General features: G+C 47.6%; 1 protein-coding gene across 3 annotated transcripts; it reads left to right on the top strand.

Moving 5' to 3' along the window:
• The first annotated feature begins 17,779 nt into the window (after positions 1 to 17,779).
• LOC115461822 (gastrula zinc finger protein XlCGF26.1-like) lies at positions 17,780 to 36,041 on the top strand. Of its 3 annotated transcripts, none has more exons than XM_030191877.1 (4): positions 17,780 to 17,867; positions 21,078 to 21,206; positions 22,033 to 22,128; positions 34,410 to 36,041. In XM_030191877.1, exons 2-4 carry the CDS (start codon positions 21,095 to 21,097, stop codon positions 35,834 to 35,836), a joined length of 1,635 nt encoding a protein of 544 aa, XP_030047737.1. In that variant the 5' UTR covers positions 17,780 to 17,867; positions 21,078 to 21,094; the 3' UTR covers positions 35,837 to 36,041. The 3 variants fall into 3 exon arrangements, with proteins under 3 accessions (XP_030047737.1, XP_030047736.1, XP_030047735.1); XM_030191876.1 differs by lacking the exon at positions 17,780 to 17,867 and adding an exon at positions 20,186 to 20,580; XM_030191875.1 differs by lacking the exon at positions 17,780 to 17,867 and having other exon boundaries at positions 20,186 to 21,206.
• The last annotated feature ends 35,393 nt before the right edge of the window (positions 36,042 to 71,434 follow it).

Raw genomic sequence — 71,434 nt, forward strand, 5'->3', positions numbered from 1 at the left:
CTATGTCATCCTTGATCTCACTGTAATACCAAATGTATCTTCTACCCTGAAATGGCGATGCCATTACAGGTCTCTGTAAGCCACATTGAGCCTGCAAATAGGTGGGAAAATGTGGGATACAAGTGCAATAAATAAATAAATAAATAATACCCAACATTCTGTGCGCTTTCTTAGTCGCCGCAGCACACTGAGCAGAAGTTTTTAACGTCTTATCCACGATGACTCCCAGATCCCTTCTAGGTCCGTAACTCCTAACGCGGAACCTTGCATGACATAGCTGTAATTCGGGTTCCTCTTACCCACATGCATCACTTTGCACTTGTCAACATTGAACTTCATCTGCTACTTGCACGCCCAATCCCCCAGTCTCGCGAGGTCCTCCTGTAATCTTTCACACTCCTCCTGCGACTCGATGACCCTGAATAATTTTGTGTCATCTGCGAATTTAATTACCTCACTAGTTACTCCCATCTCTAGGTCATTTCTAAATATGTTAAAAAGCAGCGGTCCCAACACAGTCCCCTGCGGGACCCCACTAATTACCCTTCTCCACTGAGAATACTTTCCTACATGAACAAAAACATGTGAATTGATGACACAGACATAACAAGAATATTGTGAAACATCATGGGATTCTCACCCATCCTCCTATCCATTCATTTCCAATAACTCCATAATGGTGACTCCTGGAGATGTTCACTCCCCAGGAAATTTGGACATTCTGCTTAGAAGAAAAAAAAAGGTACTTAAAAAAATTATTATTAGCATGTTTCTATTCACTTAAACAAGTGTGGGGTGGATGGCTTTCTTATTCTGTATGAACAGAGCACATACAAATAATGTTAGGGCAGAGACTGTAGAAATCTGCCCAGCACTGGTCTTACTTCTCAACCTCTGGAGCTGCCCTTAAGGCTCACTCCAGCGATGAGATCATTTAAGTTTTGTTTTAATTTGATATTTCTATATAGTGATCTTCAGTTTATTCCACACGTTCTTGAATTCTGCCACTGTTTCTGTATTCACAGCCTCCCCCAGGAGGGCATTCCAGGCATCCACCACCCTTTCTGTGAAAAAGTATTTCCTGATATTGCTCCTAACTTACGGGTCGATGCAGAAAGCTACTGCGGGCTTGTAATAAAAAGGATTTTAGAGATTGCTTTTCAAATCTGAGTGACCGGCAGTGCACTCGCTCATTCAAATGATTGATTATTCTGTTTATGTGAAAGATAAGACACAGCTCTAATTAATTTGGTATGTGAAGGGAGAGATGGAGCCTGTTTCGAGTTCAGACTGGCCACCTGGACTGAGAAACATGTGACCACATTCCCACATTATGGCTTGTTTACCTAAACAGAGAAATTCTCACGCATTCTGTAATTTTCCTTAGCTCTGAACATGAGTTCTAAGCCTAATAAAAAAGGGGGGCCTCTTACAGTGAAACCAGAAGCTCATCTATGGATGGACGCATTGCATAGAAACAGACTCCTGGTCATGAGACTCCGGCTTTGCTGAAAAAGGGGCTTCTCTCAGCTGATGTAAAAAGGCTGGATGATGTAAGGACCAGTGATGTATGTTGGTATATTGCTTTTCCTGGTCTAGAAACTCTTAGCATTGCTTTGATGTAGGGACCAGTGATATAATGATTGTTTCTTTTTAACTATAGATAGGTATTGTTTATTTTCAGTTATATAGCTTAATCATTGTGTATATTTCTTAATCATTGTGTATCTTAGACAATAATGAACCTCTAATAAAAGTCTCATTTACCTAATACGAATCCAAAAGAATCCACAGTAATAGTCTGTGTTAGTGCTGTGTCAGTGAGGCAGGCTGTAAAACCAGGTCAGAACAGGGCTAAAGCATGCCCTTAATGAGCAGCTTACCTGTTTGTTAATGGCTGTCGCATGTTAAGGTTTCTGTACTGAGGTTTACTCCAGCAGTAAATGGAGCACAGCATATTAAAATACATGTTAAAGAGGCTGTGCATTGATGCCTACTGCAGGAGCTCAATGCCAAAAATCTACTGTCAGATATGAAGCTGGCGTAAAGCCCCCATGGTCAGCATCGGCTCCATCTCTTTCCTTTCTGCCCCACTAAATAGTGTCCCTCCCATCCCCCAAAATGACCTGACCCAGTTCCCTCCCCCAAGCCCACGATATCAAAAAAAGAATTTCCCCAGTGCCCCCCCCCCCAACATGATCAGCCACATCCCTTTCTCCCTCACTACTTAAAACTAAAAGGCTGCCCTAACTTTGTACCAAGTTCAATGTAGCAACGACCTGTATATCAGCCGGTGCCTGGTTCAACTCACATCAGATCTGACCCACCTCAATTCCCCTCCCAGTCTCTGCAGAAAATAGAAATCTGCCCTAGCACACACCCCCTCCTCCACTTCTGGGCTACCTGGAGATGTCCCTGGCAGTCTGGGGAAAATCCCACTCACTTCTGCCTGGCGATGCCACCTCTTCTTGGCTGCTACAGCCTTCAGCAGCAGGCCTCTCTTCCCAGCTTATTCTCGTCTTACACTTAACCCATAATCCTCCAGTTCCTTTCCTGTCACTCAACCGTGACTTCTAGGCCCTTATTTTTCTTACCCCCTAGCCACCTTCCTATTACTCTGTTTCTGTACACTGCCACTCAACCTCTTCCTAGGTCTTCCAGACACTTTCCTCTATTAAAAATAGAAGCGTGCAACCAAAATCTGAACTTTGAACTCTAAGAAGCCAGATTATGACAGATTCCAACACAGAAACTGCAAGCTGGTATATAGCATGCAGTGCAGTACTGTAGAAGAAAACAAAAATTCTTCCTGTACTGAGCAAAATACAAAGATATACGAAATGTACATTCCAGTGACTAAAAACTTAAACAAAATACTTTTCCAGTATCTCTCTTGTCTAATTGTTTCCTTTTTTTTCTTCTTTTCTTCTAATCAGAGAGGTCCTGGACTCTTCTTTTTTTTTCTACTTTCCCCTTGGTCAATCTTTTCCTACGTCCTTTCTCTTTCCCTCCTTCCCTACATTTCCCTCTCTCTCTAAAAAATGACCTTCCTTGTGTATCTTTTTCTCAAATTCTCTCACTTACCTCTGTACCCATCCTTAGGTAAATTTTATTCTTCTCAATTCAGCTTTCTATATCCCACTCTCACTTTCCAGTTCTCTCATTCCCCCCTCTTTTTTACTCCTCCCCAGTCTACAAGTCCTCTCTTTCACCTACTCTCAAGACTCTCCATTGCCACCTATTGTACTCCCCCTCCACCAGCCCTCATCTTCTTTACCCTGCCTTTCTTCCCTTTATCTATCCTGGGTTTTGCCATTTATTATCTCCCCTGCTTGCAGTGCTTTTTTCTCTTACCTCCTGGGTTGTTCCCACTGCATGCTGGGTAAATCACTGATCCCTCCATTCAGTGTTGCCAGGTGGAAAATTTTTTTCCCACCCAATCCAGCGTAAAAACAGCCTAAAACCCGCCCAAACTCAAACCCTGCCCCTGACACCCCCACCCCCGCGTCATCACCCCCCGCCCCCGCCGTCATCAACCCCGCCCCCGCCGTCATCAACCCCGCCCCCGCCGTCACCGGCCCCGCCTCCCCGTCACCGGCCCCGCCTCCCACGTCATCGGCCCCGCCCAAAACGTCACTAACCCCGCCCAAAACATCACTAACCCCGCCCCCCGCGGCCGAAAAAAAACGCCCGAAAAACCGCGGAAAAGAAAAAAAAGAAGCCCAAAAAACCGCGACACACCGCGGGCAAAACTTTCCCGCGGCGGGTCGCGGAAAACCGCCCAATTGGGCGGTAAAACCGCCCACCTGGCAACACTGCCTCCATTGTCCCAAGTACAAAATAGGTACCTGTATGTAATATGTAAACTGCTTTGATTGTAACCAATCCCACCCTCTTTCCCTTACCACCCTGTTCATTCGCTGATCAGCCCTCTCACGGAGTGACTGGCGTGCATTTTAAACTGGTCTAGAACATCACTATGAGAAGACTCACAACTCTTGAACCCAAATCTTCTTTACTGTAGTAATTAAACAAGGAAAAATAACTTACAGTTCAGATCTGCTGGTCAAGAGTTTTTGCCTTGAAAACTGGGAGTCTGTTCGCAACCAGCTCTTTCCATGCAAGAGAGAAGCTGGAAGAAATTCAACAACACGCTGAGCGTAATGCTGTTTATACTTTTACTAGCCGTTAAGCCCGTTAAAACGGGCGAGATTTCCAGCTACCCTCCTCGCCGCCGCTCCCTCCCCCCCTCCGTGCCGGGCCCCCTGCACTGACCTGACAGCGCCTCTCACCTCTGTGTGAAAGTGCTGCAGGCAGCAGCAGATCGCTCTGCTGCTGCCTGCAGCGCTTCCACAGGGAGGTGAGAGGCGCTGTCAGGTCAGTGCAGGGGGCTCGATACGGAGGGGGGCGGGAGCGGCGGCGGGGATGGGGGGGAGGGTGGAGGTTGATGCACGCGATGTTCGTTTCCAGGCTCCAGCGGCAGCGTCCAACAGTCTGACTCCGTTTCCCTCTCTGTTCCACCCTCTGACGTCATCGTGTCTTGACGCGAGGGCAGGACAGAGAGGGAACTCTCTACTGTGCATTTGCAGGTGAGTCGGTCACTTGCCATTTATATGTTTGACTAGCCGTTGAGCCCGTAAAAACGGGCTGGTATTGAGGTTTTCCTCCCCCCGTGGTCACCACCGCTCCCCTCCCCCCCGCGAAGTCGCCACCGCTCCCCACCCCCTCGAAGTCGTCACCGCCGCCGCCACCCCTCCACCTGGCCCGGGCCCTCTCTTCACTTCTGAACTTACAGATCCATTCGCCGAACGCAGCAACGCACATCACCTGAGCTGCCCCTTCCTTCTCTGCCTGTGTGTGTCCCACCCTCGCTGACGTTACGTCACAGGAGGGCGGGGCCACAGGCAAAGAAGGAAGGGCTCACTGCAGCTCAGCTGATGTGCGTTGCTGCATTCGGCGAATGGATGTGTAAGTTCAGAAGGGAAGAGAGGGCCCGGGCCGGGTGGAGGGGTGGCGGCGGCGACTCCGAGTGGGGGGGGGAGCGGTAGCAACCTCGGCGGCGCAGTTTCCCTCTCTGTCCCGCCCCCCCCCCCCCCCCCCGTCATCACGTATTGACGCGGGGGCGGGACAGAGAGGGAAGTCTCTACTGCGCATTTGCGAGTGAGTACGGTCACTCGCCGTTTATATGTTTGATAGTGATGAAATCTTGATAGAGTCGTAGTAGCTAGAAGGGATCATACAATACAACAGAATACAGAATAGGCAGTTTCCGTTCACAGAGGAGACATGCTGCAGACTAACTCTTACAGCCTGATGGATACAGAAAGTGTGTGGGGGGGGGGGGGGGGGGGAACTAGCCCAGCATGCACAAAGAACAAGGCAAGCCAATAGAAAGAATTCCATAAGACACAGAGAACTGGACATGTGCTCTGAAAGAGCTTATTACAGGAAACAAGAAAACAAATAAGCAGGTGATTTTCAAGATCCAGCACAGAATATAAAAAAGATGTGAATTGCCAATGGCAATGTTGAGAAAAATAATTTATTCACCACATTATTTAAAATAGGCCCGACACACGGCCACGTTTCACCCTCCTAAAGGGCTGCATCAGGGGGCTGGCATATAACAACCCAGTGGTGCAGTAAAACCAATTCCAACCTACTGAACTAAAACAACTCCCCTCCTGAGAAGCAGCAGCAGCAGCACATTAGGAGGGTGAAACGCGGCCGTGTCAGGCCTATTTTAAATCAGGGGCGTATCTGCATGAGGCCACAGGGGCCTGGGCCCCCGCAGATTTCGCCCTGGACCCCCCTACCACAGACCCTCTCCACCTCCCCCTCCCTCCCGCCCGCCCGCCACCAACCCGTCGCCGATCTTTGCTGGCGGGGGACCCCAAGCCCCCGCCAGCCGAAGTCCTCTCTTCCGTGCAGGATGCAAGTTGCAACGCTTCCTGTTCTTCTGAGTCTGACGTCCTGCACGTACAACGTGCAGAACGTCAGACTCAGAATTTGGAATTCAGTCTGACGTCCTGCGCGTTGTACGTGCAGGACGTCAGACTCAGAAGAACAGGAAGCATTGCAACTTGCAGCGGCGCAGCCTGCATGGAAGAGAGGACCTCGGCTGGCGGGGGGGTTGGGGTCCCCCGCCAGCAAAGGTAAGTGACAGCAGTGGGGGAGGGTTGGCGGCGGCGGGAGGGGGTGGAGAGTGTCATTGGTGGCGAGGGGGGGGCCTAGCAGTGGCGGGGGGGTCCGGAAATGGCGGGGGGGGATCGGTGGCGCCGGGGGGGGGGGCTAAAATGTGCCCCCTCCCTCTGGCCCCCCCCTACCGCCAGAGTCCAGATACGCCCCTGTTTTAAATAATGTGCTGAATAAATTATTTTTCTCACATTGCAAAAGTAAACAACAACTTCTACAGAGTACATCCAAAATTTAATTTTTATTTCCTTATTTCTATCTTCCAAAATTCCAGACAGCAGATGCACAAGTCAGCATGTTTGAAGATATAGTGAGATTAATAAAAATGCTACCAGCAATAAAGAACCACAACTTGGATGCAGCAGCTCATAGGTTTACTTGCTTTGCTTTGAGTGTACAGGGATGATGGCTGCGCAGGAAAGGGGAAATTTAGACAAACCTAATCGATTTCAACGTTTTGACTTCACTTGGTCTCCTGTCCAGGGGCCTAGCCAGACAACAGATTTTAGGTGGGTCTAGACAAGAAGTGGGTGGGCACCAAGTGTTCTCCCTCCCCCCAACAACCACCAAAACAATATCTCAGCTGGCGGGAAAATGCTTCTTTCTACCTTGGCGGTCTGCAGCAGGCATGCGCTGAAAACTGAGAATGAGAAGATGCTGGTATCATAGAGAGTAGTGTTTTCATTACCATCAGGGGGAAGTCTTCAGCTGGCCAAGCTTGGGATCCCCACCAGCTACCGCTTAACGTGTACTACTGTTGGATGGGCCTGAGCCCTAAATAGGTGGGCCCTGGCCCATCCAGGCCCACCTGTGGCTATGCCACTGCTCCTGTCTATTAAACTTAAAGAATAGTTCAGCTCTGGAATTCGCTGCTGGAGGATGTGGTAACATTAGTCAGCGTATCTTAGTTTTAAAAAGGTTTGGACAAGTTCCTGGAGGAAAATTCCATAGTCTATTATTGAGATGGATATTAGGGGAACCTACTGCATGGATTGGTAGCATGGAATGTTGCTACTAATTGGGTTTCTGCCAGGTACTTGTGACCTAGATTGTCCACTATTAGAAGCAGGATACTGAGCTAGATAGACCATTGGTCTGACCCAGTATGGTTATTCTTATTTTCTTATATATTTTCATCGGGCGATGGACATCTAGCTTGTATTCTTGTTGTTTATTAGTGAAGAGGGAGTTACAATGAAGGTCAGCTAATAAGGACACAAATTATTTCCAGAGTGCTAAACATACAGTGGTGATTACTGGAATTGCTTCCACAGAGGGAACATCTGAGGAAAATGGTAAGCAACTATTACACTATAGAAGTGTCCAACATCCTTTGAATGTCCTGTAGATTCAAAGGATGTTGGACACTTCTATAGTGAAGTGACTTGAGGAGAGGGGTGATATGAGTATATCGGTCCAGGTGGAAGATAAGACGTGCAGTAGAGTTCTGAATGGACTGAAGGGGGGATAGATGGCAAAGTGGGAGGCCAGTGAGGAGTAGGTTGCAGTAGTCAAAGCGAGAGGTAATGAGAGAGTGGATGAGAGTTCAGGTGTGTGCTCCGAGAGGAAAGGGCAAATTTTGCTAATGTTATAGAGGAAGAAGCGGCAGGTCTTGGCAATCTGCTGGATATGCGCAGAGAAGGAGATGGAGGAGTCGAAGATGACTCCGAGGTTGCAGGCAGATGAGACTGGAACGATGAGGGTGTTATCAACTGAGATAGAGAGTGGAGGGAGAGGAGAAGTGGGTTTGGGAAGGAAGACAATAAGCTCGGTCTTGGCCATGTTCAGTTTCAAGTGGCGGTTGGACATCCAAGTAGCAATGTCGGATAAACAGGCCGATACTTTGGTCTGGGTTTCTGCAGTGATGTCTGGTGTGGAGAGATAAAGCTGGGTGTCATCAGCATAAAGATGATATTGGAAACCATGAGAGATTAGGGAGCCCAGGGAAGAGGTATAGATTGAAAAAAGAAGGGGTCCAAGGACAGATCCCTGAGGAACTCCAACAGAGAGCGGAATGGGGGTGGAGGAAGAACCATGAGAATGTACTCTGAAGGTACGGTGGGAGAGATAAGAGGAGAACCAGGAGAGGACAGAGCCCTGGAACCCAAATGAGGACAGTGTGGCGAGAAGTAGGTTGTGATTGACAGTGTCAAAAGCGGTGGATAGGTCGAGGAGGATGAGGATGGAGTAGTGACCTTTGGATTTGGCAAGAAACAGGTCATTGCAGACTTTAGATAGTGCCGTTTCTGTCGAGTGTAGGGGGCGAAAGCCGGATTGAAGCGGATCGAGGATGGCATGAGAGAAGAGAAAATCAAGGCAGCGGCTGTGAACGGTGTGTTCAAGTATCTTGGAGAGGAAGGGTAGGAGGGAAATGGGGCGGTAGTTGGAGGGACAGGTAGGGTCAAGTGATGTTTTTTTGAGGAGTGGTGTGACTACAGCTGTTTGAAAGTGTCAGGGACAGTTGCAGTGGAGAGAGAGAGGTTGAGGATATGACAGATGGGGGGTGACAGTAGGAGTGATGGTGTTAAGTAAGTTGGTGGGGATGGGGTCTGAGGAACAGGTGGTGCATTTCGAGGAGGAGAGGAGATAGGCGGTTTCCTCTTCGGTGATATCAGGAAAAGAGGAGAAGGAGGCCTGGGTTGGTTGGTTAAGGGAGTGGGTTATAGGGTGAAGAGGAGGAGATGGTTTGGTGGTGAATTCGAGGTTGATCTTCTGCACCTTGTCGCGGAAGTAGTCAGCCAGTGATTGAGGTGAGAGTGAGGGGGGGATGGGAGCGGAGGGCACTTTGAGGAGGGAGTTAAGGGTGGTGAAGATACGACGAGGGTTAGAGCTGAGGGAATTAGTCAATTGGGTGTAATAGTCCTGTTTGGTGACCTTTCAGTCATGATAACACCTTATTTATTTAGATGTTGCTCACACCTTTTTCAGTAGTAGCTCAAGGTGAGTTACATTCAGGTACACTGGATATTTCTCTGTCCCAGGAGGGCTCACAATCTAAGTTTGTACCTGAGGCAATGGAGGGTTAAGTGACTTGCCGAAGATCACAAGGAGCAGCAGTGGGATTTGAACTGGCCACCTCTGGATTGCAAGACAGGTGCTCTAACCACTAGGCCACTTCTCCACTCCCTCCATCTTAATCTGTGATTGGCCTGGATCTAATTTCTAGAGATATGATGACCACAGGAATATATTTGACTTCACTTAAGACATTCCTTTGAAATTCCTGCATAGCTCACTGGGATGTTTTCATGAGGTCACTGCCAGAGGTTATTTTGAGATGCCAGAATAAAAGCTTCCAGGCATGTACTGTTCATGTAAAGCAGAGTTGAACTGCAGTATTCCAGGACAAAAGCCATTGCAGGCTGCTTTTATTGTCAAGCCAGCGTGTTGATAATTTTATGCCAAGACTTTGAAGCACCTAATTGAAGTGGTCAAACTTAAAGATTACACCTTTTCACACAAAGCGGGGGCAGATTAGACAAACAACAACTCCAAATATTTTTAGTGAAACAATTTTCTGTAGCCTGTACAGTGGACCTCAGCAGCGATAAGAAAATTTCTGGCTCTTAACAGATGAATCGCTGCTGAGGTCCACTGTATAGGCTACAGAAAATTATTTCATTAAAAATATTTGGAGTTGTTGTTTGTCTAATCTGCCCCCGCCTTGTGTGAAAAGGTGTAATCTTTAAGTTTGACCACTTCAATTAGGTGCTTCAAAGTCTTGGCATAAAATTATCAGTATATATAAAAACTTTAAACAAAAAAAAAACTTAGCTTTAAATGTAGAATGTAGTTGTAAACACAGCAGGTCCACTTTGAAGCACTACACACATTATGACAGGGGGGAGGGGAGTCTACCCCCACAGCTGTCAATGGTAAGAAGATCCCTTCCAAAGCTGATGATGAGATATGTAAGTTATTCTTACCTTGCTGTCTGGGACACTGAGGATGACCTTAGGAGTATTCTATAACTTTAGACCCTGAGGTTTAGGCCTTCTTTGCTCTCCATGTTTTTTCCTTAATCCTTGTTCTCTTCACCTTCTCAACTTGTGAGTTTTACAGTCTGTTCTGAGAGTCTAAGCTTTCAAATGCTGAGGATTTATTTTATATGGAGATTGGTCAGTAAGAGGCATGAGTCTTCTCTAGAAATAACTGATATAATATAATTCATATAATATACTCAACAACTGTTACAATTGTATTCATCTTTATTACATCAATTAATCTCATAAACCTAACAATTATTGTCTAAAATCCCCATATACCTATCATTCATTCATCCACTCACACAAATTTAAATCTCTAAAACTAATATCAAAAATTTATTATCAAACACTATAACATTACAATACCCGGAATGATTGTGTCACTTATAATCTCATAACAAAATATACTATTTTCAATAGCAACGTTGGTGTAAAACTTGTTAATTACACTGTCAATCAAAGCACCTTTTCTTCATTACGATCTTCACTTGATCCATTCGTAACCAGATTGTAAACTCTCTGTAGCCGTGTGAAGGTCAATCCATTATTCATGTCAATTACCCACCACAGCAGGCTTAGATCAAGATTTTATATTTCAACGTAAACCACAACTGATTTACTGTTTGCTGTTATGACAGTCTAATACATAAAATTTCGTTCAACGTGACTCCAATCTTCACGGAACTAATGTTGAATCTTTTCCTTCAATTTCAAACTGCTTCTCTGAAGCTGTCCTCTCATTTGTTTACTGAGATAGTTTTGCACAGACCCTACACGATCGTGTTTCGCAAAATTTGCGTCTTCAGGGGTCAGTAATCTGAGTAAACAACAATAATAACATACATTTATATTTCACAAACATTATTTCAACCCTTTTGAAAACCAATATTGTAAACTCTTACCGGCTCTACAGGTGGCCAAACATTCAGCAATCCTGGATGTGCCGGTGGCTACGTCTCAAAAGACGCCCACACATGCGCATACCAAGGCTTCAAAGAGACTGAGTTTAAATACCCTCTCACAAGTTTAACCACTCTACTTCCTTGTTTAACCCATTAGGGCTTACAGTGTTCCAAAGGTAAATTAGCCTTTGTTCTTTTCTCAATAACATACGAGGCACATTTCCTCCCCTTTCAAGACTAATTTGACTCAAAACTACAAAACGAAGATCCTGAACTTCATGTTTAACATCTACCCAATGTGAAACAAGTGGGGCTTCCATTCGTTTTGTATGAAGATTACTGAGGTGCTGTGCTATCCTAACCTTAATCTTTTTAGTAGTTAATCCAATGTACCATAATTCGCAGGGACATTTTATACCATACACACAATTTGCAGTGTTACAATCAGTATGAGCCTGCAGACGATATATTTTCCCTGAATGAGGAACACTCACTTCATTAACTTGCATAGCATAACTGCAATATACACACCGATTACAACTCACATGGCCAAAATCTTCATGTCTTACATTACATGCGGTGTTATGCCTGGCCAGTTGTTCGCCTAAATTCCTACCTCGAGAAAAAGCAAAACGAGGGAATTGCTGGAAAACCTTATGCATGCCCAATATGGGCCAGTGACGTTTCATAATTTGTATGATTTGACTAGATGACTTAGTGTAAGGTAACACACAAGTCAACGGATCACTTTTTACAGATTTATATTTCCGTTTGTCACATAGTGGTTGCCATTCATTATGATTGTTAAACGCTCTCTTAGCCGCTTTTTTTAAAATTTTATCAGGATATCCTCTACATTGAAAGCGTGAAATCATCTGAAAAGCTTGATGAGTATATTCTTTACGAGAACTACACAACCTACGGACTCGAAGTAGTTGACTCGATGGTATACTGTTTTTTAAAGCAGAAGGGTGGTGGCTGCGGTAATGCAGTATTGCGTTGCGATCAGTTTCCTTACGGTGAATCTTGGTAATGAATTTACCATCATCCCATTGGATATTTACGTCTAAAAAATTCACCTCTCGACGACCAATACAATGCACAAATTTAATATGGGGGCTAACTGTGTTCAAAATTTCCAACAATTTCGATAAAGTTTCTTCTGTCCCTTGCCATATTACCAAAATATCATCTATATATCGCAGCCATTTGACTACACCCTCAAAATATTTATTTGTATATATATACTGCTTCTCCAACTGGTCCATATACAAACATGCAATAGTGGGGGCTACTGTAGCCCCCATCGCAACCCCTTTTATTTGATGGAAAAATTTCTCCTTAAACTTGAGATGAGGGAACCCAAGGAAGAGGTGTAGATTGAGAAGAGAAGGGGTCCAAGGACAGATCCCTGGGGAACGCCAACAGATAGCGGGATGGGGGTGGAGGAGGATCCATGGGAGTGAACTCTGAAGGTGCGGTGGGAGAGATAGGAGGAGAACCAGGAGAGGACAGAGCCCTGGAACCCGAATGAGGACAGTGTGGCAAGGAGTAGATCATGATTGACAGTGTCAAAAGCGGCGGATAGATCGAGGAGGATGAGGATGGAGTAGTGGCCTCTGGATTTGGCAAGGAACAGGTCATTACAGACTTTAGAGAGTGCTGTTTCTGTCGAGTGTAGAGGGCGAAAACCGGATTGAAGTGGATCAAGGATGGCATGCGAGGAGAGAAAATCAAGGCAGCGGCTGTGAACGGCACGGTCAAGTATTTTGGAGAGGAAGGGTAGGAGGGAAATGGGGCAGTAGTTGGAGGGACAGGTAGGGTCAAGTGATGGTTTTTTGAGGAGAGGTGTGACTACGGCGTGCTTGAAGGTGTCAGGGACAGTTGCAGTGGAGAGAGAGAGATTGAGGATATGACAGATGGACGGGGTGACAGTATGAGAGATGGTGTTAAGTAAGTTGGTGGGGATGGGATCAGAGGAACAGGTGGTACTTTTCGAGCAGGAAAGAAGGCGAGCGGTTTCCTCCTCGGTGATGTCTGGAAAGGAGGAGAAAGAGGCCTGGCTTGGTTGGTCGAGGGTTAAAGGGTGAAAAGGAGGAGATGGTTTGGTAGTGAACTCAAGGTTGATCTTTTGCACCTTGTCGCGGAAGTAATCGGCCAGTGATTGAGGGGAGAGTGAGGGGGGGTAGGAGCGGAGGGCACTTTGAGGAGGGAGTTTAGGGTGGCGAAGAGACGACGGGGGTTGGAGCTGAGAGAATTGGTCAGTTTGGTGTAATAGACCTGTTTGGCAAGGAATAGGGAAGAGTGGAGGGAGGATAGCATGAATTTGAAGTGAAGGAAATCTGAATGGGTGTGAGATTTCCTCCAGAGGCGTTCGGCAGATCGGGTGCAGGAACGAAGGTAGCGGATGCAAGGGGTCAGCCAAGGCTGGGGATTAGTACGCTTTGTGGGACGGGAGGTGGATGGAGCGAGGGTGTCCAGAGCAGAGGAGAGAGTGGTATTGTATGCGGAGACAGCCTTGTCGACAGACTCGGAGGACAAGATGGAGGGGAGGAGATTGGAGATACAAGAGGATAAGGTGGGAGGGTCAATAGCCTGGAGATTCCTGGAGGTAGTGGTTAGAGTTGGACGGGGCTGAGGTGGGGTGTGAAGAAGTGTGAAGGTGATCAGGTGATGATCCGAGATAGGAAAAGCTGAAGTGTGGAAATTGGAGGGGGAGCCGGAGGAGGAGAGGACGAGGTCAAGACAGTGGCCGTCTCGGTGAGTCGAGGCGGTGGAGCATAGCTGGAGGTTGAAGGAGTATGTTAGAGTGAGGAATTGAGACGCGTGAGGGTCGGATTTGTCATCAACGTGTATGTTAAAGTCTCCGAGAATGAGTGACGGAGATGAGGGTTCAAGAAACACGGAAAGCCAGGCATCGAAATCGGTGAGGAAGGAAGAGAGGGATTTATTAGGGGGGCGGTAAATGACTGCCACTCTGAGTGGCAATGGGTAGAATAGCCGGATGGAGTGTGCTTCAAAGGATGAGAAGCAGTGAGACTGCGGTAGGAGGAGGGGTTGGAAACTACAGGAGGGTGAAAGTAGTAGCCCGACGCCTCCACCGCAGCCAACTGGGCGGGGAGTGTGGGAGAAGAGATAGCCTCCATGGCAAAGGGCCGCGACTGAGGCCGAGTCGTCCGGGAAGAGAGCCAGGTTTCAGTTAGAGCGAGCAGTTGAAGGGAACGAGAGATGAAGAGATCGTGGATGAAGGGCACTTTTGTCTATTAAAAGTCTTTGCAGCAGCTCATAGGTAGGGTTACCATACGTCCGGATTTCCCCGGACATGTCCTCTTTTTGAGGGCATGTCCGGGGCGTCCGGCGGATTTTGCCCGCGCCCACGTTTGTCCGGATTTCTGGACAAACGTGGGCGCGGGTGCGGGCAGGCGCGTGCGTGCGGTGGGCGCGCGATCGGCGCCGTGGGTCGTGACCTGGTCTCCCATCCCCTCCCCTTCCTTACCATGTTCCCTGGTGGTCTAGTGACGTCTTCGGGGCAGGAAAGAGCCCCCTCTTTCCTGCCCGGAGCGCTGCCTCCCCTGTCTATCATCCTTCTCGGTCTGGCTGGGGATTCAAAATGGCCGCCGAGATTTGAACTCTCGCGAGGCCGCTTCAACTCTCGGTGGCCATTTTGAATCCCCAGCCATACCGAGGAGGATGCAGCAGGCAAGGGCAGGCAGCGCTCCGGGCAGGAAAGAGGGGGCTCTTTCCTGCCCCGAAGAGAAGACGCTACTAGACCACCAGGGCTAGATAGTAAGTGAGGGGGGGAGGGGACTATGTGACGGGGGGGGGGCGTGGCGGAACCCGACCTGAAGGGGGCGTGGCATGAGGCGTGGCGGGGGCGGGGTAGGGGGCGTGACATGTGTCCTCTTTTTCAGAGGACACAAAATGGTAACCCTACTCATAGGTTTGCTTGCTTTGGTTTGAGTGTACTGGATGACGGCTGCGCTGGGAAGGGGAAACTTAGATTGTCCTAATTGGCTTCCGTGCTTACAGTGGACTAGATAGGCTCACTGCTACCCCTGTCTATTAAACCTCCATGCAACAACTCGTAGGTTTGCTTACTTTGTTTTGAGTGTACTGGATGATGGCTGTGCTGGGAAGGGGAAACTTAAATTGTCCTAATTGGCTTCCTTGCTTACAGTGGACTAGATAGGTGCACTTCCACTTCTGTCTATTAAATCTCCTTGCAGCAGCTCATAGGTTTCCTTACTTTGTTTTGAGTGAACGGGGATGACGGCTGCGCTGGGAAGGGGAAACTTAGATTGTCCCAATTGGCTTCCTTGCTTAAAGTGGACTAGATAGGTGCACTTCCACTTTTGTCTATTAAACCTCCTTGTAGCAGCTCATAGGTTTCCTTGTTTTGTTTTGAGTGAACGGGGATGACGGCTGCGCTGGGAAGGGGAAACTTAGATTGTCCCAATTGGCTTCCTTGCTTAAAGTGGACTAGATAGGTGCACTTCCACTTTTGTCTATTAAACCTCCTTGTAGCAGCTCATAGGTTTCCTTGTTTTGTTTTGAGTGAACGGGGATGACGGCTGAGCAGGGAAGGGGAAACTTAGATTGTCCCAATTGGCTTCCTTGCTTACAGTGGACTAGATAGGTGCACTTCCACTTTTGTCTATTAAACCTCCTTGTAGCAGCTCATAGGTTTCCTTACTTTGTTTTGAGTGTACTGGATGACGGCTGCGCTGGGAAGGGGAAACTTAGATTGTCCCAATTGGCTTCCTTGCTTAAAGTGGACTAGATAGGTGCACTTCCACTTTTGTCTATTAAACCTCCTTGTAGCAGCTCATAGGTTTCCTTGTTTTGTTTTGAGTGAATGGGGATGACGGCTGCGTTGGGAAGGGGAAACTTAGATTGTCCCAATTGGCTTCCTTGCTTAAAGTGGACTAGATAGGTGCACTTCCACTTTTGTCTATTAAACCTCCTTGTAGCAGCTCATAGGTTTCCTTGTTTTGTTTTGAGTGAACGGGGATGACGGCTGCGCTGGGAAGGGGAAACTTAGATTGTCCCAATTGGCTTCCTTGCTTACAGTGGACTAGATAGGTGCACTTCCACTTTTGTCTATTAAACCTCCTTGTAGCAGCTCATAGGTTTCCTTACTTTGTTTTGAGTGTACTGGATGACGGCTGCGCTGGGAAGGGGAAACTTAGATTGTCCCAATTGGCTTCCTTGCTTAAAGTGGACTAGATAGGTGCACTTCCACTTTTGTCTATTAAACCTCCTTGTAGCAGCTCATAGGTTTCCTTGTTTTGTTTTGAGTGAACGGGGATGACGGCTGCGCTGGGAAGGGGAAACTTAGATTGTCCCAATTGGCTTCCTTGCTTAAAGTGGACTAGATAGGTGCACTTCCACTTTTGTCTATTAAACCTCCTTGTAGCAGCTCATAGGTTTCCTTGTTTTGTTTTGAGTGAACGGGGATGACGGCTGAGCTGGGAAGGGGAAACTTAGATTGTCCCAATTGGCTTCCTTGCTTAAAGTGGACTAGATAGGTGCACTTCCACTTTTGTCTATTAAACCTCCTTGTAGCAGCTCATAGGTTTCCTTGTTTTGTTTTGAGTGAATGGGGATGACGGCTGCGCTGGGAAGGGGAAACTTAGATTGTCCCAATTGGCTTCCTTGCTTAAAGTGGACTAGATAGGTGCACTTCCACTTTTGTCTATTAAACCTCCTTGTAGCAGCTCATAGGTTTCCTTGTTTTGTTTTGAGTGAATGGGGATGACGGCTGCGTTGGGAAGGGGAAACTTAGATTGTCCCAATTGGCTTCCTTGCTTAAAGTGGACTAGATAGGTGCACTTCCACTTTTGTCTATTAAACCTCCTTGTAGCAGCTCATAGGTTTCCTTGTTTTGTTTTGAGTGAACGGGGATGACGGCTGCGCTGGGAAGGGGAAACTTAGATTGTCCCAATTGGCTTCCTTGCTTAAAGTGGACTAGATAGGTGCACTTCCACTTTTGTCTATTAAACCTCCTTGTAGCAGCTCATAGGTTTCCTTGTTTTGTTTTGAGTGAACGGGGATGACGGCTGCGCTGGGAAGGGGAAACTTAGATTGTCCCAATTGGCTTCCTTGCTTAAAGTGGACTAGATAGGTGCACTTCCACTTTTGTCTATTAAACCTCCTTGTAGCAGCTCATAGGTTTCCTTGTTTTGTTTTGAGTGAATGGGGATGACGGCTGCGCTGGGAAGGGGAAACTTAGATTGTCCCAATTGGCTTCCTTGCTTAAAGTGGACTACATAGGTGCACTTCCACTCCTGTCTATTAAACCTCCTTGCAGCAGCTGAAAAAGGTTTGCTAATTGTTTTGAGTGTACTGGATGACGGCTGCGCGGAGGAGTGGAAACAGAGATCAACCAAATTGGCGTCCGTGCTTACAGAGTGGACTAGATAGGTTCACTTCCACTAAAGCTCCTTGGGCTCGTGTGTTACCGTCTATTTTCAACGTAACCTCCTCGGAGCAGACTGGAGACAAAGGCTGAAAAAGCCAGGAGAGATGGGGGCGGGGAGGAGGAGGAGGAGGAAGAGCGTCTCCTGATACCATAGAGAGGGGGGATGTGTTCAGTCCAGAGAGGCAAGACAGAGTGCAGTCCGCCGCCACGGGGAGGGTAAGCGAAGTCCCGCCCACAGGAAACTATCTGACGTTTACTTAGAGACAGGGCAGGGACAGGGTTGATGCCTGAAACCCTGGACTGTGATCCAGCCTTTCCTCTGTCAGGAGCTCAGAGGCTCTTCTGTTGTTCTCTACTGCTGTGGTAGGTGTAGGAGGAGGAGTGGAATCAACCAGAGCCTCTTTTCTCCCTGCTCCAGTCCCTCCTTCATTTGCCTCTCTCCAAGGCAAGGGGTAGCATATTATAATGGGGGGGGGGGGGGGGGGGGGAGAGGTGCAGGAAGAGAGGAATGGGGTCGAAAGAAGGAGAGGCTCTTTTCAAGATCAGTTGCATCCCTGCACCTTGTTAGCAGGAATAGGGTTGGAACAGCTTTAGCTCACAGATAAAAACACCGTAGAGTGATGAGAGGGAGAGGAAGGAAAGTGAATGCCTGGGACTGGGAGAAATGTGAGCGGGGTATAAATAAACCTGGAGTGAAAGAGCATCCTGGGTCAGATTTAAGGAGTAAGCTGTGTTCTGGTCTCTCCAGGGGAAGAAGGAAAAGAACGTGCCTCGATGGAATTTCTGACTGTTGGAGTCCCTGGAATTGCAAAATTCACTGCTGCATGCATTGGCCATTACAAGTTTGTCCACCTTTCTTGTGCGAGACTAATCACGGTCATCCACTTCGTTTTTGATTACACAAATTAGACCTTCCTATTTATTTATTTAGATTTTGCTCACACCTTTTTCAGTAGTAGCTCAAGGTGAGTTACATTCAGGAACACCGGATATTTCTCTGTCCCAGGAGGGTTCGCAATCTAAGCTTGTACCTGAGGCAATGGAGGGTTAAGTGACTTGCCCAAGATCACAAGGAGCAGCAGTGGGATTTGAACCAGCAGGACCGGTTCTTTAACCACTAGGCCACTCCTCCACTCCACTAGATTCCTAGTCTACAATCATTACAGTGTTTGGCCTAATGATGCACAGTACTCACATGCACACAGTCATCACTACTACTACTTAAAACATTTCTAGAGCGCTACTAAGGTTACGCAGCGCTGTACAGTTTAACAAAGAAGGACAGTCCCTGCTCAAAGGAGCTTACAATCTAAAGGACGAAGTGTCAAGTTGGGGCAGTCTAGATTTCCTGACTAGAGGTATGGTGGTTAGGTGCTGAAGGCGACATTGAAGAGGTGGGCTTTGAGCAAGGATTTGAAGATGGGCAGGGAGGGGCCTGGCGAATGGGCTCAGGGAGTTTATTCCAAGCATGGGGTGAGGCGAGGCAGAAAGGGCGGAGCCTGGAGTTGGCAGTGGTGGAGAAGGGTACTGAGAGGAGGGATTTGTCTTGAGAGCGGAGGTTACAGGTAGGAACGTAGGGGGAGATGAGGGTAGAGAGGTAGGGAGGGGCTGCAGATCGAGTGCATTTGTAGGTTAGTAGGAGAAGCTTGAACTGTATGTGGTACCTAATTACCATAAACAAGTTGCATGCAGCAGTATGTTTCAATTGGAGGGACTCCTTAAAGAGTCAAAAATTCAGTCATGGCATGCTGTCTGAATTGCACTAAATTCTAACTCCTTGCTTTCACTTCACAAGCAGTAGCAAAACAGTCTGTTCACACAGATACTTTTAGCCAACTGAGGTGAAGGAAAAATTTTCAAAGAACAAGTGATCACATATAGCAACTCTTGAGCGCATGCGCCATGCACAATCCTCCCCTTGAATTCCCTAATGCTCAACGCTAACAACGCGCCTAAATGCCATTATCACTGAGCATTAGGGAGTTCCTTTGCCACGCCGTTGTGGCGGTATTTTTCCGGCACAGTTACAGCCAGTGGCATAGCCAATGGCAAATTATGGGTGGGGGTGATGCATTTCCTATCTGCCCCTTGCCCCCCCAAACTCCTTACCCTGACCTGCCTCCTGCATCTCCGACCCCACCCTACTCGTTAAAAATTAAGGAGGTACTACTATTCAGCTGGTGGTGATCAGTGTTTTTTAAGCCAGAGAACTGTGGGTTGAACTGAGCTCGGATATTCAATGCTGGACCAATTTCGGGCTCTGGCACTGAAAATCCAGTTACAGTGGGCAGCCAGAAATTAACTGGAGACTGGCTGATATTCAGACTGGTGCACAGTTAGTTTGGTGACTAACGTTAGGACAGCCTTTTTGCTATCATAACTTCATCCACTTACTTAAACGATTAGCATTCTGAATATCACTGCTAACCAGTTTAGTAGGGGCTCTGTCCAACTAACTGAACAGTGCAGGGGTGCTTAGTGCTAAATAAGTGCTCTATCATCGGCTCTATCCTATCCCTGATATGTCCTGTCTGTCCTAACCCTTATCCCTTACTTGTCCTGTCTGTCTGTCATAATTAGATTGTAAGCTCTATTGAGCAGGGACCGTCTCTCCATTTTCAAGTGTGAAGCGCTGCGTACGTCCGGTAGCGCTATAGAAATGATAAGTAGTAGTAGTGCTGCTATCTGTAGATGAATTATGGAGGTGGAGGCATTACTTTTCATTCAACCCCCATAAATGTGGGAATACTCTGGTCTCCCATGCTGGATTATAGTCTATTGCTGATCACTTGGCATTCTATTTAAGTTAATTCATTTGCCCTTTGGTATCTATGGACTTTTATTTGTGGTTTGTCCTAAGAAAGGCTTGGAGAACCATAAAACTATCTCATCCTCTTGGGACTGACTTGGAATGGGTGATTAGTAGAGAGATCCTTGGAACCAGTAATGGTTCAGGGAAGACAATTATTTCACATTGACAAACTTCTTCCTAAGTAGTAGCAGATTGAACCTGAATTCAAAGTCAGTGTTGTTTCAGCCTCAGAGGAAAAAGGATGCGAGGATAAGCCCTTCTCATGTGAGTAAGAGTTGTGTGACCCCCTGTGCAGGTGAATGAGAGCTTGGTAAACCCCCTACTCATGCACTGGATTTTATTTTTCCTTCAGAAGCAATGAAATCTTTAAGCCTGTTTTTCCCATTTAGTGATATAAGCCCTTCTCTCTTGGGTTCCTGTACATAATTACAGTCACATCATCAATGCACATGACACCCTAAAAATGTTACGGTGTCCCTGACATATTGAGCTTACACTGCGATCATAGGGTGCTCAGCTCTGAGAGTTTTGTCTGGTTAGCAGAATGGATTGGAGGCCTGACTGCACCAGGTGTACGTCTGTTACACACCTCGACATGGATCCACTATAGAGGAATTCCATGTTGTTAACACTGGACCATGTTCTCTCTATTGACAGACACCCATTATATGTAGCAGGAGGAGTGTAGCTATGAAACTGATTACCTAATGTATTTTCTAGTGTCTTCAATTCGTAGTTTCTTTCATAATATTTCCCTTCAGTGCCAGTCCTGCCGATTATGACATCTGTGATTTCAGTACCGGTTAAAGAGGAGGAGGAGGAGGAACAAGATTCCATCCATCGCGTTTACTCTAAGACAGGAGAAAAAGCTAACAATTCCACTTCAGAAGGTGAGTGACACCTGCCCGAGGGTTTGGGAAGTCTTGGACTGGAGAGCTGAACTGTGGCCGACAATGGGAGATGTGCTGATAGTGTGACGATCCATCAGAATCGAAGCAGGGAGGGGGTTAGAAGAGCAGAGGAGATCCTGTGTACAGTGGGTGGGTTTGGAAAAGTTGAAACAGTATAAAACCGCTCGCTCATCTCAGAAACTACATGATTCCATAGCGTCCCACAGATCAATCCAGAGACTTGTGGGTTATGTCCCTCTACCAGTAGGTGGAGATAGAGAGAACTTCAGAGGTTTACTATATGTGGTCATATGCAGCCACCTTAACTTCAGTATTCTCTATCTAGCAGGTGGATGGTCATAGCCGTGCAGTTCTGGATTGATTGGCTCCTGGCCTGGTCCCCTGGGTCTAGTTGAGCTTTTGGGGTCCGAGGTGTCCCGGTCCTGGGACTTGGGTGCACACCTGGTGGTGCGAGGTCCCTCCCTTCCTCCCCCGTCGCCCTCTCCTCTCTGCCTGACCAGGGTTTGTGGTTCTCACTCTCCTGACTTTAAAAAGAGTCTGAGGTTTGTTTTGCTCCGGCGTCCTGTCCTACCTTAAAATAAATAAATAAACAAAATAATGCCGTTTTGGGTTTGGGGAAACTTGAAACAGTATAAAGCTGCTCTCTCATCTCAGAAATTATGATACATCACTGAGCTACAGAATCAGAAATCAAGGTGGTGATAGAATAGGGCCGTAAGTTGCAGTAATGTGGAGGAAGTCTTGTTAGAGACAAATGTTGGGCCGGCCTTTCCTTGAATAATGCCTTTCTCTCTTGTAATTCCAGGTCTTCCTGTTGTTACATCTGTCTTTTCATTATGTGCTAAAGAAGAGAAGGTGAATCTTGCTGCTCAGAGTAGAGATAATGTTAAACCCACTGAAGGTGAGTGAGGACAGATTGAGGGGCTGTAGAATTATGACTTCCAACAAATATCACTTGAACATTACCAAAGGTGTTATAGATGACAGTTTAGGAAAGTTGAGTGTATCATTTTGAGGTGTATTTTCAAAGCACTTAGACTTACAAAGTTCCATAGGTTACTATGGAGCTCATTTTCAAAAGAGAAAAACATCCAAAAAGTGGCATAATTCTGCATTTGGATGTTTTTCTCACAAAAAGTCCAAATTGGTATTTTCAAAACCGATTTTTAGACGTTTTTCTATGAAGTCCATCAGAAGTGCATTCAGATCACAAGGGTTCGTGTCAGGGGCTTGTTAAGGGCGGGATCTGGGCGTTCCTAACACTTGGACATTTTTCAGCCATAATGGAACAAAACAAAACCGTCCAGGACTACAACTAAGATGTTTTGAGCTAGACCTGTTTTTATTACGAATAAGGCACAAAAAAGTGCCCTAAATGACCAGATGACCACGGGAGGGAATCAGGGATGACCTCCCCTTACTCCCCCAGTGGTCACTAACACTCCCCCACCCCCCAAAAATGTGATTTAAAACATTACTTGCCAGCCTCAGATGTTATACTCAGGTCCATTAGAACAGCATGCAGGTCCCTGGAGTAGTCTAGTGCTGGGTGCAATGCACTGCAGACAGGTGGACCCAGGCTCACACCTCCTCCTACCTGTTACGCTTGTGGAGGAAACCATGAGCCCTCCAAAACTCACTAGAAATCTACTGTACCCACATATCGGTGCCCCCTTCACCCATAAGGGCTATGGTGGGGGTGCACAGTTGGGGGTAGTGGGTTTTGGGGGGCTCAGCAGACAAGGTAAAGTTGTAATGGTGAGATGTGTACCTGGGAGCATGTTATGAAGTCCACTGCAGTGCCCCCTAGGGTGCCCTATTGCTTTCCTGGGATGTCAGGGGGACCAATTTACTAAAAGTGCTAGCTCCTCCTACATCCTAATGGCTTGATTTTGTGCATTTTGCACTTGGACATTTTTTTTTTTTTAATGGACCAAAAAACAAAACGTCCAAATCACAAAACCTTGTTCAAAACAGTGTTGGATGGGGTTTTTTTTTTTTGCAAAACATCCAAAGTCGGACTTAGACGACATATCGAAAATGCCCCTCCACTTAACTTTGTAAATCTAAGTGCATTGAAAATGAGCCAGCCCCTTTACGTCTCAAAATATCGTTCAAGTTTTTAGGATGAAGTAAAAATTTGTCATTAACAAGAATAGCTTGCCTAGCAAACTTTTAAGAACGTAAGAATATCCATACTGATCCACCTAGTATCCCAACAGTGGCCAATCCAGGTCACAAGTACTTGGCAGATTCCCAAAGAGTAGCAAGATTCCATGATACTGAGCCCAGAGATTAGCAGTATCTGTCTTAACAGCAGATCATGGGCTTTTCCTCCAGGAACTTGTCCAAACATTTTTTACACCCAGATATGCTAACTGCTGTTACCACATCCTCTGGCAATGAGTTCCAGAGCTTCACTATTAGTTGAGTGAAAAAATGTTCTCGTATTTGTATTATTATTATTACTAGTAAAAAAGCCCCGTTTCTGATGCAAATGAAACGGGGGCTAGCAAGGTTTTCTTCAGAGTGTGCATGTGGGAGTGTGTGTGTCCCTGCCCCCTCCCCCTCTGAGTTCAGTCCTTCAGTGTTAAGTTTCCTGCTGTTCTGTGTTTGTGTTACAGAGAGAGTGAGGGCATCTCTCTCCACCCCTCCCCCCTCTGATTTTCCTTCACTCATGGGGAAACCGGATATCTCTGGCGCTTCACACTTCCGGCTGGAGGCTTCAGTGGTGCCTTTTATATATATAGATTATTGCATTTGTACCCCACATTATCCCTCCTTTTTGCAGGCTCAATGTGGCTTACAGAGTGTTGTTATGATGCTTGTACAGGAGCGCATTGCCTTTAAGCTCTGCTCCTTGACCCATAAAATCATCTATGGGCTTGCCCCGGAGTATATGCACCCCTTGATCGACCTCCAGCCCAGGAACGCCAATCCTGCTGCTCGTTCTTACCTTCATCTGCACTTCCCAAACTGTAAGGGTGTCAGGTACAAGAAGATCTTCGCCTCGTCAAAAGAGTCGGTTGGGCCGCTGGACGAAAATGGTGTTAAAGGGGCGATCAAGGAGGACAAAGCCGTAGCGGAGAAATTAAATGAATTCTTTGCTTCGGTCTTCACCGAGGAGGATTTGGGGGGGACACCGGTGCCGGAAAGAATATTTGAAGCGGGGGAGTCGGAGAAACTAAACAAATTCTCTGTAACCTTGGAGGATGTAATGGGTCAGTTCAGCAAGCTGAAGAGTAGTAAATCACCGGGACCTGATGGTATTCATCCCAGAGTATTAATAGAACTAAAAAATGAACTTGCGGAGCTACTGTTAGAAATATGCAATCTGTCCCTAAAATCGAGTGTAATACCGGAAGACTGGAGGGTAGCCAATGTTACTCCGATTTTTAAGAAAGGTTCCAGAGGAGATCCGGGAAATTATAGACCGGTGAGTCTGACGTCGGTGCCGGGCAAGATGGTGGAGGCTATTATTAAGAATAAAATTGCAGAGCATATACAAAAACATGGACTGATGAGACAAAGTCAGCACGGATTTAGTGAAGGGAAGTCTTGCCTCACCAATCTAATGCATTTTTTTGAGGGGGTAAGCAAACATGTGGACAATGGGGAGCCGGTTGATATTGTATATCTGGATTTTCAGAAGGCGTTTGACAAAGTGCCGCACGAAAGACTCCTGAAGAAATTGCAGAGTCATGGAATCGGAGGTAGGGTATTATTATGGATTAAGAACTGGTTGAAAGATAGGAAGCAGAGAGTAGGATTGCGTGGCCAGTATTCTCAGTGGAGGAGGGTAGTTAGTGGGGTCCCGCAGGGGTCTGTGCTGGGTCCGTTGCTTTTTAATGTATTTATAAATGACCTAGAGATGGGAATAACTAGTGAGGTAATTAAATTCGCTGATGACACAAAATTATTCAGGGTCGTCAAGTCGCAGGAGGAATGTGAACGATTACAGGAGGACCTTGCGAGACTGGGAGAATGGGCGTGCAAGTGGCAGATGAAGTTCAATGTTGACAAGTGCAAAGTGATGCATGTGGGTAAGAGGAACCCGAATTATAGCTACGTCTTGCAAGGTTCCGCGTTAGGAGTTACGGATCAAGAAAGGGATCTGGGTATCGTCGTCGATGATACGCTGAAACCTTCTGCTCAGTGTGCTGCTGCGGCTAGGAAAGCGAATAGAATGTTGGGTGTTATTAAGAAGGGTATGGAGTCCAGGTGTGCGGATGTTATAATGCCGTTGTATCGCTCCATGGTGCGACCGCACCTGGAGTATTGTGTTCAGTACTGGTCTCCGTATCTCAAAAAAGATATAGTAGAATTGGAAAAGGTACAGCGAAGGGCGACGAAAATGATAGTGGGGATGGGACGACTTTCCTATGAAGAGAGGCTGAGAAGGCTAGGGCTTTTCAGCTTGGAGAAGAGACGGCTGAGGGGAGATATGATAGAAGTGTATAAAATAATGAGTGGAATGGATCGGGTGGATGTGAAGCAACTGTTCACGCTATCCAAAAATACTAGGACTAGAGGGCATGAGTTGAAGCTACAGTGTGGTAAATTTAAAACGAATCGGAGAAAATTTTTCTTCACCCAACGTGTAATTAGACTCTGGAATTCATTGCCGGAGAACGTGGTACGGGCGGTTAGCTTGACGGAGTTTAAAAAGGGGTTAGATAGATTCCTAAAGGACAAGTCCATAGACCGCTATTAAATGGACTGGAAAAATTCCTCATTTTTAGGTATAACTTGTCTGGAATGTTTTTACGTTTGGGGAGCGTGCCAGGTGCCCTTGACCTGGATTGGCCACTGTCGGTGACAGGATGCTGGGCTAGATGGACCTTTGGTCTTTCCCAGTATGGCACTACTTATGTACTTATGTACTTATGTCCTTCCGCTACTGGAGCCCTAAGCACTGGAATGCTCTTCCGCAACATCTGAAAACTCAAGCGGACCACACCCTCTTTAAGAAGTTGTTGAAGACATACTTCTTTGCCAAGACCTACCCCTCACTTTATACCGCTGACTGATACACCCCTCCTGTCTCTTACCCCGCTAGTTCACCCTGTTAGATGCTTTTCCCCCTGCTTACTCCTCGTATACTTTTCTAAGCTTCCTATTCTGTAATTTTATTTCATGTTTTGTAACCACATTGTGCCTGCATGAGTGGGAAAATGTGGGATATAAGCAAACAATAAATAATCATAAATACATTCAATATCATAAATACAAAAGTATTATCATGTAACTTCATGGAGTATCCCCTCGTCTTTGTATCTTTGAAAGAGTAAACAATCGATTCGTGTTTTCCTGTTCTACTCAACTCAGGGTTTTGTAGACCTCTGTCATATCCCCCCTCAGCCGCCTCTTTTCCAAGCTGAAGAGCCTTAACCTCTAAAGCCTTTTCTCATGTGAGAGGAGTTTCATCCCCTTAATCATTTTGGTCTTCCTTCTTTGAATCTTTTAATTCCTCTATATATTTTTTTTTTTAGATATGGCAACCAGAATTGCACGTATTACTCAAGGCGAGGTCACACTACAAAACGATACAAAGGCATTATAATATTCTTTGTCTTATTTTCTATTACTTTCCTAATAATATGTAGTATTCTGATTGCTTTTTTGGCCACCAATGCACCCTGAAAAGATATTAATGTATTGTTGTCAACGGTGACCTATATCTTTTCACAGGTAGTGACTCCCAAAGTGGAACCTAACATCAAGTAACTATAATTTAGATTTTTCTTCCTCAGTTTTTTTTTTCCCAAAGTTGTTACCTTCTGCTCCAAAGCATCACACTGGAACAGCTGAACTCATATCTGAGCCAACAATGCCACAAACATTTAAGATATAGAGTTATCCAGTTTTCGCCAAGGCTTCCCACAAAATCTCTAATGTAATAACAGCTAGTAACATAGTAAATGACGACAGATAAAGACCTGAACGGTCCATCCAGTCTGCCTGGTTTGGCAGGTCATAGACTTTACCTAATTCAGTCTGAGAAACACCAGATCCTAAGGCTTCCACAGCCTTTCCTCTATCCAAAAAATTGATAGAACAAGATTCCCTGCCTGAATCAATGGGCTCCAATGGCATCGCATCGAGCAGGGATTTGGGGCTTCCTAACGCTTCTTCGATGAGAGACACCCCCTCTTGTGTAACCACCTTAATGCTGGATAAACTCCCGCAATATTTTCTTCATGTAACTCAATTTATTGAAATAACCTGTTAAATTTTATATGCCAGACCTTTGACCATCCTTCAAATTTTTGGAGATTTCTGCTTATGGCTTCTGCTCCCTCCAGGTTAACGACTCTATTAGCTATCTTCGTGTCATCTGCAAAAAGACAAGCTTTTCCTTCTAACCCTTCAGCAATGTCTCGCGCAAATATATTAAACAGAATCGGCTCCAGTACTGACCCTGAGGCACGCCCATAGCCGCCGAGAGACTGGGCCGGGCCCGGGACAAGGCCGCCCCGGGCCCCTCTACCCGAGGTCGTTGGGCTGAGCCCTCTCTCCACCCCCGGGCCCTCTGAACTAACCTTTAAGCGCCTCGCCTCCCTCACCTTCGCAAGCAGCGGCAGACCTCTCCTTCCTTCAGTGCCCCGCCCTCGCGGACGTTACGTCAGGTGAGGGCGGGACACAGAAGGAAGGAGAGGTCTGCCGCTGCGAAGGTGAGGGAGGCGCTTAAAGTTAAGTTTCGGGAGCGACGGCGGGCGGGCCGGCCGGGCGGAGGCCCGGGCCCGGGGACACGCCACTTCTCACCTTTCTTTCCTCCAAGCAGATTCTGTTTACCACCTCCCTCTGTTGCCTGTCGGTCAACCAGTTTCCAATCAGTTCATCACTTTGGGGTCCTAAGTTCAGCCATCTCCGCTTCTTCAAGAGTCTTCTGTGTGCAACCATTTCAAAGGCTTTGCTGGAATCCAAGTAGATTACATCTAGTGCATATCCTTTATTCATTTCTTTGGTCACCCATTCAAAGAAATCAATCAGATTCGTTTGGCAGGATTTTCCTTTGGTAATGCCATGTTTCCTCGGAACCTGCAACCCGTAAGATCCTAAAAAGTTAACTATCTTTTCCTTCAGCAGCAACTCCATTATTTTTCCTAATAACAATGTGAGACTTACTGGCCTCTAGGATTTCTCCGAGCTCCCTCAGTATCCTGGGATGTATCCCATCTGACCCCAGATTTTCAAGTTGCTTATAAACGCTTTCTTCCATGAATGGTGCAATATCCACTCCATTCCCAGTTATACCCCCGGCAGCCGACCACAGTCCTTCTCCAAAGAAAAGCTACGAGAATGGTATGGGATTTGCGTTACAAAACGTATGAGGAGAGACTTTCTGAACTAAACATGTATACTCTGGAGGAAAGGAGAAGCAGGGGTGATATGATACAGACGTTCAAATATTTGAAAGGTATTAATCCGCAAACGAACCTTTTCCGGAGATGGGAAGGTGGTAGAACGAGAGGACATGAAATGAGATTGAAGGGGGGCAGACTCAAGAAAAATGTTAGGAAGTATTTTTTCACGGAGAGAGTAGTGGATGCTTGGAATGCTCTCCTGCGGGAGGTGGTGGAAATGAAAATGGTAACGGAATTCAAACATGCGTGGGATAAACATAAAGGAATCCTGTGCAGAAGGAATGGATCCTCAGGAGCTTAGTCAAGATCGGGAGGCGGGGCTGGTGGTTGGGAGGTGGAGATAGTGCTGGGCAGACTTATACGGTCTGTGCCAGAGCCGGTGGTGGGAGGCGGGGCTGGTGGTTGGGAGGCGGGGATAGTGCTGGGCAGACTTATACGGTCTGTGCCAGAGCCGGTGGTGGGAGGCGGGGCTGGTGGTTGGGAGGCGGGGATAGTGCTGGGCAGACTTATACGGTCTGTGCCAGAGCCGGTGGTGGGAGGCGGGGCTGGTGGTTGGGAGGCAGGGATAGTGCTGGGCATACGGTCTGTGCCCTGAGGAGCACAGGTACAAATCAAAGTAGGGTATACACAAAATTAGCACCTATGAGTTATCTTGTTGGGCAGACTGGATGGACCGTGCAGGTCTTTTTCTGCCGTCATAGTAACATAGTAGATGACGGCAGAAAAAGACCTGCACGGTCCATCCAGTCTGCCCAACAAGATAAACTCACATCTAATTTGTTACTATGTTACAGTCCTTCTGCATGATTTTCTTCTGTGAATACAGAAGAGAAGTGTTTGTTTAGAACATTCGCTTTATCCTCATCACTCTTCACATAGCTATTCTTAGCATCTTTCAATCTTACTATTCCATTTCTAGCTTTTCTCCTTCCCCCAATATATCTTAAAATGTTCTTGTCACCTCACGTTACATCTTTAGCCATTTTTTTCTTCCAGTTGCACTTTTGCTGGCCGTATTTCCCTCTTCGCTTCTTTGAGTTTAATCTGGTAATCTTTTTTTCGTGAGACTCTTGTTGCATTCTTCTGTATTTGTTACATTTGTACCCCGCGCTTTCCCACTCATGGCAGGCTCAATGCGGCTTACATGGAGTCACAAGGAGCTGCCTGTGCCTGAAGTGGGAATCGAACTCAGTTCCTCAGTTCCCCAGGACCAAAGTCCACCACCCTAACCACTAGGCCACTCCTTTTTTGCCCTTATTTTGTTGGCCACTTGTTTGGAGAACCATATAGGCTTCTTGTTTCTCTTGTTTTTGTTTACTTTCCTTGTATAAAAATCTGTTGCCGTGTTTATAGCAGCTTTCGGCATGGATCATAGTAACATAGTAACATAGTAGATGACGGCAGAAAAAGACCTGCATGGTCCATCCAGTCTGCCCAACAAGATAAACTCATATGTGTATACCTTACCTTGATTTGTACCTGCCTTTTTCAGGGCACAGACCGTACAAGTCTGCCCAGCAGTATTTCCCGCCTCCCAACCACCAACCCCTCTTCCCCCACCTGCTCCGCCACCCAATTTCGGCTGAGTTTCACTCTTCCATGTCTTCTACGCCTACCCTTGCCATCAGCTCCTTCTTCAGGTATCCCCCCATTTTACCAACTTTGTTTTGTGCATCTGCACTCCGCTTTCACTCTTATATCAAATCATATCGTGTGATGATCACTGTTGCCTAGGTGGGCACCCACCCATATGTTGGAAAAACATCCTCCATTTGTGAGCACTAGATCTAGCGTTTACTCTTCCCTCTTGGATTCCGTCACCATTTGTCTGAGCAAAGCACTTTGACAAGTATCCGCAATCTCTCTGCTTCTTTTTGATCCTGCCGACGTGACATTCCAATCCACATCAGGCAAATTGAAATCTCTCGGCAACTGCACTTCCTCTTTCATTCCAAGCCTATGGATATCTTATCAGATCCTTGTCCAGCGTCTCCATTTGTGCCAGAGGTCTGTAGAATAACATAAAGGATGATGGCAGATACAGACGTGTATAGTCCATCCAGTCTGCCCAACAAGATAAACTCATAGTATATGATAAGTATACTTGGTCTTGATTTAACCTCGACATTTTCAGTTAATCCAATTTGTACAAGAGATGAGGTGAAGTGATCCCATGTACCCAAATGAAAGGAGAGTTTAATTTTACTTCCAATCTTTATAACACCAGGCTTCCCAAGGCAGATTACAACAACAGTTAAGATGAACCCCTCAGCAGACAGGAAGTCCTCACTAAAATTAGGCCATATATTACTGTATAGTAAAGGTTATTAGAAATAATGGGCTGCCTACACATGGTCCATCTGTAAAAAGTCAAAAGACTTTCCAGGTGGATAGGTAGTACCTTAAAAGTTGGAGGACAAAACTTTTTTTTTTTTTATTTTACTTATTTGGCAGCTTTATAATCGAGTTGAAAGCATTACATAGGTAGATAATCCTTACCTCTCTACTCTCATCTCCCCTTATGTCCCCACCCGTATCCTCCGCTCTCTAGATAAATCCCTCCTTTCAGTACCCTTCTCCACCACCGCCAACTCTAGGCTTCGCCCTTTCTGCCTCGCTTCACCCCATGCTTGGAACAAACTCCCTGAGCCCATACGCCGGGCCCCCTCCCTACCCATCTTCAAATCATTGCTCAAAGCCCACCTCTTCAATGTCGCCTTCGGCACCTAATCACTACACCTCTTCTCAGGAAATCTTAACTACCCCAACTTGACATTTCGTCCTTTAGATTGTAAGCTCTTCTGAGCAGGGACTGTCCTTATTTGTTAATTTGTACAGCGCTGCGTAACCCTAGTAGCGCTCTAGAAATGTTAAGTAGTAGTAGTAGTAATACTGAAATTAAAACTGATTATCACTAAAACACCTTATTATTGTAACTGATGGGAAAATTAGCACAAAACACAGTCGTTATTAATTCTGTTTCCACCAGACACTATATAACCTTCCCTTTATCCGACCCCCATTGTGCCTGAAATGCACGAACCTTTTTGGACCACACATTACTATGTAACTGTCTATCTACCGGACTTGGTGAACACCTTTACGGTACTATGTAAGCCTGCAGATAGGTGGGAAAATGTGGGATACAAATGTAATAATAATAATCATTTATGAAGGTGTTTTAGGGATATTAAATTATTTCATAATCTACATATGGGACTTCCACCTTTTAAGGCACTACCTAACCAACTGGAACAGCTTTTCACTTTTTAACTGATGGACCACGCATGAGTGGTTCATTATTTTTAATAATCTTTTACTATTGCTTTCAATAGCATTTGCAATTATTTTGGGTGTACTTTTGACTCCGCCTACTGTCAGAAAACTGCTCCTACTGGCTTCCACCCATATAATAGACTAGATACTAGCCTCGCTGACTCCAGCTCTGAATCTAACCTCCCTGGCTTAAACCACTTGTAGGTAAGGACTGGATAATGAAATATTCACACATCATGAAGCCCGAGCCAACAAAAAAAAATCTAAGTGAGAGCAAATAAATTATACAACAATAAAGAAGGTGGATAGAACAGTTCAGAGTTTGTTTTTTTTTTAACAGCTCCCCCTCCTTCCACCTACATTTTATTAAAGCTCAGAGCACGGCCCCCCCTCCCTCCAGTCCGACAGCCCCCTGCCTGGGTCCTGGTTGTTCCTTACAGCTCAGCTGCATTTTATTAAAGCCCAGAACATGGCCCCCCTCCCGCCAATCCGACAACCCCCTGCCCCCTCGCTCCTGCAGCACCCCCCTCCCCCTGTAGATAACACACTTGTGGATACAGGTTCCATCGTCTCTTTCCAGGATGATCCATATAGCTTCTTCCTTTCCCTGGGTTCCCTGCATTTCATTTGCTCTGATATTGTTTTTCACATACAGCAGCCACTCCTCCACCTCTTCGGCCCTCCCTATCCTTCCTAAAAAGATTATAGCCCAGTATGGTCACATGCCATTCATGGGAATCATTGAATCATTTCTCTGTAATAGCAACAATATCCAAGTCTTCCTCAAACATCAGGTCTTGCAAATCTTGAACCTTTTTACTTAGACAACGTGCATTTGTGATCATCGCTTTCCATGTGTTAAAGTGAGTTATTTACTACTACTACTACTACTACTTAACATTTCTAGAGCGCTACTAGGGTTACGCAGCGCTGTACAATTTAGATGGTTTCTATATTAACATTAGCTTTCCCTCTGCCATCATGTTTTCAGGTGGGTGACTTTCTGAATTCTATTGATTTCTTTTGTCACCCCACCCTCTAGTGTAAATCTCTGGAAAAATACTGTCTGAATTTGTCCCCAAGGATCTTTTTTCCTGTCACAGAGAGATGTAGCCAATCATTACAGTACAGCCTGTTATTTTTCCACATACTGCCTCATCCTTCTATGCATCTAAAACCTTCTTCTTTACACCAAGCTTCAATCCATTTGTTGAACTTCTCTGTTTTACATAGTCTTTCCTGTCCCTTCCCATATGTAGGAATAACTTCAGAAAAAGCTGCAGACCGAACCAAAGACTTAGTCCCTCCCCAAGCTTCTGGAATGCTCTCTGTGCTCTAAACTGGCCAGACCATTTATCCCCAAGTGGAGTACAATATCAGTATTAGAATCCTTATGCTCTCTTTTCGGATCACATTCGGTATTTGGTTGGTACTTCTGGTAGTCGAGGATCGTGGAAGGCATTTCACTAGGTTGGAGTCCTTGAACTGTGCTCCTAAGTTAATACCTCTTATTATGCAGTCTCCTAGTAATAAGAATTTTCTGCTTTGAGCCGATTTGTCATTGTTTTGGGGGATGTCTTTTGGATGGAGTTACATTATTTGCCTCTAGCTCCACCTCGGTACTTTTCTGAGCTCCAGTGCAGCAAAGGAATTATAGAGGGGCAAAGGTTGGGAGGGTGAATGGCCTCTGTGACACAGGTTGTAGTCTACCTGTGACCCATCTAGTCCTCTGTTGCTTTATTCTCTGTGGCAGTGCTGGTGGTAAATGGAATGGGAAGTGGGTAATACTACTACTACTGTTTAGCATTTATATAGCGCTACAAAGCATACGCAGGGTAATACTGGATGCTTCCTTAATTGCAGTCAATTCCTTCTTGAGTTTGTTGATTTCATCTTTCATAGCTGATGTTTGAAGACAGATGGGACAGGCTGTAAGGTTCCAGATGGTTTAACTTAGGACTAAGACACAACATGTATTGGCGTTGAATGAAAGTTGTGTTGATATGATTTACAAGGGTGAGAAGATGTACTATGTTAAGGGATATGAATGAGCAAGATTGTCCAATAGAGGGTTCATTAAAGAAAATTGTGTCTTGGTTTTCCTATATAGGGAGAGCTATCCTACTACTACTACTATTTATCATTTCTATAGCGCTACAAGGCATACGCAGTGCTGTACATCCTAGGGGTGGAAAGGGAGGGACTGTAAAGTTAGGAAGATGACAAATGAACCAGCAGCTCTGCAAGTGAGAAAAGGTAGATTGGTTTGTCTTCCCTGTATAGGATTGATGGAGGTAAAGTTAGCAGATTATCAAGGAAGATATTAACAGAGAGGTAAGAAAGCGGTTTAGAATCTATGAATCGATCCAAGCACAAAAGTCTGAAAATTTATAAATTCAGGAAAGCTTAGCTTTTAGGCATACAGTGCTCCAAAAACATAAGTAAAGTCCTAATTTCTCCATTCTTTCCAAACACCTTGTAATTTTGCATCTTAAGTAATAATAAAATACATTTGTTAACTTCTCACTTTATTCAACAGTTGGTGGGCCACAGGACCAAGGAGAGATGCCTTTCACAGCTTCTCATGAAACGCTAACACTGCAGGAGGATGTTCTTATGCGCTCTAACAAGAGCAACACCAGCCAAAGCCAGCTGAAGACAAAGAAGTGTCAGAGAAATCTTGTGGGGAAAAGATTGCACAAACCCAGAGACCCTCAAAAGGGTTTCAGCGATTCAAGGAATGCCACGGTCCGAACCAGAGCTCAGACACAGAAAAGACCAAACGCAAGCGCTGAATGTGAAACGAGCATCGCAGAAAATGCTCATGGTACGGTACGTAAGGATACCCATGTAGAAGAATCAACCAAAGATCCTGAAAGGAAGAAAAGCTTCCACAGAAAAACACATTTAACGCATACGAAGACTCAGGCAGGAGAGCAAACAAATAAATGTCCTGAATGTGGAATAATCTTCCACTACAGGTGTCACTTGGAATGTCATATGAGGATTCACACCGGAGAGAAGCCGTTCAAGTGTACGGAATGTGGAAAGTGCTTCCGTGTGAACAGGGCTCTGAAAATGCATCTCAGAGTCCACACAGGAGAGAATCCTTTTAAGTGCACTGAATGTGAGAAAAGCTTCAGAAGAAGTGGACAACTCATAATTCATAAAAGATCTCACACCGGAGAAAAGCCATACAAGTGTGCACATTGTGACGAAAGCTTCAGCTCTAGCAGCAAATTTGCACGGCATAAAAAAGTGAAATCTCACTTACCGGAACTGTGTAAATGTACAGAATGTGGAAAGGGTTTTAATAAGTACTCACGTTTAATAAACCACATGAATACCCACAGCATTCCCTTTGGAGAGAAACCCTTTAGGTGTAGTGAATGTGAAAAGTGTTTTACTCAAAGTTTTTCGCTTGTAGCTCATGTAAGAACCCATACGGGAGAGAAACCCTACAAGTGTACTGAATGTGATAAAAGCTTCCACCTGAAGAAATACCTTACAGTCCACACCAGAATTCATACAGGGGAAAAGCCATATAAGTGTACTGAATGTGATAAAAGCTGCCGTGACAAGTCCTCTTTACGTTGCCATATGAAATCCCATACAGGACAGAAGCCACATAGTTGTAGTGAATGTGAGAAAAGCTTTGCTACAATGACCAGCCTTAAAATTCATACGAGAACCCACACTGGGGAACGACCGTACAAGTGTAGCGAGTGTCATAAAAGCTGGAAAGACATTTCAGCCTTGAGGAAACATCAGACTGTGCACACGGGTGAGAGACCTTATCCCTGCCCTACGTGTGGTAAAAGCTACAGTAGTAGGTCAGATCTGTTAAAACACAAGAGAAGTCACACGGGCGGGAGGCCGCATTCATGTACTAGGTGTGAGAAAACCTTCACTTACAAGTCAGATCTAAGAAAACATTTTAAAATCCACATCTCAGCAGGTCAGTAGTAGAAAGGAAGCCGTCTCTGATTTCGTATCAGTTTTTCAACTTCAGATTCACTTTTTCAAAATCTCCCTCCTCTGCCAATTCCTTCCACACTCACCCCATTTCTTCATAAATAACTACCCACAATATAGGGAAACAAAGTAAATAATAAATGCAAAACAAAAACTTTGCATAAATTTAAAGTACGTAAAGAGGGGCATTTTTGATATGACATCTAAGTCCAACTTTGGACGTTTTGCTGGTAACATTCAGAAATTGAGTAGTGAAAATGACCATTTTCAAACCAGAAAAATGTCTGTTTTTTTCTTCTTTTGTTTTAATGGCTATTTGCTAGATAATTTGTGCTTTGTGTGTTTATCTTTTTAGTCCATTTTTGAAAAAGAAAAAATCCCAGTGAAAAATGCACAAAATCAATGTAGGGATGTAGGAGGAGCTAGCATTTTCAGTAAGACTGGCCACACAAAAATCTCAGGAGAGCAGTGGGGCACGCTAGGGGGCACTGCAGTGGACTTTACATAAAAGCTCCATCGTACACATCTCACCGTTGCTCCCTTGTATAGTGAGCCCACCAAAAACCTATTGTCCCTAACTGTACACCACCAATAGCCCTTATGGCTACAGGTGTCACCTATGTGTGGGTACAGTAGGGTTTTGGAGGGTTCACACTTTCCACCACAAGTGTAACAGTTAGAATGTATTATGGGCCTGGGTCCCCTTCTCCACAGTGCACTGCACCGACCACTAGGGACCTGTTTGCTGCTCTAATAGGACTGGCTATATTTATTTACATTTGTATCCCGCGCTTTCGCGCTCATCGCAGGCTCAATGCGGCTTACATAGTAACAAGAGAATACAATCTGACGTCCGACGGCAGCCCCAGAATCGCAAATCTTCCTAGCAACAAAGCTTGCTAGAGCCCTCGCACGCACGTGCGACCGTCTTCCCGACCGTAGCACAAGCGTGCGTCAGTCAAATTACAAAGCAAAGACAAGGGAAGACACAACTCCAAAGGGGAGGTGGGTGGGTTGGTGAGAACAATCAGCCTGCTGTCCTTGGAGAATACCTGCTACAGGTAAGTAACTTCACTTTCTCCGAGGACAAGCAGGCTGCTTGTTCTCACATATGGGTATCCCTAGCCCCCAGGCATTTGAGGCTGGTATGTACTGTTTCTTTTACATTTTTGGAGGGTGGGAAGGGGTCGGTGACATCAGGGTAGTAAGGGGGGGGGGGTCATTTCTTTAATTCCTCCAGTTGTCGTGTGGTCATTTAGGGCAGTTTTTTGTGGCTTATTCATTGTAAAAAATAGGTCTAGCTCAAAATGTCTTTGTTTTAGTCCTGGACATTTTTGTTTTGTTCCATTATGGCTGAAAAACCTCCAAGTCTTAGGAACACCCAGATCCCACCCTTAACACACCTCCAACACGCCCCCTTGAGATTTGGACGTGAATTGCATGGGGAAAACGTCTAAAAGGATAGGTTTCGAATATACTGATTTGGACGGTTTTACGAAAAAAATTCTAAAGGTTGCTTTATGCCATTTTTAGATGTTTTTCTCTTTCGAAAATGACCCTCTGCTCACAAAAGCTACTCTTTTTTCGTGAAACTGTACTATCCACCAACCCAAGTCCCACCCCTCCCAGTAGCACTCCCAACACCTAGCCTTATGCGCAGCCTCAAAGACCAATAGAGAGCAACTGTCTTGGCTACATCCAGCCTGAAAACTAGCACTAGCTTTTGACTACCCTCCAGCTCCAGTACGCTAACTCTTCCAAGATGATTGACATGTCATCAACACCTATACGTTGATCCCGAAAATAGTTTCCAATAGTTAGAAAATTGACTTCACTCAGCTGCCTCAGCACACTGTCCCATCTTCAACTGCATCCACTCCCCAGAATATCTCACAGTCCTTAAAATGGAGCCGCAAGCCCTCCTGTAGCTAAGAGTGGCAGGTGAAGTGCATCTTCCTAACTCCCACAAAGCAGTCTCTGACCAGGATCTGAGTATATCAAGACAGAAAAATTCAAAATGAACTCCCTAATCACTATATTAACCCCTTTTTTTTTTCAATTTTATTTATATTTATTTCAAATTTACATTTATGCAATACAACATAAATCAATCAAGATAACATTAAAGGAACTTAAATCAAAGCGGAAATTATCCTACTATATCGACCACAAATTATGATCCAAGATCTAGGAAAATAACTAAAATCAAAAAGCAATCAAATTAAGTGAACAGAGAGAGATGGCGAAGATTCGCAGCCGAATAGCGCTTAATACAGTGCCTATTACAACATTATTCTTTAGAGGTAATAAATTCTTGTAGTTTTCCTGGGTCAAAAAAAATATATGATATAGATTCAATAGTAATAAAACATTTACAAGGAAACCTCAATTGAAAAGTTCCACCTAAACGGAGAACTCTTTCTTTTAGTAACAGGAAAACTTTTCTTCTTCTCTGGGTGTCCTTGGAAAAGTCTGGGAAAATCTGTATTTTTGACCCAAGAAAAATGGAGTTCATATGGCGAAAATAAAGTCTCAAGATGTTATTACGGTCTGTTTGCAGTGCAAATGTAGCAAGCAGTGTGGTTCTCTCAGTTGTGGCCTCCATAGAACTTTCCAGGAAGTCAGTTAAATTTAAAGCAGCTTGAGGATTTTGAGGGATATCACCCTTTCTTGCACCAGAAATATATTGTACTCTTATAATAGGAGGGAATCCCTCAGAGGGGACTCCCAATATTTCATGCACATATTTCCTCAACATTTCCAGTGCTGGGATGAGTGGAGATTTAGGAAAGTTAAGAAAACGTAGATTATTTATGCGAATTTGGTTTTCAAGGAAATCTATTTTACGCTGCTAAAAATTGAAACTTTTCATCAACATTTCTGTTGAAGATTTCACTGCCTTAAAGTCATTGTCCAAAACATTCATTTTAGATGTGTGCTCTGCAACTTTAAGAGAAATATCTTTTTGAGTTTGCTTTACCTCTGCCAACTCTCCCGTTAGGATTCGGGCAATCTGTTGTACGTTGGAATTTAGGCCTTGTATCGCTTCCCATAAAACTTCTAGGGTAATAGCTGAAGGTTTTTTCAAATCTCCCAGCACGACAGAGGACGCATTCAGATTCACTGCAGGCAGTACACTTGCCTGCATCGATGTTCCTTCTGGCGTTGAGGAAGCAGCGGGGTCTCCGCAAACAAGCGCAGGGGACCGACTTCCGGATACCACGCTCCGTTCCACCGCTGAATCCTGCCTCTCTCCTGGCCTTGGGGGTACAGCCATTGGGGGTGGGCTCAACGAGACTCCCTCAGCGCTCTGGTCTGTAAGATTTTCCGGACCGCCCGTAGCGAAACCGCCAGCTCCCGGCGTCAGCAATCCCATCTCTACCAGAGTCATCTGCCGCAACGGGGCTGGTTCCACCCTGCGCGCGGAGACAAGTGCACTGGGTTTACCCTTTCGCTTGCCCATAACGGCAAGCGAAACTCCGTGTGCAGGTTTCAATGGAGGGAGGAGAGAGCTCGGCGCACATCCGTTCAGCTAGACGCCATCTTGGATCTGACCGTACAGGTCTGATATGCTGCCTTTCTGTGTTTACCACCAAAGCGGTTTACATTTTATATACAAATACTTCCTCAATGATGAGATATGCCACGGAGGGGCATAATCGAACAGGGCAGCCATCTATATGGACGGCCATCTCTAAGGCCGGCCCCGGAAAGTGGCATACTCGACCGTATTATCGAAACAAGATGGCCAGCCATCATTTGTTTCGATAATACGGTCGGGGCCGGCCAAATCTCTCTCAACATTTGGGCTGCCCTTAGAGATGGCCGGCGTTAGAGATCGCCGCCATTGGTTTTTGCCGATAATGGAAACTAATGGCGGCCATCTCAAACCCAACCAAATCCAATGCATTTGGTCATGGGAGGAGCCAGCATTTATAGTGCAGTGGCCCTCCTCACATACCAGGACACCAACCGGGCACCCTAGGGGGCACTGCAGTGGACTTCACAAATTGCTCCCAGGTGCATAGCTCCCTTACCTTGGGTGCTGAGCCCCCCCAAAACCCACTACCCACAACTGTACAACACTACCATAGCCCTTATGGGTGAAGGGGGGCACCTACATGTGGGTACAGTGGGTTTTGGAGGGCTCCCATATACCACCACAAGTGTAACAGGTAGGGGGGGATGGGCCTGGGTCCGCCTGCCTGAAGTCCACTACAGCACCCACTAAAACTGCTCCAGGGACTCGCATAATGCTGTCTTGGAGCTGGGTATGACATTTGAGGCTGGCATAGATTCGGGCACAAAACTTAAAAATATTTTTTTTTGGGTGGGAGGGGGTTGGTGACCACTGGGGGAGTAAGGGGAGGTGATCCCCGATTCCCTCTGGTGGTCATCTGATCAGTTGTGGCACTTTTTTTAGGCTTGGTCCTAAAAATAAATGGACCAAGTGAAGCTGCCCAAGTGCTCGTCAGAGCCGGCCTTCTTTTTTCCATTATCAGCCGAAGCCGGCCATCTCGTAACCACGCCCCCGTCCCGCCTTCCGTACCCTGCCGAAACGTCCCCTTTAACTTTGGCCGGCCCTGCGATGGAAAGCAGTTGAAGCCGGCCAAAATCGGCTTTCGATTATACCGATTTGGCCGGCTTTAGGAGAAGGTCGGCCATCTCCCGATTTGTGTCGGAAGATGGCCGGCCTTCTTGTTCGAAAATAAGCAGGTTGGCTTCCCCATTCCCACGCTCGATGCTTTGCTGCTGTTCAATCCATTTTGTATGAACCCTATCAGAATTGCCGATTGTAAAGGTAGAACGACTCCTGACACAGGCACTTAAGCCGAAAGAAGGCCATGTTGAGTCCTCCCTACATTAGGCATTTGAACTTCGTGATCGAATAAAAGGCTTTTACTGTATCCAGTGAATCAGAACAGTGTTTCATGTATCCACACATTGTACCCTCCACTAGCCAGGTAAAAACTATATTCTGTATAACGTGGCATAGCCTGGTGCTATATCCCCCACCTTCTTCCCCTTGATAATTCTCTTACTATCCTAAATATGTTAAGCTCTGGTGTAACCAGTCACCTTCAGAAGCACCCATCGTGCATTGGCTTCCCTATATTAAAACTCTTTGCTGCATGGCCTACAAATTGTAATTTTTCTAAATGGAAATAGACCTGATACATCACATCACCAAAGAAATGTCATTCCTATTGTGAATTATGGTAGTGATAACATCATGCTATGGAGATGTTTCGTTCTGGCAAGGATTGGAGCACTTTAAGATTGGCAGGACAAGGAATGGAGTAATGTACATTGAGGGAAAATGTTGCTGATCCCTGTAAGAAAACTGAACCACGTATTGAAGTTTTCAGCGTGACTGTGACATACAGACAAAGCAACAGTGGCTATGGAACAAAGAGATGAATGTCCGTGCGTGGCTGCAGAAAGAGTCCTAACCTCAGAATCCAATCAAAAAAAATCTGTGGCATGGTTTGAAGATTGCTGTCCATCAACACTCCCCAAGGAACCTGACAGCTTGAACAGTTTTGTGAAGAACAAGAGTGGGTCTAATCTCGACAAATCTAGGTGTGTGAGGTTGGTAGAGGCCTATTCCATCCAACTTGCTGTTAGAACTGCTGCCATCAGGTATTGGCTTGGGGATGGGGAGACTTTTCCTGTTATATTTGTTTTTCTTATTGGGTATATACTTTACTCCCCAATAAAATATTTTTCTCTGAAAGATGTGGAGTGTGGTGTTTTGGATATGCGTGTGTGTGGTGGTGGGATAGAAATAGTGCCATGCAATATTCAGAGAGAGTTATAACTAAAACAATGAACTTTCTTAACTGGATACAAGAATTTAAAATAAAATTCCTTAAGCACTGGTTAATTTTTTTTTTAATTTTTATCTCTTTATTGGGTTAAGTACATAAGTATTGTCATACTGGGACAAACTGAAGGTCCATGAAGCCCAGCATCCTGTTTCCAACAGTGGCCAATCCAGGTTACAAGTACCTGGCAAGATCCCAAAACAGTACAATACATTTTATGCTGCTTATCCTAGAAATAAGCAGTGGATTTTCCCCAAGTCCATTTTAATAATGGCTTATGGACTTTTAGGAAGCATCCAAACCTTTTTTTTTAAACCCCACTAAGCGAACTGCTTTTACTACATTCTCTGGCAACGAATTCCAGCGTTAATTACACTGAGTGAAGAAATATTTTCTTCAAGTTTACTAGTTTTTGGTTTTTTTATTGTGTTACATTTGTTGTGTTTGAGCATTTGTTCATAGTTAAAGCATGCAAGATTGGTGTGTTGTATTTTTAATGAAAATCACTGGTTAATTTTTAAGAACCAGCATACAAATCTGAAGGAAACAAGAAACAGCAACTGTTGCAACAAAACGTGCACCGGGCTAAAATTGTTTCTCACCAGAGCCAGTACTGAGCAGCATGACTGTATCAAGCTTCTAACATTAGGGTAACCTTCATGGACCATTGGGTAAGACTGGTGTAACTGTAGGAGTGGACAAGCAAACACTGTGCACGGCCTGCAGCCATCACTAGACTGGCAGGACAACCTCAAGCTCTGTGCATACTACCTAAACCTGTGCAGTTTGGACTTTTACTAGTAGTATGTATTTGTTAACCAGCAGCTAGATAACAAGTTGTAGTAATCAGCAATTTAGGGTTGTAGGGAAGGCAGCTGGCTCTGCCAGCGCAGTCTCGTGATCCATGCATAGAGGCTGTATTGTGTAAATGTGCTGGAACACTGCAATAAGTTACTGTTTTTCTGAAACTGGAGTCAGTTTATACTAGAGTTAGATTTTGCTGTAAAGGACAATCTATTGTGCTTAGCTAAAAGAAGCTGTAACTTGTAGCATGGCAGCCATTAACTTTGTTTTTTCTGTGAAATACATTTTCTCTCCTTCTGTGCCTTTTCTGAAATATAAGGCTTGCAAGCTGACAGTTAGCTCAGAAGAAGCAGCTGTAGCCAGATAGCAGAAACCAGCTGGAACTTGTGCTGCTTATCAGTATATTGATATGCAATGCCAAGTAACTGTGAATAGACTAGAGACCAGTGTTGGAAATAGAGGGTTGTGTGCAAAGCCAAAGATAAGTTTCGTTTCCTGGGTTCTGTGTAAGATCCTCTGTCTGTAACTGCGCATGACTACTGATAAGAGTGTATAAGAACGAGTGTCAGGTGACGCTCAGGGAGCAGTATCCTGAGACTAAACTCAGTGCTGTTCATTGCTAGCAATAAAGCTGTCATGCCTTTGGAACCAATTTGCCTCTTGTCTCTTGTTACATAACCTGTATGTAGTTAGAATCCATATGTTGGTAAACACAGAGAGGGCCAAATGTTTTGGACAAGGGCCTCAAGAAAATCAATTAGAAAATGGGTAGCTAGATGAATAAGTTTTCCGTGAATCCAAAAAAAAATGTAATTTCCTGCTACACTAGATATCCAGGGCCGGTCTTAGGCAGCGGCTCCTAGGGGCCCCGCATCTCTGGCACATCTTTCCTGTCTCGGAACACCTCCCTGCTCCGTACCTTAATGTGCGTCTACATTTCAGTAGAGAGCAGCGGCAGCAATTTTCATATCCTGTCAGCTGCCAAGCCCAGAGCCTCATCGCTGCTGCATCCCTTCTCCTTTTGATGTCACTTCCTGCCTCCGCAAGGGCGGAATGCAGAAGCGAGGAGGCTCTGGGCTCGGCAGCTGATGGGATAAGCAAATTGCTGCCGCTCTCTACGTGGTGGATGCACATCAAGGTATGGGGTGAGGTGGGTTCCAAGAGCTCTAAACATCCTTTTAAACTCTGATAAATGATGACTTATGGTGTCGTGTGTGGGGAGGGGGGGGGCACTGAACTGGTCTGCACAGGCCCTGCAATTGCTAAGACCAGCCCTGTAGATATCCCTCAAAGACAGACCTAGTTGCCTCTCTTTTGCCTGAACTTTCTGGCTTGTTAAAATATCAAACTGAGGCATTTCTAAGCTCTGGTGAATTAAAGTGAAGATAATCCTTTTCTGCACATTTTCATCAGAACTGACCAACAACAGTCACCAACCAGAACTGACATCTGTGGTTTCTAGAAGCTGAGACACAGCACTCGGGGGCACCAGCTGTCCAACATTCAGCAGAAAAAGGAAAGGGGGTGCCTGATGAATCTCTGGTTCGACAAACATAGATAAGGGCTACTTCCTGTCACCTTCACCCATCCATTGTGTGTTTGTGGTCACTGAGGTTCCACCAGGCCCACTTTATCCTTGGCAACCATGACAACCAGGGACTGGCAGACCACAAGAAACCAGGCCTAAGTAGTCAGAGGCAGCCAAAATAGCCATCGCAGAGCACAGGACCTTCAGAAGGTTGGAAGAAATGGAAGGAACCTACCAGAATTACAATAATTTTTTTTTCCTGCTAAACCTTGGGCTTGAAAGGTCATCAGAGCTTAAGTTTTCCATTACTCGCATCACATTCTAGTTTATTGTACTAGAACGGGTGTTATCTCTGCCTGGACAGTGCTGGAGAAGACCTGAGCTGTGTCAGCCGCCAGGGTTCTCTTGTCCCCTTTTTGTGTTCACATAGGAGGATCTATTTTGGGCTTCCTGTGTAGGTGGTGCTGAGACGCCTCCTGCCTCAGATGTCCTGAATTTAACACTCAATTTGCAGAAATGGGCGGTATTAAGATCATTCTTCCTACACTGTGAGGAATCACTTCAGTGGTATCTGATGGAGACTTCTGTAGTTCTGGAGAAAGCACTTTGAATCTCATAGTAACATAGTAGATGACAGCAGAAAAAGACCTGCTCGGTCCATCCAGCCTGCCCAACAAGATAAACTCATATGTGCTACTTTTTGTGTATACCCTACCTTGATTTGTACTTGTGCTCTTCAGGGCACAGACCGTATAAGTCTGCCCAGCACTATCCCCGCCTCCCAACCACCAGCCCCGCCTCCCAACCACCGGCTCTGGCACAGACCGTATAAGTCTGCCCAGCACTATCCCCGCCTCCCAACCACCAGTCCCGCCTCCATTGTTTTATGAGTAAGGGACATAAGCTGTATATGTTCAGTCTGTCTTGTTGTTGGGAAAGGCTGTTCCAGTCCTGGTTTTACCTCACAAGTATGGACTTTTAGGGGGCCTTGTACTAAGCCATTTAAGCGTCTATGTGCGTCAAAATGGAGTTGTCGCCCGACTACTGCGTGGCTGTTGCGGTAATTTCATTTTTGGCGCACGTCCAATACGTGAATCTGAAAAATATTTTTGTTTTCGGGCATGTGTAATGGATGCGCGCCAAGTGGCATTTGATACGTGTAGGTCATTACTGCCCGGATTCTTTAAGGCTAGGTCAATGGCTGGTGGTAAGGTCTCAGACCCAAAATGGATGCACAGTAATTTTGATTTTGCCACATGAAGTCAACAGAAGTCTCGCGAGACCGCCATTGGAAATCTCGGCGGCCCTTTTCAACCGCAATCCAGCATCAGGGGAGCGTCAGCAGTGGGCAGGCAGGAACGTGGATCTTTCCTGCCTGCCCCGAAGATTTCGTTAAACACAACCTGGGTGGATGAAGGAGGGGCAGGTGAGAGAGCAGGGTCGTTAGACATGGGTGGCTGGAGGGGGGGGCAGGGGGAGAGCAAGGTCGCTGGGCATGGGTGGCTGCGGGGGGGGGGGGCGGTGGACATGGGTGGCTGCAGGGGAGGCAGGGGAGAGGAGGGTCGCTGGACATGGGTGGCTGCAGGGGGCAGGGGGGATGGGAGGCTCGCTGGACATGGGTGGCTGCAGGGGGGGTGAGGGGGTCCTAAGACCAGAAAGGTGGGGGGTCCTGAATTGATTTGCTCTTTTCTGACCACTGACAGGTCATTTATGACCTATGAACTGCATAGCTATAAGGCTCAAACTTTTCTATACTTTTGCTGAGGGATGAATCTTTCTGAAAGCCTTGGCTTCAGCATTCTGTGTAATACAGCAGCAATTTTGCTGACAGCTGTGAAAAGCTGTGTATCCGCGGTCACTCTGACTCTTAAGAGCATTAATCCACCCTCCCTGACAGAGTCGGTACCACTGAGACTACTCCACAAGGTTGGAAGAGGGAGAAGTGTTGAGGATCTAGATAACGCTTTGATAAGCCCTGGGTACTAGGAAATTCCTATAACAAAATAGCATCTATAATCCTCTGTAAAAGAACCTTGAACTTATTTTAAAATGCTGAGTTTTATAAACATTATTCTGTATTCTGTAAACAATAGCGTAAGGCAGGATTTAGCTGATGTTACAATAAATTTGGCTGACATTGCAAGTTGTAGACTGGATAGGAGGGGATTTTTGCTCAGTCCAGTGTATATAAGACGCTCCTGTGCTGGATTTAGTCAGAGGGCTGAGATGACCAACAGAGAGTAATTCTTTGCAGCTGTGGTTTCACTCCCTCTCAATAACAAATTACTATTTGTTATTTCCTAATTACCTAATTCCCAACCTACTCTAATTACCTTATCTAATTACTATGTCCAATTACTCCGTCCATCTAATCTGTCTAATTTCTCTAATTACTTCCTAATTCCAATTACTTTCTACTTACTGTCCAACTACTTCCAATTACTTCCTAATTCCAATTGCTTTCTAATTACTGCCTAATTACTTTGTCTAATTGTTTTATTGCCTAAATAGATTATTGTCTAATTGCTTTATCATCTTATTGCCTTGTTATTATCTGTACTGGAATAAAGACTATCCCTTTGGAAGGAAAATAGCTTCTGTCCTTTCTATCACCCCTTACCTCGGGGGTGGTTGGTCCATCATATCTGGGGTGGGTGTAAGGAGGTAGAAAAACCTTATTTGTCCCATACTTCCAAATTGTATATTTCTTATGGTACGTAGATATATCAGAGAAATAATTCCCACATAATCACGGTCCTCACTGATACCAGGCTGTCAGAGGAGGCCCTAACAGATTCCACTATAAACAGTCCTAAGATCAGAAAAGTGGGAGTGGGGGGGTCCTAAGACCAGAAAGGTGGGGGTGGAAGGGGGGCCTCAGACCATAAAGGGAGGGGGGAGGGGGTGCAAACTCACTCTCATTCTCTGTCTATCACATACACTGTCTCTGACACACTCTCTGTCTATCACACTCTACATGCCTCACACACACACACTCTCTCTCTCAAACATACACTCCAAGGAAAACCTTGCTAGCGCCCGTTTCATTTCTGACAGAAACGGGCCTTTTTTACTAGTAAAAAATAAACATCTTGCCTCCATGAATATGTGGGCAGAACAAGGCCCCAGTCTGCGCCCAGCTCAAACTTTTAACTCTTTTTGCTGACCCTGGTACCAGGTGCCTGACCTAGAGAGCTTAGCCAGTGCCCGTGAAATGAACGAGTGAGACCAGGGTTACATTTATAATTTTCTGCATGGAGGGGAGTTTCTAAAATTTAAATATATGCAGCTGTGGGAACGGGATTTGGGAGGAGCTGGGTGAGGAACAGTGGAAGAATATATTTGAAGAGAGCAAAAAAGATTGAATTTGCCTTTTGGTGTGAGAAAAGGTCTACATAGTAAATATCCTGGTGGTATTTGGTGCTCATCTAGATTAAGCAGATCTTCCCAGGGGCCTTGGAGAAATAATGGAGGCAATGTGGGGAAGGAGGAAGCTTCACAGATATTTGGTGAAAATGCCCTAAAATACAGGAGTTCTGGCCTCAAGTGATGAAGGTTATGAAGGAGTGGAGGAGTGGCCTAGTGGTTAGGGTGGTGGACTTTGGTCCTGGGGAACTGAGTTCAATTCCCACTTCAGGCACAGGCAGCTCCTTGTGACTCTGGGCAAGTCACTTAACCCTCCATTGCCCCATGTAAGCCACATTGAGCCTGCCATGAGTGGGAAAGTGCGGGGTACAAATGTAACAAAAATAAAAAAAACATTCTGCCATGGAGTCCTGGTACAAGGCCCTCCACAGATGTGTCTTATACGATTGTTAAGTGGGAAAGAACCAAGATGAGCACAGAGATTGAAAAGGATGGGAATTGCAGCCACATGGTGTATAATTGTGGTGAATTGGATAAGTACAGGAGGCCCTAGGGTGCCGGGGGGGGGGGAAACGGAAAAGATAAGCGGGCCGATACTCAAAGCAATTTAAGGAGAGGCTCCTGCCCGTTTAAATAGCTTCCCTGCTCCTAACTGGGGATTTCAGCGGCACGTAACTGGAGAGTGCCGCTGAATTTACCCTCAGACCGCCCAAACAAAAAGTTGGCAGGTCATGGGTGGTGCTGGGGATGGCACTGGAGAGGAGCCCCAGGTTATACTGTCGACACCTGCATAGCTAAGAAGCTTCAATTAGGACAGCTCTGAGCATCAGGCCGGCACCCGCATAACTTTTTTTTTCCTTAAAAAAAAAAAAAAAAAAAAAGAAACTCTGAGCCCCCTCCTGCCCCCCGACAGTGTCCTCTCTTTCCCTCATCCCTCCACCCACCCCGTGTCAAGACACCCCCTGGAACACTCCCGCCCCCCCCCCACCCCCAGCCGTGCAGGCAGGCCCTTCCCCTTGGCCTACCTGTATCCCTGATGGTTCAGCAGGGTTGTTGGGGCGCAGGAGTGCAGCCCCCTCGCTCCTGCCTCTTGTGGCGCTTCTCAAAAATGGCTGCCGCAACTTCTCACAGCAGCTCACAGTACTACATGAAGTACTGCAAGCTTCTGCGAGCGGTCGTGGCAGCCATTTTAGACCAGTGCTGCAAGGGGCAGGAGCAAAGGGCCTGCGCTTCTGCCCCCAATGACCCCGCTGGACCACCAGGGATACAGGTAGGCATAGGCGCCGACTCCGTGGGTGCTGTGGGTGCTCGAGCACCCCCAATATTTCACCTACCGGAAGCTCGTTCCCTCCCTCCCTCCCTCCTCCCTTCTTTTAGATTGTAAGCTCTCTTGAGCAGGGACTGTCCTTCCCCATGTTTAAACTTGTACAGCGCTGCGTAACCCTGGCAGCGCTATAGAAATGCTAAGTAGTAGTAGTAGTAGTAGTAGAGTTCCAGACCCCCTCCCTCCGATTTTTAAAAGTCATCTATCTTACCTCGTTGGGGTTAGGGCGGCAGCAGCGGTAAAAAGCATGCAGGCTCGGCTCAGTGCTTAGTTGTTTTCCCTTCTCTCTCTCAGCTCTGGTCCCGCCCTTGATCCCAGAACTCACTCTCAAAATCCTTCACCCCTCTGTGATCTGCTTACTCTGACAGACATCACAGAAGTCCCTCCCTGAGCCAAAGAAACACCCGCTAATCCTCCCCTCCTCAGAAAACTCCTCTCCCTTGTTCACAGCCTCAGTTACACCCACTGATATTTCCCTCCTCAGTAAACTCTTCCCCTTTCTTCATAGCCCCAGTTACACCCACTGATATCTCCTAGCTCAGAAAACTCCCATTTCTTCACAGCCCCAATTACACCCACTTCCTCAGAAAACTCCTCCCCCTAGTTCACAGCCTCAGTTACACCTACTGATATCTCCCACTTTGGCAAACTCCTCCCCCTTCTTTACAGCCTGTTATACCCACTGATATTTCCTTCCTCAGAAAACTCCTCCTCTTTCTTCATAGTTCCAGTTACACCCACTGATATCTCCCAGTCCCTCCTCAGAAAACTCCCACTTCTTCACAGCCCCAGTTACACCCACTATCTCCTCCCCCTTCTTTACATCTTCAGATACACCCACTGATATTTCCCTCCTCAGAAAACTCCTCCCCCTAGTTCACAGCCTCAGTTACACCCACTGATATCTCCCACCTCAGCAAACTCCTCCCCCTTCTTTACAGCCTGTTATACCCACTGATATTTCCTTCCTCAGAAAACTCCTCCTCTTTCTTCATAGTTCCAGTTACACCCACTGATATCTCCCAGTCCCTCCTCAGAAAACTCCCACTTCTTCACAGCCCCAGTTACACCCACTATCTCCTCCCCCTTCTTCACATCATCAGATATACCCACTGATATTTCCCTCCTCAGAAAACTCCTCCCCTTTCTTCATAGCCCCAAATATACCCACTGAGATCTCACTGCTCAGAAAACTCCTTCTTCACAGCCGTTACACCCACCCACTACCTCCCTCCTCAGAAAACTCCTCTCCATTTGTTCACAGCCTCAGTTACACCCACTGATATCTCCTACCTCAGCAAACTCCTCCCCCTTCTTTACAGCCTGTTATACCCACTGATATTTCCTTCCTCAGAAAACTCCTCCTCTTTCTTCATAGTTCCAGTTACACCCACTGATATCTCCCTCCTCAGAAAATTTCCACTTCTTCACAGCCCCAGTTACACCCACAGGAAATGAGGGCAGGACCAGAACTGAGAGAGAGAGAATGGAAAACTGAAGTAAGCGCCGAGCCTGCACGCTTTTTACTGCTGCTGCCAGCCGCCGTAACCCCGACGAGGTAAGTCAAGATGACTTTTAAAATTCGGAGGGAGGGGGCCTGGAACTCGGAGGGAGGAAGGGAGGGACGACGACCCTGGAACTGGGAGGGAGGGGAGACCTTGGAACTGGGAGGGAGGAAGGGAGGGAGGGGGGACCCTGGAACTAGGAGGGAGATGGGAGGGAGGGACGGGGGAGGAATGCACCACCTGTAACAAAAAAAAATTGTCAGCACCCCCAATCATTTTGAAAAGTTGACTTCTATGCCTCCCTCCTTCTACCCGGTATTAACTTCCTAGCCACTGCTGCTTCCCCTCTTCAGCAGCAGTGGCCGTGACAAAAAAAAAAAAAAAACATTAAAAAAGCAAGCGCGGGACCACAGCAGCCTTCAAGTATGGGCTGTCGGCTCTACAGCCGCTCCTCTCTTTTCTCTCTCTGCCCCCGGAGGAGCAGGAAGTTGACATCGACTTCCTGCTCCGCTCCAGGGACAGAGAGAGGAGTGGCTGCAGCACCGACAGCCCATGCTTGAAGGCTGCTGCGGCCCCGCGCTTGCTTTTTTAATTTTTTTTGTTTGTTAGCTCTTTTTTTTTTGTCATGGCCTCTGCTGCTCAACAGGAGAAGCAGCAGTGGCCAGGAAGTGATTATCGGGTGGAAGGGGGAGCGGGACATTCAGGTAGAATGGAGAGAGTGGGAAGATGGGGAGAGAAGGAGGGGGCATGGAGAAGGGCTGGAGAAAGAGAGAAGCTGCTGAAGGATGGGGAGAAAGGGGGGGGATCCTGGCTGAGAGCAGAAAGAGGGAAGACACTGGAAGGAAGGGTAGGGAGAGAAACAGGAGAGACATTGAAGGATGGGAAGAGAGAGGGGGGACATGATGAATGGAAAAGGGTAGAGAGAAAGAGAGACACTGGTTGGAAAGTAGGGGACAGAGAGAGAGAGAGACACTGGATGGAAGGATCGGGAGGGGTAGACGTTGGATGGAAGGATCAGGAGAGGGGGTAGACGGATGGAAGGATAAGGAGAGATAGAGGGAAGACGGAAGGATGGGGAGAGAAAGAGGGAAAACAGATGGAAGGATGGAGAGAGAAAGACGCTGGATGAAAGGATAGGAAGAGAAAGAGGGAAGACACTGGCTAGAAGGATAGGGAGAGAAAGAAAGAGGGGAGATGGATGAAAGGATGCAGAGAGAAAGGGAAGAGACTGAAAGAATGTGGAGAGAGAGAGAGGGGACACTAAACAGAAAAGGGTAGAGAGATAGAGGGACACTGGATAGAAGGAGGGGGAGAGAGAGACACTAGATGGAAGGATCAGAAGAGAGGGTAACATAGTAACATAGTAGATGACGGCAGAAAAAGACCTGCACAGTCCACCCAGTCTGCCCAACAAGATAAACTCACATGTGCCATTTTTTTGTGTATACCTTACCTTGATTTGTACCTGTCTTTTTCAGGCCACAGACCGTACGGTATAAGTCTGCCCAGCACTATCCCCACCTCCCAACCACCAGCCCCTCCTCCCACCACCGGCTAAGCTTCTGGAGGTCCTTTCCTTCTGAGGAGGATTCCTTTATGTTTATCCCACGCATGTTTGAATTCCGTTACCGTTTTCCTCTCCACCACCTCCCGTGGGAGAGCATTCCAAGCATCCACCACTCTCTCTGTGAAAAAATACTTCCTGACATTTTTCTTGAGTCTGCCCCCCTTCAATCTCATTTCATGCCCTCTAGTTCTACCGCCTTCCCCTCTCCGGAAAAGGTTCGTTTGCAGATTAATACCTTTCAAATATTTGAACATCTGTATCATATCACCCGTTTCTCCTTTCCTCCAGGGTATACATGTTTATACATGTTCAGGTCAACAAGTCTCTCCTCATACGTCTTGTAACGCAAATCCCATACCATTCTCGTAGCTTTCTTTGCACCGCTTCCAGTTTTTTAACATCCTTTACAAGATACGGCCTCCAAAACTGAACACAATACTCCAGGTGGGGCCTCACCAACGTCTTATACAGGGGTATTAAAACCTCTTTTCTTCTGCTGGTCACACCTCTCTCTATACAGCCTAGCAGTCTAGGGTGGAAAGATGGGGAGAGAAAGAGGGAAGACGCTGGAAGGAAAGGTAGGGAGAAAAAGGAGACGCTGGATGGAAGGATGCAGAAAGAAAGAGGGGAGACACTAGAGGGATGGGGAGAGAAAGAGGGGAAGCTACTGGATGGAATGGAGGAGAGGACAGAGTAGTGAAAGACTGGAGAATAAGAAGGGGCATGTGGATAACATGGGTGAGGAAAAGATGAAAAGCCATAGGTAGATGAAGGAAAAAGGAGGAAATTAAAGAATGGATAGTAAGAAAGAATTAAATCTGGACAGAGAGAGAGGCAGAAAAATATTGAAGAAAACAAAGAAAAAAGGAGAGAAAATGGTGAATGGCAGGAAACCCTGGCAAGAGAAAGACGAAGGAAAGCAGAATCAAGAGACTGGGAGCAACACAATTAGAAAAAGTCAATGGCCAGACAACAAAGGTAAAGAAAATAATGTTATTTTTAATTTAGGATAAAGTAATGTGTTAGCTGTGTTAATGAAGTTTAATAAATGCAAACAAAACACAAAATAGAAAATAAGGTGGTACCTTCACTGATTTTAAAACATTTTTGATTAGCTTTCAGAGACCAACACTTCCTTCCTCCGGTCAGGAGAGGATACCATAACAGCATTATACTGACCTGAGGCAGAAGGTTTTGACCTCTGAAAGCTAACTGAAAAGGGTATTAGGCTATTAAATAAAATATTTTCTGAAATGGCTGCAGGTGGGTTTGAGGTGTGCCAGGGGAGGCGGAGCCATGTGGAGTAGGTGGGGCCAATGCAAAGTGGGGCGGGGCTGGGGCGTGCACTAAAATCTCCCTCTCAAAAATTGGAACCCCTTGGCAGCTCTGCCCACTATCTCCCTCCTCAGAAAACATCCCCCCCTCCTTGTTCACAGCCTATACCCACTGATGTTTCCCTCCTCAGAAAACTCCTCCCCTTTCTTCATAGCCCCAGTTACACCTACTGATATCTCCCAGCTCACAAAACGCCCACTTCTTCACAGCCCCAGTAACTCCCACTATCTCCCTCCTCAGACAACTTCCTCCCCTGACCCCTCCTTGTTCACACAGCCTATCTATACCCACTGATATTTCCTTCCCCTGAAACTCCTCCCCCTTCTTCACAGCCTGCCTTAGTTGCCATGCAGAAGACAAAGGGATACATGTATGGACTGCCTGCTTTTCTCTGTCTCTCAAATTATCAAGTACAGTCAGAGACAGGAAAGAAAATCACACAGATCAAAATGGCAGCTTCTTCACTAACACACAAAACTATCCTCTATCAAAGCCAATTTATATATGTTAAACTCTCTCTCTCTCCTTCTTAAATCTCTTGTTAATGCTAGTATTAGTTTGTTTGCAGATATATCCATGGTTTCTAAATAAATTCTTTTTTTTGTTTACAATTTCTTTAGGGTTGTGAAACCCAGGGGAGAAAGGTGTGGTATGTAGATTTTCTTTACAGAATGATGATTGATTATGCCATGCACGTTTGTTCAGAATCCATTTAACACACTGAAGTATAGAATGCAAAATTGACTAAATGAAATGATTACTGGCCATGATTGAATTCAATTATATTCTGTCAAATATTTTACATTATTTTTTTTATTTTTAGGGAATTGGAATGGAAGAAAATGACAATCAGTTTGTTCAACGCGTTTTGAACAATATGTTTCGTAAGTATTCTATATAAATAGGCACTAATTGCCATTTGACCTGAAAACACTTTTACAAGCTAATAAACTTTCGTAAATCACTGAAGACTCATCCATAATAAGTACTATAGCACATCACCACTTACTTGATATTCTGAATGTTTTCTCTTTAATCTTATTATGTCATCCAAGTTCTCTATGTAATGTAATATGGAGTGGAGGAGTGGCTAGCGTGGTGGACTTTGTTCCTGCGGAACTGGGTTCGATTCCCACTGCAGGCACAGGCAGCTCCTTGTGACTCTGGGCAAGTCACTTAACCCTCCATTGCCCCAGGTACAAATAAGTACCTAAGCCGCATTGAGCCTGCCATGAGTGGGAAAGCACAGGGTACAAATGTAACAAAAAAAAAATACCAATTGATAGCTTTCTCTTTTTATCTAACTGTTTAATTTTATTATGTCATCCATGCTCTCCATGTAATAACTATTGTATCTTTTTCTCTGTTATGGCGAAAGCCATGACCGAAATTATAAGCCACATTGAGCCTGCAAATAGGTGGGAAAATGTGGGATACAAATGCAACAAATAAATAAATAAATAATATTTACACCTTAAATAATATTTACACTTTAGAACAACCTTCCCGAGTCCTTATGCCAAGCCCCCTCCCTGCCCATCTTCAAGTCTTTGCTTAAAGCCCACCTCTTCAATGCTGCGTTCGGCACCTAACTCTTACCGTCAGGAAATCCAGACTGCCCCAATTTGTCTGCCCCTATCGGACTGACTGTTCACTTGTCTTTTAGATTGTAAGCTCTTTGAGCAGGGATTGTCCTTCTATGTTAAATTGTACAGCGCTGCGTAACCCTAGTAGCGCTTTAGAAATGTTAAGTAGTAGTAGTAATACCAACACTTGCGCATGTATATGCTAATATTCCACCTAAGGGCTATTCTATAAACCAGCTATACCTGGCTGTAATCTATTTAGGAAGGACAGGGTAAGAAAAAAGTATGGAGGAGTGACATATGCTAAGAATATTATTACAAGGGGTATTTTACTAAGGCACACTGGTGTTTTTAGCGTGTGGTAAACGCTAAAGACGCCAATGTATGCCTATGGGCATCTTCAGCGCGCACCTATTTTTAACGCGTGCTAAAAACACCAGCGTGCCTAAGTAAAAGACCCCCAAAATGATAGAACTGTAGGACACGTGAGGTACGGAAGAAGCGCTGTGGATTAAACTGGAAAGAGGGAAAGGAAGATATATTTATACTAGTAAAAGTCCGTTTGTGACAGAAATTAAACAGGCGCTAGAAAGGTTTTCCTCGGAGTGTGTATGTTTGACAGTGTGTTTGACAGTGACTGTGTGTGTGAGAGAGAGAGAGTGAATGTGTGAGTGTGTGTGTGTGACAGAGAGGGAGACTGCTGGGTGCGAGTGTGGCTCCTCTGTCCCCTGTCCCCCCCCCCCAGCCACCCAGCGATTCTCCTCTCACCTGTTCCCCCTCCAGGCACCCTGGGATTCTCCACTGTTCCCTGCCCCCACTGTAGCCACCCAGCAATTCTCCTCTCTCCCTTGCCCCCCCCCCCCCCCAGCCACCCAGCAATTCTCTGTCCCCTGGTCCCCCTCCAGCCACCTAGCGATTCTCCTCTCTCCCCTGCCCCCCTCTCCAGCCACCCAGCGATTCTCCTCCCTCCCCTGCACCCCCTCTCCAGCCACCCAGTGATTCTCCTCTGTCCCCTATCCCCCCTCTCCAGCCACCCAGCGATTCTCATCTGTCCCCCCTCCAGCCACCCAGCGATTCTCCGCTCTCCCCTGCCCCCCTCCAACCACCCAGCGATTCTCCTCTCTACCCTGCCCCCCTGCAGCCACCCAGCGATTCTCCTCGCTCCCCTGCCCCCCCTCCAGCCACCCAGCGATTACCCTCCCCCCCTGCAGCCATCCAGCGATTCTCCTCGCTCCCCTGATTCCCTCCGTCAAAGCGGCTGCATCTTTGAAAGTCCTGCCCCTGGCCCCTCCATCCAGCCACCCACCCAGCGATTCTCCTCTTTCCCCTGCCCCTCCTCCAGCCACCCAGCGATTTTCCTCTGTCACCTGCCCCCCCTCCAAGCACCCATCGATTCTCCTCTGTCCCCTGTCCCCCCTCTCCAGCCACCCAGCAATTCTCCTCTCTACCCTGCCCCCCTGCAGCCACCCAGCGATTCTCCTCTCTACCCTGCTTCCCCTGCAGCCACCCAGTGATTCTCCTTGCTCCCCTGCCCCCCTCCAGCCACCCAGCAATTACCTGCCCCCCCTGCAGCCACCCAGCGATTCTCCTCGCTCCCCTGCCCCCCTGCAGCCACCCAGCGATTCTCCTCTGTCCCCTGCCCCCCTCCAGCCATTCAGCGATTCTCCTCTGTCCCCTGCCCCCACCCTGTAGCCACCCAGCGATTCTCTTCTCTTCCCTGCCCCCCCCTAACCACCCAGCAATTACCCTGATCCCACTGCAGCCACCCAGCGATTCTCCTCGCTCCCCTGATTACCTCCATCTAAGCGGCCGCATCTTTGAAAGTCCTGCCCCTGGCCCCTCCATCCAGCCACCCACCCAGCGATTCTCCTCTTTCCCCAGCCCCTCCTCCAGCTACCCAGCGATTTTCCTCTGTCACCTGCCCCCCTCCAGGCACCCAGTAATTCTCCTCTGTCCCCTGCCCCCCTCCAGCCATCCAGCGATTCTCCTCTGTCCCCTGCCCCCCCTGTAGCCACCCAGCAATTCTCTTCTCTTCCCTGCCCCCCCTCTAGCCACCCAGCGATTCTCCTCTCTACCCTGCCCCCCTGCAGCCACCCAGCGATTCTCCTCTCTACCCTGCCCCCCCTACAGCCACCCAGTGATTCTCCTTGCTCCCCTGTCCCCCCTCTAGCCACACAGCAATTACCCTGCCCCCCCTGCAGCCACCCAGTGATTCTTCTCGCTCCCCTGCCCCCCCTCCAGCCACCCAGCGATTACCCTGCTCCCCCTGCAGCCACCCAGCGATTCTCCTCGCTCCCCTGATTACCTCCATCTAAGCAGCCGCATCTTTGAAAGTCCTGCCCCTGGCCCCTCCATCCAGCCACCCACCCAGCGATTCTCCTCTTTCCCCTGCCCCTCCTCCAGCCATCCAGCAATTTTCCTCTGTCACCTGCCCCCCTCTAGGCACCCAGCAATTCTCCTCTGTCCCCTGCAGCCCCTCCAGCCACCCAGCGATTCTCCTCTCCCCTGCCCCCCCTGCAGCCACCCAGTGATTTTCCTCTGTCCCCCCTCGAGCCACCCAGCGATTCTCCTCTCTCCCCTGCCCCCATCTCCAGCTACCCAGCGATTCACCTCTGTCCCCTGTCCCCCCTCTCCAGCCACCCAGCAATTCTCCTCTGTCCCCCCTGCAGCCACCCAGTGATTCTCCTTACTCCCCTGCCCCCCCTGCAGCCACCCAGCGATTCTCCTCGCTCCCCTGATTACCTCTGTCGAAGCGGCTGCGTCTTTGAAAGTCCTGCCCCTGCCCCCCCCCCCGTCCAGCCACCCAGTGATTCTCCTCTGTCCCCTGCCCCCCCTGTAACCACCCAGCGATTCTCCTCTCTACCCTGCCCCCCCTGCAGCCACCCATCGATTCTCCTCACTCCCCTGCCCCCCTCCAGCCACCCAGCGATTCTCCTCTCTCCCCTGCCCCCCCTGCAGCCACCCAGCAATTCTCCTTGCTCCCCTGCCCCCCTCCAGCCACCCAGCGATTACCCTGCTCCCCCTGCAGCCACCCAGCGATTCTCCTCGCTCCCCTGATTTCATCTGTCGAAACGGCCGTATCTTTGAAAGTCCTACCCCTGGCCCCCCCGTCCAGCCACCCAGCAATTTTCCTCTGTCCCCTGACCCCCTCCAGCCACCCAGCGATTCTCCTCTGTCCCCTGCCCCCCTCCAGCCACCCAGCAATTCTCCTCTCCCCTGCCCCCCCCTGCAGCCACCCAGTGATTTTCCTCTGTCCCCCCTCGAGCCACCCAGCGATTCTCCTCTCTCCCCTGCCCCCATCTCCAGCCACCCAGCGATTCACCTCTGTCCCCTGTCACCCCTCTCCAGCCACCCAGCGATTCACCTCTGTCCCCTGTCCCCCCTCTCCAGCCACCCAGCGATTCTCCTCTGTCCCCCCTGCAGCCACCCAGTGATTCTCCTTGCTCTCCTGCCCCCCCTGCAGCCACCCAGTGATTCTCCTTGCTCCCCTGATTACCTCTGTCGAAGCGGCTGCGTCTTTGAAAGTCCTGCCCCTGCCCCCCCCGTCCAGCCACCCAGCAATTCTCCTCTTTCCCCTGCCCCTCCTCCAGCCACCCAGCGATTTTTGTCTGTCCCCTGCCCCCCCTCCAGGCACCCAGCAATTCTCCTCTGTCCCCTGCCCCCCTCCAGCCACCCAGTGATTCTCCTCTGTCCCCTGCCCCCCTGTAACCACCCAGCGATTCTCCTCTCTACCCTGCCCCCCTTCAGCCACCCATCGATTCTCCTCACTCCCCTGCCCCCCTCCAGCCACCCAGCGATTCTCCTTGCTCCCCTGCCCCCCTCCAGCCACCCAGCAATTACCCTGCCCCCCCCTGCAGCCACACAGCGATGCTCCCCTGATTACATCTGTCGAAGCGGCCACATCTTTGAGTCCTGCCCCTGCCCCCCCCCCCCCCCGTCCAGCCACCCAGCGATTTTCCTTGATCCCCAGCCCCCCCTGCAGCTACCCAGCGATTCTCCTCGCTCCCCTGATTACCTCCATTGAAGCGGCCGCGTCTTTGAAGGTCCTGCCCCTGGCTCCCCCGACCAGCCACCCAGCGATTTTCCTCTGTCCCCTGCCCCCCCTCCAGCCACCCAGCTATTCTCCCTTGCCCCCCCTCCCAGCCACCCAGTGATTCTCCTCTGTCCCCTGCCCCCCCTCCAGCCACCCAGCTATTTTCCTCTGTCCCCTGCCCCTCCTCCAGGCACCCAGCGATTCTCCACTCTCCCCTGCCCCCCCTCCAGCCACCCAGCGATTTTCCTCTGTTCCCTGCTCCCCCTCCAGCCACCCAGTGACTGTCTCCTGCCCCACCCTCCAGCCACCCAGCGATACTCCTCTGTCCCCTGCCCCCCCTCTCCAGCCACCCAGTGATTCTCCTCTGTCCCTGCCTCCCCTCTCCAGCCACCCAGTGATTTTCCTCTGTCCCCTGCCCGCCCTCCAGCCACCCAGCGATTCTCCTTTCTCCCCTGCCCCCCCCCCCCAGGCACCCACCGATTCTCCATCGCTCCCTTGAAAGCCCTGCCCGTCTGTAGCCTCTTCGAGTTCGTTCCCTCAGTCCCGCCTTCTGACGTCATTTTCGCTTTTTATTATAGTAGATTGGAGTAATATACAGGTCACCCTCACAGTCAGAGGAAATGGACAGAGACTTCATTGAAGACATCCACAAGATTGCTAGAAAAGGGGAAGTAGTACTGATAGGTGATTTTTATATGCCGGATATTGATTGGGGCATCCCTGCTGCAGGGTCGTCCAGAAGCAAAAGGGATCTTGGATTCCTACAGGAAGAATTGTTTCAGCAGTGGGTAACGGAACTGATGCGGGATGGAGCGATTCTGGACCTGGTGCTTACGAACGGAGAGAATGCTTCTGATGTCATGGTGGGAGACCATTTGTCGTCTGGTGATCACCGAATGGTGTGGTTCAATATTAAGACAGAGGAGAGGGCTTATTCAAAATTGAAGGTCCTGGATTTCAAAAGAACTAACTTTGCTGAGATGGGGGAGTTCACAGGCACCCTGCACCATTCTTTGTATTACCCATCTTGCCCGGTTAATAAATCCCAATAACTAATAATAATAATAATAATAATAATCAAGTGTAAATTTATTCCTGATCGTTCACACCCAGAGATAAGCAGTGGCTTTCCCAAGCCTAAATGTCTAAAAAAGGGTTTATGCACTTTTCCTCCAGGAACTGTCTAAACCCTTTTTCCTCAGCAATCCTCCAGACCGTTCAAGACACTTGGGTTATGCACTCCTACCAGCAGAGGGAGACAGAGAACATTAAAACTTCTTATACAAGTAGCCTGTGCAGACCTTCTACTAACCAGTATTTTCTCAGTCTCAGCAGAGGATAGATGTGTGCAGCCTGTGCAGTGTTCTCAGTCTGGTAGGCCCGTTTGGGGTTTCTAGGTTGGGTTGTAAATGTTAGAGAACCCACATTTGGATCTCTATTACAGGTTGTAAGTCCTAAGGGGCTTCTTATTCCCTGTGGCCGGGTCCCTCCCCCTGTGCTCTTCCTCTGGAGGACTGCTTGACCTCAGCTACAGACCTCGTTCTGTACCCTTGAGGCGTTTAGGCATCAGCAACGAAGTTTAAAAATAAATAAATAAATAAACGTTTTTAAAAGGCAGCTATTTTGGCCGTTCTTGTGGCAGTCCAGAGATAAAACATCTTCAAGGGCGTTCTTGCCTTAGGCGGTTTTGCCTATTAGTCTGTCAGAGCACAAAGCAACTGTTTGTTTTTATTGTGTTCGCGGCCATTATGTCTAAGCCGGCGAGGTGTCGGTTTTGTGTGAAGCGCGGCGTTGAAGTGAAAGGTGGCCAATGTGAATTTTGTGGGGAGCCTACGTTGTCAGCGCTCTTGCCCCCTCCCCCCCGTGCTTTCCCCTGAGTCAGGCAAAGGTGTTGGGCGGCGATTTGACCGCACATTCTGGGCCGGCAACGCCGGGGCCGGTTTTGGTGGGAAACACGGCCATTTTGGCTGCGTGTCTCGGGTCGGCCTCAACAGAGCCGTTTTTGGCGGGAAGTGCGGCCCTTTTGGCCGCACATTCCGTACCGATGCCAGGGGACCCGTGTGTGGTGGGAAGCACGCCTAGTTTAGCTGCGGATCACGCGATGGACCTGCTGCCGCGGGAGCGAGAGGGGTCCATCGCAGAGACTGCGGGAAGTGTTGTTGGGCCTTCAGCAGCGTGGGGGGGTCTGGTTTCACTCCTGAGTTTGTTTGGTCTCTGTAAAATGCCTGGAGAGCTGGCCCCTCTCAGGCTGTTTGTTCCCCGGAGGCTGCTAGCTCAGTGGGAGTTAAGTGCCTCGGGTGGATATTTTGGAGCCTATGAAGATACTTTCTCTGCCTAGGTCAGAGGTTTGGAGTGACCCAGGAGAGGCGGATCTCTTAGATGAGTCTGATGATCAGGATGGGCTAAGGCCTGGGGAAGATTCTTCAGTGGTTCGCATTTTTCATAAGGAGGAGTTGTTAGAGCTCATTGATCAGGTGATCTCTACTTTGAAGTTTGCTCCGGCGGCCACTCCCTCTGCAGAGGGACCCCAGGTAGATCCCTTGGTTAAAGAGATTCGGAGAGCCTCCCGTTCCTTTCCCATGAATTCAGACATTAGAGACATGGTTTTTCAGGAATGGTCAATGCCGGAGGCTGCTTGTAAGGTGTCTAGGGCTATGGCGCGGCTGTATCCCTTGCCTCCGGAAAATTTGGCCCTGCTGAAACCACCTACTGTGGATGCGGTGGTTACGGCAGTTATTAAGGCTATGGCCATTCCGGTGGATGGCGGTACAGCCTTACGGGATCCTCAGGATAGGAAGCTAGAGTCCTTTCTGAAGTGCAGCTTTGAGAAGCGCAGCTTTGATTTGTCAGCTTTGGCCTTGCAAGCCTCTGTGTGTGGAGGCTTGGTTGCCAGAGCTTGTTTCCGTTGAGCGGAGAAGCTCTTGGATGAGCCTGCGTTAGATAGGACTGGTTTGGTTCAGGAGCTGGCCAAATTGGAGATGGGGTCTTCGTTTTTGGCGGACACCCTTTATGATTTGCTAAGGGCTTCGGCTAAGAATATGGCTCTGGCGGTGACGGCTCGCAGGGCTCTTTGGCTTAGGGGTTGGGTGGCAGATGCGGCCTCTAAAGCAAAGTTGTGTTCTCTACCTTTCAAAGGTTCTATGTTGTTTGGAGAGGACTTGGATAAACTGATGAGTGGTCTTGGGGATACCAAGGTCTCATGGTTGCCGGAGTTACGGCCTAAATCGGCTAGTCGAGGTGGTTCGGCTAGAGGTCGGTTTAAGGACGCGAGGCGGTACAGGCCAGGCAGATTTTTATCTCCTTCTAAAAGCCGGTTTTTCCAGCGGATGCAGTCCTTTCGAGGGGGTCATCGAGGGGGTCGGGACTCCTCCGGAGGTGCCGGAAATGGTAATAAGTCCTCCTTATGAAGGTGTGCGGGTCCAGCCTCTGGTGAAGGTCGGGGTGCGACTTTGTCTGTTTTATCAGGGGTGGACCCAAATTACTTCAGATCAGTGGGTGCTGGAGGTCGTTCGCGACGGTTATGCGCTTGAGTTTGAGCACCCGCTGCCGGATCTGTTTCTTCCCTCTTCTTGTCACTCTCGAGTCAAATTAAAGGCTATTCAAGAGACTCTGGGTCGCTTAATGCAGTTGGGAGCTGTGGTACCTGTTCCTCGGCACAAGCAGGGAATGGGTTGTTATTCCATTTACTTTGTGGTGCCGAAGAAGGAGGACCAGTTTCGACCCATTTTAGATCTCAAGAGGGTCAATGGGGCGCTCAAGGTGCCATCCTTCCGCATGGAGACTCTGCGCTCGGTCATAGTGGCTGTTCGTCAGGGAGAATTTCTCACGTCACTGGATCTCATGGAAGCGTATCTGCACGTGCCGATTCGAGAGGCCCATCAGCGTTTCCTTCGTTTTGCTGTTTTAGGGAGGCACTTTCAGTTCTGTCCTCTGCCTTTTGGTCTGGCAACGGCTCCAAGCACCTTCTCCAAGATAATGGTGGTGGTAGCAGCAGCTTTGCGGAGGCAGGGAATTCTGGTGCATCCGTATCTGGACGACTGGTTGATCTGGGCAAAGTCTCGGGCTCACAGTGTTGCGGCGACGGCTCAGGTGGTCGCGTTTCTGGAATCGCTCGGATGGGTAGTGAATGTAGTCAAAAGTCAGTTGATCCCATCGCAGAGTCTGGAGTACTTGGGAGTGCGGTTCGACACGGCAGTGGGTCGTGTTTTTCTGCCGGATTCTTGGATTGCCTCTCTTCAGCAGCAGGTCTGGCTGTTAATGTCCATTCAGAGTCCGACAGTTCGAATGTACCTTCGGGTTCTGGGCCTCATGGCAGCGACAGAAGAGGTAATACCATGGGCCAGAGCGCATATGCGTCAGCTTCAGTTGGCTCTGTTGTCCCGGTGGTCTCCCCAGGTACACAGTTTGGAGTTGCAGTTGCCATTGAGGGGGGCTCCTCGGCGCAGTCTCCAGTGGTGGCTGTGCTCGGCCCATCTGAAAAAGGGCATGCTGTTGGAATCTCCTCAGTGGGTGATTCTGGTAACGGATGCCAGTCTGCTGGGCTGGGGAGCTCAGTGTCTTGGTCGGTCGACGGAGGACGCTCAGTGGTCTATCAACCAGTTGGAGACAAGGGCAATTCAGCTAGCTCTGTTGGAGTTACGCTCAAGCGTGGTCGGAAAGGCGGTAAGAGTCATGTCCGACAACGCGACAGCGGTAGTGTATGTCAACTGGCAGGGCTGTACAAAGAGTCCGCGGTTGGCAATCGAGACGGCTCTGCTCATGAGTTGGGCGGAAAGGCATCTAGTGCAGATTTCGGCGGCGCACATGGCCAGGGCGGACAACGTGAATGCGGATTTTCTAAGCAGACACATGTTGGACCCCGGAGAATGGTCTCTGCACCGGTCGGTGTTCGACCAGATAGTTCTAAAGTGGGGAATGCCAGTAGTAGATCTCATGGCGTCGGCACAGAATGCTCAGGTTCCTCGGTATTTCAGTCGGCGTCGGGATCCGCGTTTTGTTCCTCTGCTTTGTTACTGTTTTACTGGTTAGTAGAAGGTCTGCACAGGCTGCTTGTATAAGAAGTTTTAGTGTTCTCAGTCTCCCTCTGCTGGTAGGAGTGCATAACCCAAGCGTCTTGAACGGTCTGGAGGATCTAGAGGAAAGAAAATTAGCAGGTAAGGCCTAATTTCACCTTATTCCCCCCCCCCCCCCCCCCCCCCCCAACAATATGTGTCCTTTCCTTTCTTCTCCCACCACTACTACTACTTCTACTTAGCATTTATATAGCGCTACAAAGTGTACGCAATGCTGCACAAACATAGAAGAAAGACAGTCTCTGCTCAACCTTTGCCCTTCTCCCATACCCATCTTTCCCTGCTGAACCCCCTATAGTTCAGTATTCCCCCTCCTTCCTGCTGTACTTCCCCCTTATTCCCCCTGTGGTTCAGCATCTCTCCCTCACTTTTCCCTGCCACCCTTCCCCCCACATTCCTTGTGGTCCATCATACTACTACTATTTATCACTCTATCCTTCTCTCCTGGTACATGTCCCCTGTGGTCCAGCATCTCTTCCCTGCGGTCCAGCATCTCTTCCTTTCTCTTCCATCCACATACATATTCCCTCTACCCCCTGCCACCACCACCAAACACAGTATCTCTCCTTCTCTCTTCCATGCTTCCCTCCCATTGCCCAGGATCTTTCTTCCTTCTCTCCCTCCATCTCCTGCAGTCTGACATCTCACCAGCTCCCCTCCCCCCAACAGTCTGGCATCTCGCTCTCACCCACCTCCTCCCTCCCCACTCCGCCATCTCACCGTCTCTCAACCAGACTTCCTCCCTTCCCCTTGTCTACTTTAGCTTGTGTTCTCAAAAGTCGCCAGCAGCAAGTTACATACATTGTTTGCCGCCAGCCCCAGAGCCTTCTCTCTACTATATCCCACACTCTCCTGGGCCGGTCTGGAGGGAGTAAAGGAAAGCAAATTAGCAGGTATGGTCTAATTTCTCCTTCTTGTTTCCATAGGAGCAGAACGTATCAGAAAGAAGCCCCAGAGCTGACGGTAGGCAGTGTACATGACTTTCTGACGCCACTGGCAACTTCAAGAAGGTAAGCCGAGATAGACTGGAGAGGGAGGATGTTGCACCAGGAAGACAAAAAAAGATGCCAGATCACGCATTTGGGGGGGGGGGGGGGGGGGAGAGGAAGGAAAGAAGCTGGACTATGAACCAGGAAGGTCCGCCTCAGTTGACCTAATTACAGAGCCGCCCCTGCTCTTTGTAACAGAACTGCTAAAGGTGAGTAATTTTTACCAGATTTTTCTGATCATGGTACAACTCCTCCCTTCTCCCCCCATAGTCTATCATTAAAATAACATATTAATCCTACAGACCTGGAGGAAAGCACAATATCAGCTACGTCCTACCTTTGACCCAGCTGCACAGAAATCTTTACTAAAAACTGTGAGCAAGTAGTTTTAACTTCAGCCCTCCGTGCTTGGTTCTTTCTCTGCAGTCACATTCCGTCTCTTCTAAGAATTCTCTTCCAGTCTTCCTCGCATGTCTTCATTTGCTTTTCTTTCCTCCATACATGTGTGTCTTTCTATAGGCCGTCTCTCTACAGCCTCTCATCTCTAGTCCTTTTAATTTACCCACTCCTGCCACTTCTTGTTCTTTTCTCACCTTCATCTCTCCTCCCTCCATTTCCTCTCGGCTCCTCTTTTCCCAATCGCGATTTAGACGCATATAATAGAATAATGCCTAGGCGCAGGGCCACCGAGAGACTGGGCCGGGCCCGGGGCAAGGCCGCCCCCGAGGTCGTCATCGTTGCCGCAGTCCCTACCCGCCCCCCTCTGTCCGCCACCGGGCCGGGCCCCCTGCATTGAAATTGTCACAGCGCCTCACCTGTCACCTCGCACCATGACTGAAAGCGCAGCCAGCAGCAGCGGATTGGATTCGCCTCCCTTTGGGCCTTCCCTCCCTGTGTCCCGCCCTCGCGGAAGTTACATCAGATGAGAAGGGAGGGAGTCATGGAGCAAGGTGACCGGTGAGGTGCTGTGATGATTTCAATGCGGGGGGGCCCGGCCTGGTGGTGGACGGTCGACAGCGCCGAGGGCGGGTGAGATCGGGGACTGCGGTGCCGGGCCCCCCTTGGAGGCCTGGGCCCAGGGAATTTTGTCCCCCCTGCCCACCCATTCTTGGCTCAGGCCCACCTTGTCTGGCCTCCAAAATAGTTCAGCAGTAGCTGCCTCATTCCCCTCTCTCCCTCTCCTCCACCCCCGGATCTGGCACCTGCCTTCTCTGTTCTACCTCAGCACCTTTCTCAGCAGCAGCCGCGATGTATGTCTCTGACACATTTAGATGCTTTCTTTTGCCCTGCCCTCACTTCCTACCTGGCAGGACGCGGCAGAGGGAAGCCTGAGGGGCTGGCCAGGCAGTGGATGTACATTGCTGTTGTCGAAAGTACTGAGGTGAGAGGGAAGAGATGCTGGGCCTCGGGGAGCGGGGAGTGGAGGAGAGGGAGAAAGATGCAGGACAATGGAGGGTGGATTTTAGAAAGCCCACCCATCCAAACTCTAGGCCCACCCAAAATGAAAGGTCTGGCTACGCTCCTGATCCCCTCTCCCCAGTGACTGGTGAGTGTGGGCTAGGAATTTTTATATTGGCTGCTGTGATTGTTATTTTATAGTACTGAATTTGTGAATAAGTGAAAGCCAGTTTGGCAATATGTAAGTTTTAATAGAAGTAGGATGGAAGGGAATGCATAAGAGCTGTGTTTTTATTGCTTTTATTGTCCGGTTGAGTGTATTTTGAATGTTTTGATTGTAAAATGCATTGGTTTGATTGGAGTTTATTATTTGATGTTATTTTTTTTTTTTTTAATTAAATATGTTTATTATAACAAAACATATTATACATCAACAGCATAGTAACTTCTTTAAAGTACACTTATGGCAGAATATACAAGTGCAATACTCCAATATTTTTCAACCTGTTTCCACCCCCCACCCCCATTCGCTTACGCCTCGTGCCTATAGGCTGTATAAATGGGCCTTAATGAACTGTAAGGTTTTTGTGTACCAGTGAGAGATTAACTGCTTATTGTATTTAATTTCTTATTTACCTTACATAACAGTTATTTGTAAGGGGGTGAAGCTTCCGCCTGCCTGAACCCTGAGCCTGAACCTTGACTCCGTCTGCTGCTTGCCGCCTGCCTAAACTCTGAACCTTGACTTCGTCTGCTGCTGCCACCTGCCTGAACCCTACTACTACTACTACTGATCCTGAACCTTGTTTTGCCTGCTCCCTGCCGCCTGGCTGAACCCTGAGCGTGAACCTTGACTCCATCTGCTGCTTGCCGCCTGCCTGAACTCTGAGCCTGAGCCTTGACTCCGTCTGCTGTTGTTGCCTGTCTGGATTCTCAGCCTATGCCTGTTCCTGGTTCTCGCTGCTGCTTCCAGTGCTCCGATTCCTCTCAAGTCCTGTCAGCCGCAAGCACCCAGGGGCTCAACTGCTGGGGAACAGCGGTCATCACAGGTGAAGCACTGGGCTTACAGACTGCTGCCCCTGGAACAGAACTCGAACCCTTGCCTTGGTTGTCACTGGTCCCGGGTCAGCACAAGAACTCACACCCCGTGACACATAGCAGGTATTTGTTAAGGGGTGCACATGGATGGTGTATGGGTGGCAGAAAACTCTGGACTCGATTTCAGCAAAACTAAACTAAATTGTCAAGTGGCAAGCTGAACCCTCATAAGCTATATGTGAACTTATATCTATATACAATGTGATATCAATCTTTCTTATTTTTCTTACAGTTTTTTCTTTTTTTCTTTTTTCTTTTTTAATCAAAAAATGGAGAAAAAAGACCTCATCAGTCCTAGCATGACGATATTCTTATTCAATGTATCAATCAATTTAATCGTCTGCTTATTTAGGACTCCATTATAATCCATGGTCTTAAAAAAACTCCACCTTTTTTTAATGATAATAATAAAATTACTCAGTTTCAATGTTTCAGTCGTGATTGTTTTCAACAACAAATTCAACTTGATGTTACTTAGCTTTTTCTCTGCCCTACGGGGCTCTCCGTTTCGCTATATATTATATTATATGCTTCATCAGGGGGCCAAGTAACGAATGGCAAATCACGGTGTCTTTAAACATGGCGTCTCCTGCTCATATGACACCGGATTATAAGACCAAGGATTATAATGGAGTCCTAAATAAGCAGACGATTAAATTGATTGATACATTGAATAAGAATATCGTCATGCTAGGACTGATGAGGTCTTTTTTCTCCATTTTTTGATTAAAAAAGAAAAAACTGTAAGAAAAATAAGAAAGATTGATATCACATTGTATATAGATATAAGTTCACATATAGCTTATGAGGGTTCAGCTTGCCACTTGACAATTTGGTGTATGGGTGGGACATACTTAACTTACATGGCAAGTAATTATAAGGGGGGTTTATATGGGTGTAGCATGGGATGGGACTTAGTTACTTTAGATAGCAGGGCATGGGCAGAACATATTTACCTTACATAGAAGGTATTTGTAAGGGGGGGGCACATGAGTGGTGCAATGTGATACATATTTGATAGGGGTTGCACATGGTTGGGGCATAAGCGGGACATACTTAACTACCATAACAGGTATTTGTTAGGGTGACACATGGGTGCAGCATGACGAGATATATTTAACTTACCAAACAGGTATTCGTAGGAGGGGTACGCATGAGTGGGACATACTTAACTTACATAGTAGGTATTTCTACATAGGTGGAGTCAGTGCCGCCAAGTGACAAAGTTGGGTCCGGGTCAAAAATTCTTCAGGGTCCCCTGCTGCCTCCCCGCCGCTACTGTCCCCCCACAACCTCCCCCCATCGCCGTTATCCTCCCCACCTCTGCTCCCCCCCTCCCCGGCCACTGCCGCTTTTCTCCCCTTCCTTCCTCCTCACTGGTCTCACCTACAGCTTCCTGCAGCCAGCAGCGATTTACAGTCAGAGGCCGTCTCCGTGGCATTTCTGCCGTGTCCCACCCTCTCTATTGCAACTTCCTGTTTTGATGCTAAACAGGAAGTTGCAGTAGAGAGGGCAGGACGTGGCAGAAGGGAGGCCTCTGACTGTGAATCGCTGCCAGCTGCAGGATCCTGTAGGTGAGACCTGCAGGGTGGTAAAATGTTTTGTTGCTTTATTTGCGGTGATTGTCGGCGCCTTCTGAAGGCCTGGCCAGGGGAATTTCTTCCCCCTCCCCCTCTCAGCGGCCCTAGATAGAGCATGGATGGGACAGACTTAACTTGCTTAGCAGGTATTTGTAAGGGGGTACACATGGGTGGAGCATGGCGAGACATATTTAACTTACCAAGCAGGTAGTCGTAGGAGGGATACGCATGGGTAGGACATGCTTAACTTACATAGTAGGTATTTCTAAGGCGAGGTACACATGGGTGGAGCATGGGGTGGTCCTGTTTAACATGCATAGCAGACTCTGGCTGAGTACTTTCATGATAAGGTTCACAAGATTAACCTTGAATTCTCAACCAAGTCACCTCCACCTCTCCTTCCCTCCGTCCATTCTCTCAACCCTCCCAACAACCAATGCCTCCTTCCTCAGCAACCCTCCAGACCGGTCAAGACGCTTGGGTTATGCATGCCTACCAGCAGAGGAAGACTGAGAGCACTAACTTCAAACTGTGTACATATAACCTGTGCCTAGCCATCTATCTCCAGTATTTTCTCAGTCTCAGCAGAGGGTAGACATGCAGCCTGTGCAGCTTGTCCAGTCTGGTAGGATTTAGATTCCTTGTTGTGAGATTAATTTTCAGTTTTCCTTGGGAGCAGTGATTAATCCCTGTGCCTGGAATTCTGTAGTGTGCAAGGGGTTGGTAGGTCCGGTGGGGCCTGCCATTGTCCCCTCTGGGGTGTTACACCCTGGTGGCCGGTTCCCTCCTCCTGACTGGCTCTCCCTTTTTGGGCAGCTTTGTGCCTTGGCTGCAGTGTTAATCCTGCAGCCTTGACTGCCAAATAGTTTATAGCAGCAGGACTCAAATAAAGTAAAAAAAAAAAAAAGGTAGAGCACACCACGTGAAGAGAGCTGCAGGAGCTGCACTCCGGTGGTTCCGGAGTTGTTCAGCCATTCTGGGAGAGCTGAGTTTGTATTTAAGCGCCGGTGAGTGCTTTCTTTTTGTTTTCGCTGTTTTTGTTGTTGTAATCAGCTGTTCTTTTGCGCGAACATGTCGGGGAAGTTGCTTCGTTGCCGGCTGTGTGTGCGTCGGGGTGTAGACGTGATTGGCGGTTCCTGCCTGTTTTGTGGGGAGCCTAAGGCCCAATCCCTCACGCCACCGGTGTTGGCGGTGGAGGTGCTCTCGGCTGGATCGCAGGAGGTTGGTGCGGCTCAGGTTGGCGCTTTGGCGGCGGTCCCGATTTTGGCAGGAACCTTCGCCATCTTGGATTCGAGTCCTTTGAGCGCTGAGCCGGTCGTGGGGCCTCAGGGACTCCCGATTTTGAGTCACTCTGGGGGGGGGGAAGCCTCGGGCAGCATGGGGTTCCCTCCGGAGTTTGTTTGGAGTTTGTTTCAGGCTTGGAAGGCGGTACCGTTGTGTGCGGAGCCCCTTGGTCTCGGGACGGGGGGGGGGGGGGGGGCTACCGCTAAAAGACCACGTGTGGAGTGGTCTGAAGATGTAGAGATTTTTTCTCCTCTGGATTCTAAGGGCGATTTTAGCCCACTGGAGGAGGAGGAGGGGTCTGTTGCAGGTCAGGATGGGGACCTGATTTTGCCAGGTGAAGACCCTTCGGTGGTTCGGATTTTTCACAGGGATGAATTATCTGAACTCATTGAGCAGGTGTCTGCCACTTTAAAATTTGATCCTGCGGCAGTTCCCCTAGGGGATGGGAAAGCAGGTGGATCCGTTGGTTAAGGGGATCAGGCGGGTTTCTTGTTCGTTTCCTATGAATGCAGACTTGAGAGACATGATCACGCAGGAGTGGCATTCGCCGGAGGCTCAGTGTAAAGTGGCTCGGGCTATGACCATGCTCTATCCTCTTCCTCAGGAGGATAGAGATTCTCTCAAGCCCCCGACTGTGGATGCCATGGTGACAGCAGTGACTAAGGCTACAGCTATTCCAGTGGATGGGGGGGCTGCGTTGCGGGACCCCCAGGATAGGAAATTGGAGACCTTCCTAAAGCGGAGTTTTGATCTGTCTGCTTTGGCGTTGCAAGCGTCTGTTTGTGGAGGTCTGGTGGCTCAGGCGTGTTTTCGCTGGGCTGAGAGGCTCCTAAATAGCCCGCAGGCTGATAGGGCTTCTTTTGATCAAGATTTGGCTAAGTTGGAGATGGGGTCATCTTTCTTGGCAAATGCGCTGTACGATTTGTTGAGGGCGTCTGCAAAGAACATGAGCTTTGTGGTGGCGGCTCGGCGGGCCCTGTGGTTGCGGGGCTGGGTTGCCGATGCCGCGTCCAAGGCAAAACTTTGTTCCTTACCTTTTAAAGGCTCTTTGCTTTTCGGGGAGGAATTGGATAAGTTGGAGAAGGGTCTTGGTGATGCTAAGGCTCCTCGGCGGTGCGCAGCCGGTTTCAGGAGGCTCGGCAGTATCGGCCCGGTAGGTCTTCTGGGGGGACTAGGGGTCGGTTTTTCTAGAGAACCCAGTCCTTTCGAGGTGGCCGTCGCGGGGGTCGAGGTTCCTTTTTGGGAGCGACCGGCACGTCCCGTGTGTCTCAATGATGGTTTGGGGACCCAGC

The sequence above is a fragment of the Microcaecilia unicolor genome, chromosome 2 (assembly GCF_901765095.1).
Source record: "Microcaecilia unicolor chromosome 2, aMicUni1.1, whole genome shotgun sequence".
Classification (NCBI taxonomy): domain Eukaryota; kingdom Metazoa; phylum Chordata; class Amphibia; order Gymnophiona; family Siphonopidae; genus Microcaecilia; species Microcaecilia unicolor.

Coding starts and splice junctions, on each gene's coding strand:
- LOC115461822 (XM_030191877.1), top strand. CDS start 21,095: ATGACATCTGTGATTTCAGTACCGGTTAAAGAGGAGGAGGAGGAGGAA. Junction 21,207..22,032: donor TAACAATTCCACTTCAGAAG/GTGAGTGACACC, acceptor TTGTAATTCCAG/GTCTTCCTGTTGTTACATCT. Junction 22,129..34,409: donor TAATGTTAAACCCACTGAAG/GTGAGTGAGGAC, acceptor TTTATTCAACAG/TTGGTGGGCCACAGGACCAA.